Source organism: Canis lupus, chromosome 38 (genome assembly GCF_003254725.2).
Source record: "Canis lupus dingo isolate Sandy chromosome 38, ASM325472v2, whole genome shotgun sequence".
Taxonomy (NCBI): Eukaryota; Metazoa; Chordata; class Mammalia; order Carnivora; family Canidae; genus Canis; species Canis lupus.
In genome coordinates, this window is record NC_064280.1 from 20,482,761 (window position 1) to 20,543,708 (window position 60,948).

The 60,948-nt window shown below is 43.6% G+C and overlaps 1 protein-coding gene and 1 pseudogene across 2 annotated transcripts; both read left to right on the forward strand.

Moving 5' to 3' along the window:
- Positions 1-35,649: 35,649 nt before the first annotated feature.
- LOC112642879 (60S ribosomal protein L15-like) lies at positions 35,650-36,292 on the forward strand (annotated as a pseudogene).
- Positions 36,293-49,710: 13,418 nt separating this feature from the next.
- CCDC190 (coiled-coil domain containing 190) lies at positions 49,711-58,453 on the forward strand. 2 transcript variants are annotated; one of them, XM_025420893.3, is made up of 5 exons: positions 49,783-49,989; positions 51,054-51,252; positions 56,145-56,271; positions 56,541-57,108; positions 57,972-58,453. In XM_025420893.3, exons 2-5 carry the CDS (start codon positions 51,057-51,059, stop codon positions 58,035-58,037), a joined length of 957 nt encoding a protein of 318 aa, XP_025276678.1. In that variant the 5' UTR covers positions 49,783-49,989; positions 51,054-51,056; the 3' UTR covers positions 58,038-58,453. The 2 variants fall into 2 exon arrangements, 1 of the variants encoding a protein (XP_025276678.1); XR_007409180.1 differs by lacking the exons at positions 51,054-51,252; positions 56,145-56,271; positions 57,972-58,453 and having other exon boundaries at positions 49,711-49,989; positions 56,541-57,962.
- The last annotated feature ends 2,495 nt before the right edge of the window (positions 58,454-60,948 follow it).

The window sequence follows — 60,948 nt, forward strand, 5'->3', positions numbered from 1 at the left end:
CTTCTTTTCTTCAGCCTCCCATTGCTGAGAAAGTCTGGCTTACCCACTGTGACCTATATGTCCACTGACCACGCTTTTTGCAGTAAAGGGGCTATATCCATCCACGGCCCCAGAACTTGTGAAATGACCTAAGCTAACGGCCACCTCCTACCTTCCATTAGGCCTTCAACAACCACCACAAGTAAACAACCCGAAAATAATTCTACCAGCTTTAGCAGGCATTTTGTCACTGTCTTTTGTTTTACCTGGAACAGGGATCCTTGTGCCAGGTCCCTCTGGGTTCTGTTCCCACTCATGGCAGACATAAAAAGAAGTCTGCTATAGAGAGCCAACCTGGAGAATTCTGTTTCCAAATTCACTAGACTTTGTCCTGGGTTTATCCTGTCAGTATATAGCCTAGAGTAAATAGCCTTTTCTTTAAACATAATTTGAGTCATTGATGTGCAACAAAGAGCCATGAAGGGGATTTGACCCAAGGAGACCGGACGTTAACTGCCTCTTACTAAAAGACACATTTTTTATTCTTTGTTAGCAGCTTCCTTCCTTTTTGTGAGTGAATCACAGCTATTGCAAAGAGAATTTGGCAACTGGCCCAGTAACAATTTTGGACTGGCACCCAGTACTAGGTTGCTCTCATTTTCTGTCTAACCCACCTTGGGCAGGCATATCTTGTTAAAAAGTGGTGTGGTCTATAGAAAGAACAGGGACATGACAACCAGATGGATTTAAGTCCTCCTTCCTCCAATGACCAGTTTTGTGCCTTCGGGCAAGTTACTTAATCTCTTGGCCTCAAGTACTCATCTGTGAAATGGGGATAAAAGAAAAACACAGTCCTGTGAAAGGTGTTGCTTGCAGACATGAGGGATGTTCTGTGTGTCCTGGAACTTGGCAGGAAGTTAAAAACATCGAATAGGAGAAGAGGTCACTAAAGGATCTTTGGGAAGATTCTAAATAATCTAATTAAGATACTGACCACAGTGGATAAGAATTTTGACCTGTGAACTGAAGAGTGTTTGAATACAATTTTATTTTTCTGTAAATCAATTTAAAATCTACAGAGGCATCCTTAATCTACTAAGAGGCAGAAACTTTGCCTCAATCAATTTGGTGAACCAACATCCTCCACCAATATCCTCAGGGCTTGATTTCCAGGGAGAGATTATATGGGGCTGAACAAGGGTTTAGGGCGCAGATCAGTCAGGTCAAGGGGAGAGAAGAGGAGCATCTAGTCTGGGCTGTTACCCATCTGGACAGGTGCCTGTCCGCTGGTTTTGTTCCTAACCAGTCTTTGGCTCCATGAGGACCACTGTTGAATCATCCTTCATTCTTAACCCAAGATCCTCTGTGATTGGTATCCTCTCAGAGAACCCTCTGTCCCACTCTGGGATTGTTGTACTGCTGTTCCCACATCACATGAGCTGTGAAAATCCAGTGGGGCTGCACATAGTCCTGCACCAAATTCATGCTTCTCGCTGACTTCTTGGCTCCTCCATTATAGTGATGGAAGTTTTTAAACCCTCCCAGGTCTATCAGGCTAGACATTCCATATAGCTCCTTCTATTCTGGAGTATCACTGCCTCACTGCCCTCCATCCAAGAGGAAAGGAACCATGGGTTCTCTCTGCAGTTGAATCTCTAAATTCATCTTAGAAACCAGAATACCTGTTTATTTCTAGCTTCTTCTGTGACATGCACCTCCTTCATTCCAGCCCACTGCCTCATCTACTCCAGTAAACCTTAATCATTTTGGGGCATGAGAAATAGGTCTGACTCATTTTGCATCTTCTATACTCTACATCTTCTCAGAGTCCAGGCTTCTGAAATTCAAACCTTCTCTCCACAGTATAGTATGTGTTAATGTGCATGATCTAGGTGCCTAAACAAGGGAGGAGTGTTAAGGTGATTGGAAATACTAAGAAAAAAAACCACAGTATTTCAGAATACTATTCCATTGCATCACTTAATAATTATAGTAAGTAGTGTTATTTTAATAACAATATTAATATTAATAATAAATTATTGAATGCTCACTGGAATTCCTAAGAAGGAACAATGTTTGGATGACTTCAAGTTCTGACATGAAGGGAGTAAGAAAAACAAGGAGGGAAAAATGTACAGAATGTTAAATGGGAAAGATCTTAGAAGTCATTAGTTGATATTTTGGTTCCAAATCTTTTATCACCAAAAATTCCTCAGACGTCTTTTCTCTCTGAAATTAGACACGTTGCCCTGAAAACCCCCATCTATACAGTAATATCTGCTATCAATTGCTTAACTTCCTTATTCTTGATTAATCAAAAAATCCATATGACTTATTGGTCTTTTGATTCAGCATGAGGCAGCCTTTTAGGGCTAGACTCAGACCCCATATTAAAGGGATACTAGTCAGAGCTGGTGATCCAGGAGAGATAGAAGCTGCTCTCATACCCACTCATGCCTTCCATGGCCCCATCTCCATATCGACCACTCTGTGTATCTTTGCAGATCCCTACCTGCCCAGCCCCCCCAGCATTAACATTGAATCTTTCTCCTTTTTGGTGTATAGCTTGTGACCTTCCTCTGGCATATGCTGCAGGTCTTTCCTGGAACCGTCTTCATTGCTGGAGCCCTTTGTCTTCTCTTCCCTGTCTCACTGTCTTGGGCTGATTCACACTCCTCTCTGGCCTGGGCCCCTGAGGTCCAAGGCCCAGCTCTGTGTCTGTCTTCAATATGAATATAACAAATTGAGAAAGTTGATACTTTGATAGAACATGGTAGGCAATCCTCAGATTCAGAATCATTGGTCCACTTAATATCTCTCCAGTAATGCTGTACAGATTCCCAATTCCAAGCTTTGTTTCCTGCAATCCATTTCCCCAGAATTCTCTTACTTCTATCAACTCCTCGGTGAACTGTACTTCAACTTGGTGTCTTCTACTCAGGAGAGATTTTGCCTTCCAATGAATTGTTACTCCCCTTAAGCCACTCACCTGGCACTTGCCATTAACCTCCTTGGGCTGGCTTGCTCTGTAGTAGGAAGGGCATGACTACAGAGTCGGGCGAGCCGACATTCACATCCCAAAGTCACCACTTCCTAGGCTTGTGATCACCAGCAAGCTACTTGACTTCTCTGAACATGTATCTCTTTAGCTGCAAAACGTTGACAATAATACTTATTGCACAAAGTTGTTGTGAGGAGAATTTGAGAATCTCATCTGCTCTGGCTTCCCTGGTGCGTGTTGTCTATTTTTTTTTTCTTTTTTTGCTCTCCCTCTCCTCTTATGAGCTAGCTGTCCACAGGGAATGTGCTCTGCTCCGCCCCTGTGCGGGTGAACTCCTCCCATGAGGATAGCCTCCCTCATTCAGTGTAGCTGAGTTGATGTACTTAAACACTGACATTCGGTATTAAGAAAATTTGTCCACAGATATAAGCCATACCCAGTAAATGGAATACTAGTTAGAGGTGGTATTACTTAAATATAAGTAATATTTGGGCTCAAACTTACTCCTTTATCTTATTTTATATTTTAATTGATGCAAAACTTTGGCATAAAAGGATATAGTTCATTGGTGCTCTTGCATCCCAACACTTTCATCTCAATGGGCCTCAAATTATTCATCTGTAAATTGAGCTAGATGCTCTTTAGGGTCATTTCTAGTTCTGAAAATCTGCAATCAGGGGGGAAATGACAGTATCTCACCCAATGCATGGCATATAGTAAGTATTCAACAAGTGATAATGTTCTCAGCTTGTGCATAGCAATACAGAGATGAGCTCAAGACTAAGAGTCTTCTTTGCTTTACAAGAGGATGAATGGATGCATTTTGCATAGCCCCTTAAACACCCCAGTCTAGGCAGAACTTCGAAAACCAGCTAAAGCAGTGTTTCTAGCCTCCTCATTAATAAAATGATGAGCTATTCCCAAAGTCCTAAAAGACAGGGCTTCGAGAAAAATTAACCTGGTTACAGGATATTCCCCGTAAAGACCATTAGGACTTTAATGAGATAGCTAACTATCCCATACATTCATCCATATATTTTCTGGAAGCTTTCAAAATAGCATGTTTGGGATGTGTATGTGGTAGGGGGAAGGGTAGCTTGTCCTAGAGAAGATGATTGCTAGAAAGGAAATCCCACAGGCATCTTTTGATGGCCAGCCATGCTGGGTTTTGATGGCTGAATGGCACTATAGCCTGCTGGTCCCCCACACTGTCAGGCTTGCAGCTGATGGCAGATGAACACAAGATTATGACAAAATACAAAATAAAGTATTGATTTGGTTAATAACCTGGGAAGGACTTCATATTCCAATGCAAACTTTTATGGTCTAAGCGAGGTTAGAACATACAGCTATACAGCATTCATTTTTTAAAAAAAATGAAGTGCTTTCTTTCCTCCTCCCCTCTGTCTATTTTATTTCTTAATCCCAGAGAGTGATGCTCCTACACAGTAGAAGTCAAGGCCAATCTGTAATGCAACCCACAGCGTTAGAAGAAAAGGCAAGATATACTGAGTATGTTTGTCCCCAAAGCAATGTTTGGAGGCACTACTATTGTTCTCATAATATAATTCTCATAATATAATTTTTGTTCTACATAAATATAAACCAAAGCACAAAAATTATAAGTAAATTGTCCAAGACAGCATAGCTTGGAAATGGTAGAATGAGAATTAGAACATGGGAACTCTGGCTACAGAGTCCTTGAATTTGACAATTTCTCAGTAGAGAATGTTATACAATACTCCAAATAATACAATATGAATTTGCATCCATTATTAAGGTCTTATGCAGAAATTAGAATTCAAAATTGAAAAATAAATTAAATTTCCTTCCCTGGTTTTAAAAAAATATTGATAGGGATGCCTGGCTGGCCCAGTCATTAGAGCATGGGACTCTGATCTTGTGAGTTCAAGCCCCATGTTGGATGTAGAGATGACTTTTTAAAAAATACTATCAGTATTTTAAAAAATACTCTAAAATGTTACCCTCATTCATTTCTTACTCTGTTTGGTCTTAGCCACAGCTCTATGAATTTCTCCTTTCTAGACATCCCTCAAGGGGTGTTTAGAAAGTGTTTTGGTTTTGTTTTGTATTTTGCTTTGACCTTCTTCCTTGTGACACCTGCTTTGATGCTCTTCACTTCACTCTTCCACCTCTGCTGTTTCTGATGTGGACAATCCCATGTGCACTGCCCAAGTCTTCAACTGGGTACATTTCAAAAATAGAAAAATATAAATTGTAGGATAATAGTAGCACAAAGGAACAGGAAGGGAATGGAGCTATGTATAGTGTATACTGTTGTAATTACATTGGTAAACTAGATTATGATAAATTAAAATGTTCATTGTAATCCCAGGATAATCACTAAGAAAATAACTTATAAGAAAATAAAATAAATGACAAGGAAATTAAAATGGTACCCCCCAAAGCATCTATTTAACAGAAAAGAAGACCATAATGAAGGGATAGAGGAGTAAAAAAAAGACACATAGAAAACAAATATATGGGAACCCTGGGTGGCGCAGCAGTTTGGCGCCTACCTTTGGCCCAGGGCACGATCCTGGAGACCCGGGATCGAATCCTACGTCGGGTTCCCGGTGCATGGAGCCTGCTTCTCCCTCTGCCTGTGTCTCTGCCTCTCTCTCTCTCTGTGACTATCATAAATAAATAAAAAATTAAAAAAAAAGAAAACAAATATATAATGACAGAATCAGACTTACTTACCAGTAATAACACGAAGCATACACTCCAGTGAAGACATAGGTTGGCATAATGAACTTTATTTAAGTGTTTCAACTATAGATGGTCTACAAAACACACTTCAGATTCAACGACACTAATAGGCTGAAAGGTAAAGGCTGGAAAAAGCTATACCATGCTAGCAATAAGCAAGAGAGACAGGAGTGTAGCACTAATTCCAGACAAAATAGAATTTTTTAAATTTTTATTTATATATTCATGAGAGACACAGAGAGAGAGAGGGAGAGACACAGGCAGAGGCAGAAGCAGACTCCATGCAGGGAGCCTGACACGGGCCTTGATACCGGGTCCCCAGGATCACGCTCTGGGCTGAAGGCAGTGCTAAACCACTGAGCCACCCGGGCTGCCCGACAAAATAGAATTTAAGATAGAAATTGTGGCCACGATAGCCAAACTGTGGAAGGAGCCCCGGTGTCCAACGAAAGATGAATGGATAAAGAAGATGTGGTTTATGTATACAATGGAATATTACTCAGCTATTAGAAATGACAAATACCCACCATTTGCTTCAACGTGGATGGAACTGGAGAGTATTATGCTGAGTGAAGTAAGTCAGTCGGAGAAGGACAAACATTATATGTTCTCATTCATTTGGGGAATATAAATAATAGTGAAAGGGAATATAAGGGAAGGGAGAAGAAATGTGTGGGAAATATCAGAAAGGGAGACAGAACGTAAAGACTGCTAACTCTGGGAAACGAACTAGGGGTGGTAGAAGGGGAGGAGGGCGGGGGGTGGGAGTGAATGGGTGACGGGCACTGGGGGTTATTCTGTATGTTAGTAAATTGAACACCAATAAAAAATTTAAAAAAAAAAAAGAAAGAAATTGTGACCAGAAACAAAGAAGTACATCTGAAGAAGTACATCTGATACCAAAGATAACAATTATAAACATAATTGTCAACCAAAGATAACCAATTATAACCAAAGATAACAATTATAAACATTTATGCAACATCAGAGCCCTAAAATACGTGAAGCAAAAACTGCCAGAACTGAAGGAACTGACAGACAATAGAAATTTGAAGACTCACTGTCAGTAACGGATAGAACAAGTAGTCTTGAGATCAACAAGGAAATAAAAGACTTAAAAAGCAATATAAACCAACTAAACCTAAAGGTATCTATAGAGACTTCGCCCAACAGTGGCAGAGTGTGTATTCTCCCAAAGTCTGCATGGTGTATTATTCAGGATGGACCAAGGGCCATATATTAGGCCATAAAATGAGTCTCAATAAACTTAAAAGTATTGAAACCATACAAAGTGTGTTCTCTGGCCACACAGAATGAAGTTATAAATTAGGTGAGTCTTGGGGGTGCATTTACTCTAAAAGACCATCTAAAAATTGCAGATTATATTATCATGGGGAATAAGAGGGATAGGTATTGGGGGATGTGTCTCCATCTCTGCCAAATAGGGTTGATGTGGGGACCACAGAGAATAATATATGAGCAAGACTTTTGTCATTCATAAACCATTATTCAAAGTGAGTCATCATTATTGCTCACGGGTCAGGTTGGCAGGGATGCCAGCCATCTCCAGGGCTGACTCAACCTGTAACTGAACAAACGTTTTTATAAAAAAAAAAAAATAGTTGTTTTATTGAATTCAGCATTTATTGGCCAAGATTGCGGACTCTCCAGGCAAGTACAGAAGAGTTTTTCTCCACAATATTGAATATAGAATAGCTCCTTGATGCCAATAAGTTCCCCCTAAAGCCCAGGTCCTGTGGCCACTGGCTTCCTGGGAGTAGGGACTCCATCTACAGCAGGTATCGCTATGGGAATTGTCAAGCACCAGATAATCCGAATAGTCCGTAGATGCTTTTTTCTCTCTGATAACTTTGTTTCTATTGAACATTGCCATGATCTGTGATTCTTCTAAAAGCTTTAATGTAATTTCAGTTTGTGTGAAAGGGAAGTAGGGACTACAGATATGGAACTGAATGAACATAATCCCTAGCCTCTTGATCTGTAGGTACAGGCAGAGATTGGAGCACCTGCAAACTCTTATCTTGGACCTACTCCATCAGATTTGAGGAAACCAGTGATAAAACACTTCTTTCCCCTCACACTGGTATCCCCCATCTCTGTTCACAGAAGGGTTCAAACAATCTCGTGGTCATCTCAGCATCTAAAACAGTTTCTATATGTTGAGGAAGGAATACAAAATAAATAGCAGGCTCCTTCCCAGACTTGCCCATTAAGGTATTCCATATTAAAATAAATCATAATATATAATCTCTCTGACATGTAGCCAAAATGCTCACTAGAACTTGGCAATTTCTTTAGAGTCTTATATGTTATTATAAAACTTCATATGATTTTGCATTTTGCCTTCGAGATACCTCTGTGTTTGTTTTGTGTTAAAATATCTTAAAGCATGTATCTTCAAATATTAAGGATATTCCAAGGAGGATAACCATGTGGAACATACAGCTGCAGCATCACCATGCAACATTGAACCCCTTTTAGAAATCTGGGGATGGGTAATGCCAGAGCTTGATTAGTATCTCCCACAGGTCCCCACCCCTTGATCAGAAGCATCCTGTTTTTGCTGTGTCTTCTAATCCTGTTTCTCTTCTGATACAAGATTCATGCTGAAATGCTGGAAAGTTTTGCCCTAAGACAGAGTGGTGGGTCAGTCCTACCAGGGCCTTGTGCTGATTATTCAGGAGACACCCCGTGTCATTAGTCTGTTTGTTCATTAATGTGTCCTAAGTGCCTGGAACAGTAGAGCACATGGTAGATGCCGCATTAATATTTGTTGGGTAACTAATATCTTCTAGGGGTCTCATTTGTCAGATCTTTTATTCCAGCAAATAAGCAATGTGTCTGATATCACAAAATAAAATATTTAATGAGAGCTATCATTTATTGAGTGCCTATGTTGTACCAGGCATATAAATATACTTCAGCTCTGCAAGAGATTTTGGGTGGGAGAGGGTCCGTCTTTTAGAGAGAAGGAAAATAGATTTAAAAGATGAAGTAACTTGCTCCAGGTTAAGTAATTAGTAGGGAGCCTGTCTAAAAAACATGCTTTCTACGAGGCTTCACCAACTTTCACTTTCAGAAGGCCTCACTTTAAAGGCTGGTGACACAGAGATCCTTTGTCCGGGTGATACAAATTGAGAGTTATTTACATGGCTTGGTTTTGGGATCCAAGTAGTTGATACCTGTCTGGCGTCCCTGGGGCTCACTCACTGGTTTCATTAATATTTCTCTGCACCATCTAGTGCAGTAGCCACTAACCACATGTGTGGCTACAGAGCACTTATAATGTGGCCAATCCCAACTGAGATATGCTACGAAAGCAAAACACACACCAGATTTCCAAGACTTAGTATGAGAAGTGGAATATAAACTATCTTAATAATTTTTAGGGGCACCTGGGTGACACAGTCGGTTAAGCATCTGCCTTCAGCTCAGGTCATGATCCTGGCATCCTGGGATGAAGCCCTGCATTGGGCTCCCTGCTCAGTGGGGAGTCTGCTTCTCCCTCTCCCTCCCCCACCCTGGCTCATGCTCTCTCTTTCTCTCTCTCTCCCCCAAATAAATAAATAAATAAATAAAAATCTTTTAAAAAGAAGAAAAAATGAGCGGGAAATATCAGAAAGGGAGACAGAACATGAGAGACTCCTAACTCTGGGAAACGAACAAGGGGTGGTAGAAAGGGAGGTGGGCAGGGGGTGGGGGTGACTGGGTGATGGGCACTGAGGGGGGCACTTGATGGGATGAGCACTGGATGTTATGTTAGGTGTTGGCAAATTGAACTCCAATAAAAAAAAATAATAAAAATAATTTTATATTGATTACATGTTGAAATGACAATATATTATTGAAATTAATTTTTTTCATGCTTCCTCTTACTTTTTGTAAGGTAGCTACTAGAACATTTTAAAAAAGCTAGATGCGTGGCTTGCACTGTGTTTCTCTTGGATACTGCCAGGACAGCTTCCCGGGTACACTCTGAACCACTTCGGGAAAGACCAAAGAAAGAGGTAGGCCACTCCACACTGGAGGTGGCAGGTCTCATAAGCAAGGCTTCTCTTGGGCGGATGCAAAGCACTAGATCTCTGTGCCCATCCACCAAATGTTAAAAACTCCTGTGGAAGTCATAGCTGGGTCTCGGAATGTGTCAACACCACATCACTATCACAAGGCTGTATCCTTGGGGAGGTCTCAGGAAGCAGGGAAGGCAAGCGGAATGCACATTCCAAGGACAAGGGAGGGGGTGAGGAGCCTCTGCATCCCGGGTCTTGCTCACAGTTTCCACTGGCGGTCACATCCCCTCGATGACTTCTCCCAACATACAGCTTCTCAATTCAGTTCCCACCATGCTAGGCCCTGAGCCACCTGTGGCAGGATGCACGGAAAACAGAGAAGCACGATCTCTGCTCCTCAGGAACTGACCACTATGTGGGAGAAATGGACACACACACCCACAGTGGTAATCAGAGGGCATGCACAAGCCGCCTCTCAGTATAGACGTGTGTTGTCCTGAGCACCCTGTCGACCCCTCCGGTCAGTACTCTCCCTTCATAGTCATCTTCAATCAAGCAATTGAGGTCACCTGGATGGTGCAGCCAGTTAACATCTGCCTTGGGCTCAGGTCATGATCCCAGCATCCTGGGATCGAGTCCTGCATCAGGGTCCCTGCTCAGCTGGGAGTCTCCTTCTCCCTCTCCCTCTGCCCTTGCTCTTGCTCGTGCTCATGCTCGTGCTCTCTCTCTCTCTCTCTCTCTCTCTCAAATAAATACGATCTTTAAAAAAAAAATCAACCCATCAACACATGGAACAGCATCATCAGGACTTGAGCATGTTATTTAGAATCACAAAATCAGGATCCAAATTGTGGCCCTACTTAGACGAGTCTGGTAGCTTCAGCTTAGCAGTTCTCTGGTGTGATTGTAAAATACAAGTAGAAACACCTGCTCTGCCTGCAGACTCCCCACTGAGCAGGGAGCCCAATGTGGGGCTCCGTCCCAGGACCCCAGGATCATGACCTGATTGTTGAATCATTGATCCTTGAATCATTGATCCCTAAATCATTGTCCTTAAGGCAGATGCTTCACCAACTGTTCTAAAGATGGGATGGGGGTCACGGTAGCAATCTCACAGGACTGTTAAAGGTTAAATGAGTTAACACGGGGAAAGCCCTTAGCATGGGGCCTGGCACACAGGGGATGCTGTGTGTACCCAAGTATTCCAGTGTTTATTTCCTAGGTGGAGTTTAGCACAATCCCTAATGACTTCCCTGATTCACTTGCTACTTGTTTATTGTTTACCACCTCCCCGCCTACAGAAGGCAGGTTCCGTGAAGATAAGGAACACCACGAAATTTTCCACACCTCGTCAAGAGTACACACGATAGGCTTTCAATAAATATTTGTTGAGTGAATCATTGTCCTTAAAAGCTGTAAACACAGGATGGAGACCGTAACAAGGACAGAAAATGACAAATTGAATACCAGAATGAGTTTGAGATTTCAACAAAAACTTAACTTTCGCTGTAGTGGACTAGGCCCCACCTGCCCCTAGGAAGAGAATTGTAGGGGGGACAAATGTTTTGGTAAGTTGGACCTGAATCTGCCTTACTCTCTTTCTCTGCAGGAAGAGGTTCTCAACCAAATAGGTTAGAAGCTATTGAGGAATTAAAAAAAAAAAAAAAAAAACGTGGGATGAGACAAGTGTCATCCAGAAATCAATCTGAAGCCAAAAGTAATATCGATGCAGAATGTTTGGAACACCTCGTTGTGTGGTACCTGTGTAGATATTCTTTAAAACATCCTGTGTACCCGCTAAACCCATGGTGAGAGACTTAGTCCTTGGTAAGGCATGTGGCTTGGGCTGTTTTGAGGGATGTGATGCGATGCTGGGTTTGGCCTCAAATGGAAATGCAGTGCGCCAGGATCCCACTGGACAACGGGACAGTGGCTACAGTCCTCTCATGAGTGAGAGGACCAGGGAATGGTGTTCCTCAAGTAAGAGAAAAGAGAAAGAAACAGAGGTCCTGAGGCCTACGAGGTAAGACAGAAGAGTCTTCCCGGGATGGAAGCAATATCCTAAGATGGAAGCAGAGCAATGACCAGGGATCCATCCCAGTAGCCGTGGCCCTGATGGGTTGCCTAGAACCATATGAGTTGACGGTAAGGCAGCTGTGCCAACCCAACACGGAGAACAAGCCTGGATCCTTACCTAGGTCTTCCTAACCTAGGAAGTTGGATGAGCCCAAGCCAGCTGTTTCAGCAATGCCCTCTGTGGGGGCTCAGGCAGGGGTCCCGGGGAGCCTCCTGCAAATACAGGTTAAGATTTGGCCAGAAGAGAGAATCTTGAAAATCTCCCTGAAGTGACTCCTTTCTTCTGGGCTAAGGCTCAGCATGGGTTATAACCTGAGACCACAGCTGGATCACTGGGGTTCAGGGCCTGAGTGCTGAGGTGATGTGCTCATGCCGGAAGAAAGAGTGGCTACGGCCTCATTACCATTGTCCACGAGGAAGCATTTGGTGTTTCCCAAACACACCAGACTATGGCTGCTTTGCTCCCTCATGGTTTTGGACTCACCTGAAATGATCTTCTTGGGCTTGACCAACTGCCCCAGCCTCCAGGGAGGCCTAATTTCTCCATCCTTTTGCTCCTGATGGTCTCTTCTCCTCCCTCCATTTAGCCTCTGATATACCCTGTGGCTCTTCTTTTCGAGTCTGCCTCTGCCAAAACAGTGAGCCACCTGAGGACAATGTGTCTCAATGTATTAATAGCTCCTGGCCTACAGCCTGATTCATATTTGTTTTTTTGTTTTTAATTTTATGTATTTATTCATGAGAGACACACAGAGAGAGGCAGAGACACAGGCAAAGGGAGAAGCAGGCTCCCTGTGGGGACCCCAAACGCGGGACTCGATTCCAGGGCCCGGGGATCATGCCCTGAGCCAAAGGCAGATGCTCAACCACTGAACCACCCAGTCTTCCTTGATTCATATTTGTTAAACCTAATGAAATCATATTGGGGTTGATGCAGCCTTTCCGGGAATATCCTGTGATTCCAGTTCCTCCCCCCTTCCTCCCTTCCCCAAAACTCAGTTCCTGTAGCTTCCCTTCCACAGATATCTGGTACTTTGAGGAACCCCCAAAGCACAAGAACTTCTTTGAACTGAAAAGCTCAAAGAGGTCAGGTGATTAAGGGGCTGTTGAGAGAGCCCCAATGGAGGATGACGGAAACCTGGCTCCGGGTCCCTGTGTGGCCCTCGTGGGCTGTGACACTGAGCAAGTCACTTCACTCTCTTCTGAAAAATGAAGTGAGATCACCAGAATTCCTGAATTTAGGACAGGATAAAAAGCCACTTTCGATCAGGGAGCCAAAAATAACCTCTACCACGAGTGTGAAGACAGTCTCAAGCAAAATACTCTTCATGAATTAAATATATGTAAGCATGGAAAAATTCAATGAAACGTCAACCACCACATCAGAGTGATTATTTCCAGAGGAGGGCCGAGGGAAGGGGGACTACATCTAACAGGAAATAAACAAAGCAAGTGATGGCCCTTGCACAGACCAGTGATGACCATTGGCCATACATGAACGTGCATCTGCCCCTCCACGTGCGAGGTCCCAAGGGTGGCAGGAAGGTGGTTATCAGGTATAAGAATTGCTTGGGCCATGTTGATTGAAAAAGGAACAAGCAGGGAGCAGGGATGATGACATGTGGGCAGCGCTGGGGTCAGGATGGCTTAGGAAGAAAAAGAGGGCACACATGCACCCCAGGAAAGTTATGAAATGAGGAACATAAAGCTGGAAGAAGGGGAAAGCCCTGCCCATGTCTATGGTCTCCAGACGATCAGTCCACCTAATCTTGTCACCAGGCCCTGCTAAAAAGCAGAAGGTCCCTTCTCAAAAGCTTTCCCTGACTTTACATAATGAGACATTATGTAAAGGGTGAACTTAATTTAGACGCTGGTGTTGACCAGAACAAACAGCAATAAAGCAGAAATGATTAAAAACACGTCAATCACCTTTATCCCTCGGAGCGTACAATGTGTACACAGCCTCCCAATCAGCTGGGTTACTCTAGCCACCAGACCCACCGATCCGGACTCTTGGTGTTGAGAAAAAAGCCAAAGGCCTAAGCAGCCCCTGCATCTCGGGAAACACTTCTGTCACCACAATACCTACCATCTGCCAAAAGACCTGCTCATTTCTCAGGGAATGAAAGGATGACAATGAGAGATCGCCCTGACATGCTTCTGAGGACGCGCCCTGAATTGTGTCCCCCACAAAGTTCATAGATTGAATCTCAGCCCCCAGGACATCAGAATGTGGCCAGATTTGGAAATATAGTTTTTGCAGATGTAATTAATTAGTTAAAAGGAAGTCATACTGGAGTTGGGTGGGTCGCTAAGCTGATATATATGACGACTTATCAAGGGGAAATTTGGACACGGACACACATATACACGTGCATGGAAAGAACATCACATGAAGATAAAGGCAGAGATTGGGGTGAGGTTTCTATAAACCAAGAAACACCAAAGATCATCAGCAAATCGCCAGAAGCTGGGAGACACATGGAAGGTGGGACGGGTCTGCTGCCATCATTTCTCAGAAGGAATCAATGCTGACAACACCCCGATCTCAGACTCCTAGCACCCAGACTGTGACACAGTACATTTCTGTTGGGTAAGCTGTTTGCTTTGTGGAACTTTGTTACAGAAGCTCTAGTGCACGAGCCCACAATTTAATGAATAAAGAATAATATGTTACATTGGCTGGAAAATATAATGACCAGAGCTCAGGCCTGTGCTTAAGAAACAAGCTGCGTAAGGACAGAGCCTGCAACCATCACCCAGAAGCTATGAAGCCACCAGAACACTACTTGACCTTCAGTATCTCAGTCTCCTTAACTGTAAGATGGATATAATAATAGTCCTACTTCACAGGATGAAATGAGCTAATCCTGTTCTTGGCACAGTATCTGGCACATAACATGCACTCAATAAATACTCACTTCTATTATTAGCGTGCTATAAATAACAAACACTTCCATGCATTTCAGTTCACCTTCCCTCAAATTTCATGAGAGTAGTGCTATTATTCACATTTTACAACTGGAGATTCCGAAGCTCAGATGTTTTAATTACACAGTATGGGGTAGGTCTTGGGTATAGGAAGATCTGGGTTAGGATCCTAACTCCAACAACCCCTTGCTATGTATGTAACTTTGAGCACATCTCTTAACCCCCACCAAATCTCTGTTTTTTCAGATTTCAGATGAAGAATTGTGTGCGAGAGATGTGCATGGCTGACATCTGGTTGATAGTTGGCCTTGGATAAAGTATTTTTACGATTATTAAGTAACTTGTCCACAATCATATCAAGTATTGGTAGAGTCAGGACTTGAACAAGCTTCAGAGCTTTCTGTTCTACATCATCATCTCCCTGAGAGCAGAGAGTAAACATCAAAATGGGAAAATGTTACAAGATATAGGGGAACAGGTCATCTCTCGGAGAGAAGGATGAGAGGAGGACCGGACAGTAAGGTGTAACATTGCAATAGAGGTAGGGGAAGAATGGCAGGCGTCCCCTGCAAACGACTCACCATTAAGAGGTTGACTGGTTGTCTGAAGACATGGTGCCCATCAGGGACTCAGCTTTGATCTCAATTTTCTCTGCTCTTCTGTTTCCCTTATAATTAAGTCCTGGACCTTATTCTCTGTTCTTTCTGCAACAAAGAAGACCTTCTGTCTTTCATAATTTATTTTAAATTGGTGGTGAGTTACCCTCAGCCTTTCGATCTTTCTCCAGTGCATTAAAGACACTGAAGGCAGTCATCCATTTCCATAGTCTTTAGGATTACTATTCCCCACCACCACCACCACCACCAACCCGAACCGCTCAAATACGTGAAATCAGGCTCTTCTCAAGGTGTTTCCTATCAAAAGGTCTGATCAGGACCAGGAACTCTGCTGTTAACAGTTGCCCCTTAGGGAATTTATGGGCTTACCCCTCTACAATTCCTTATTCTCCCAGACTTTACCTTTAATTATTCAATATCTTCTAAGTTTTCCCGTTACCTTTAGATAGGTTTTCTACCTAAAGCAAGATAGGTACCTAGCCTCAGACCCACTATCAAAATAAAAATACCAAAAATAAAAATACATTTGTCCACATTTTCCTAATGCATAAGTCGCCTCTTTTTTTCCTTAATGATTTAGATGGTCTCCTTGTAAATTAAGAATGTTATTTAGCTGTTGTGTGTGCTACAGATATTTTCTTCTTGGTTTATGGTTTGACTTCTAACATTATTTGAAGGATTTCTTTTTCCCAAATAGATTTTTTTTTTAAAGTTCTTTATGTAGTCCAATTTATCTCTCACTTCCTATGTGACTTTTGGATTTTCTCTCTTGATTAAAGGCTTTGCTCATTCCAGGATTATTAATATATCAACCAATGGTTTCATTTGGAAAGTATGAGTTATTTTTATGCTTAAATCTTTAAACCATCTGTAATGCCAATTTTATTTTCCACAGGAAGAATAAGGGAGATTTTTGGAAAAGAGTCTTAAAATATTTTGTATTTCATTAAATCAGAAAGTATCCTTTCTACCTTTTTCTTTTTTTACACAATGTTTTCTAATTAGACAAACACATCTTTTATGGTAGAAAATGTGAAAAATACAGAAAAGTATAAGAAAGAAAATTAAAATATCAATAGTAAGCTCAGTAGTCAGAGATAATCCCTGTTAGTATTTTGGATTATTTATTTTAGGCATTTGAAGCATAGCTACAACCTGTATAAAACTGATCATACATCATAGATTTAGATCTATCAATATAGATTTGATTCCTGATTTTGTATTTAATATTGTACCATCAGATTTCAGCTCTATATCATTAGATAATCTTCAAAAGCACAATCTCAAAGAGCTATATAATATTATATTACATGGATGTGGTATAATGGTAACCATTCCAACAATTTGGGAATGGATTAATGAAAGTGAAATTAATTAAACATTTGTACATGTTAAAAATATTTCCCAAAGATTCTTCTAATAAGTAATATTGACTTCTACTTCTGCCTACTGTGTTTAAGAGCTCTCACCTCACAACTGAATATTTCATTTTAATATCTGCCAGTTTGGAAGGTAACAAATGGTTTATTCCTACAGGCCTTTTCTACACTGTGTGACTTTCTGGGAATGATGTCTGCCCAGAAAGAATTTCCTAAGACTAATTGAAGGAGAGCCCTGGGGTGCTTGAAGGGCTCAACCAGTTAAGCATTTGACTCTTGGTTTCAACTCAGATCATGATCTCAGAGATCTGGGATCAAGCTCTACAGGTATGGAGTCTGCTTGGGATTCTCTCTCTCCCTCTCTCCTTGTCCCTCCCCCACCCCCCTCCCTCTTTCTCAAATAAATAAATCTTTAAAAATCAAAAATCAAAAAAAATCTTTAAAAATAAACAAATAATAAAAATAAGATAAAGCAGAGCCCTGAAAGTCCTCAAGTCTCCAACTGTTCCAATCCTGAGGAATGTAAAATTTTCCTCCCAAATTCCCATGTGAACCCAGAACCCAAAGCAGGAAGTCACCACCTCCCTTCTCCGAAGGACCAAAGCCTCATATAGCACAGAAAGTCCATCACTGGTTGGGTTGTTGTGTCTCAGAGAAGTCACGTATTCCCTGGTCCTGTCTCCTGAGTAGAAAGCCTACATTTAGATTCATACAAAGGTGGGATCTCTACAGGGTTAACCTGGAAGTAAGGAAAGACAGAGGAGAGGAAGAAAAGGAGAAGAAAATGTGTGCTGGGCCTCATCCCTGGCTATCGTTTGCCTGGATGCATTTGGAGAAACCCGAAGGCTGATGCTTACATCAGGTTCTACGTGAAATCTCAAGGCTGGAGCCTCATTAAGGGGGTGGCTATTTATCAAGAAGACATTGTTTCCCCACAATAAAGAACAGCAGTGGAACAACCAGGAGGCTAAGCCGCCAGGATGGAGGTGGGTCATCACACGGATACTCTCCAGGCCTTCCTGGTGAGTGGATTCTCGCTCTGATCTGTTGGGGAAACCATTCAGTGGTCCCCTCATCTCAGAGGCGGACCAGTGGGAAGGAGAAAGGAGGGAAGTAACAAAAATAGCATTTAACAATGGCTTTGTATACGTGAATCACTTGCATACCACACGTTATCATATTTGATCTTCACAACAACGCTATTGGATGTTTTTATTCTCATCTTGCAGATGAAAGACGAAGTACAGAAAAGCTCAGAAATTCAACATGGTTATGCATCTAGGAAATCAACGGCTAAGCCGGGATTTAAATGCACATGCCTGATTCTGCAGCCCACGCTCGATCCACAGAATTCTGGTTCTGTCATGAGCGAAGCATTTAATTTCTGATAACTTGACTGTCCTATTTTTAATGTGGAAGAAGCAAAAGTCATCATGCAAAGTTATCAGAGGCAGACCCATCCTCTCGTGGCCTAAAACCTATGAAGTTATCTGTAAATTTGATCACAGTGATGCTTATGTGTTTGCAGTCACAACATGAGAGTCTGTGACTCAACATTTAATGTATTCCTATGATAACTTATTTATATCACAGGCAGTCAGCATGCTCTATAAATAGGGGGTAATAAGATCTTATTTTTAAGATTCATAAATTTAATTAACTACTTAAATATGCTCATGTCTCCATTAATGATCAACTCTTCAGTTAAAAACAGTGCAAGTCTGATCCAGCAACCAGAGTCAGATCTACCACAAACCTCTCATGGGGGCGAAGGAAGGAAGCCGATGGTACCCCGCTTTGCTCTCCCTGCCCTCCTGCCTGTGTGTCTGCCCACCAAGCTCTCTGTTTCTTTTCTTCTGCTCTTCAAAACCCATTCTTAAGACATCTAGCTCGCAGGTATCTACAATTTAAGGTGCATTTTAAACAGTGTGCTCCTGGGTATTTAAGTCATTCATCACTTAGCTTAGCTGCAGGAGGTACAAGAGTAGAGCAGAGGGGCAGGTGCACTCAGCCCTGTACACTGAGAGTTATATTGTCATTATATCACTCCCAATGCTGAGAAAGAGACAGAGGAGGGGGAACGACAAGCTTTTCTTTTCTCTCTACAGAACAATCACAGACATTGTTCAAGAATGTGGGTGGAGGGGCACCTGGGTGGCTCAGTCAGTGAAGCATCTACCTGCAGCTCAGGTCATGATCTTGGGGTCCTGGGATCAAGCCCTGCGTTAGGCTCCCTGCTCAGTGGGGACCCTGCTTCTCCCTCTCCCTCCGCCTGCTGCTCCACCTTCTTGTGTGCTCTCTCTTTCTCTCTCTCTGTTAAATAAATAAGTTAATTAATTAATAAATAAATAAATAAATACTTTAAAAAAAAGAAGAATGTGGGTGGAGACAATGTGAAAAGGAGAAAACACTGGCCTTAGGTCCCCAGACCTGGCATTTATCTTCCCTGCCACTCCCCAGCTTCCAACTTCAGGCAAATCACCCTTCCTGTTTGGACCTCTGTTTCTCCACCTGCAAATTTAGAAGCTTGAAGTAACCACTTCAAGGACCTTTCAACATTGGTTTTCTAGGATTCTGATACTTGAGCATCCTTGAAATCCCAGCAGGCGGATTAATGACAACCACGGTTATCGTTTTTAAATAAGCAGATTTGCACAAGAAGAGCTTCATCCCCAAACTCCAAAAGCATACTTCCCCTTTCCTGGCATATGGAATAAGCCCCTACATGATGAGATTGAATTATCATCGGTTTCACCCAAATTCCTGCCCATCAGCCCATGCCATTTCCACTCTAGCCTGGGACTCTTTGTGCTGCCCGTGTGCCTCCTTCCCCCATCCTCCACTCCAGTGGGCCCAGGTGCTAATACAAGGCATGCCGTGGAGGGGAGAAAAAGCCTCCTCTTTCAGGTGCTGGCCTGAGAAACCCAAAGCATCACCCTTTTCATGACAGTTAGTTGTGCACCATTCCTGCCAGCTCTCACACTGCCCAGACTCCCAAGAAGTCACTCCTCTGGGCTACCTCCTTCTCTTGGTAGCCCCACAAACCTCCCCTCTCCTACCCCTCATTCTCCTCCCTCCCCTGCCCAGCAGCTCTCACTGCAGCTGGGAAAGTACAGGCAGTTGGGGAAAGGGCACAACTTGGCTCCTTTCCCAAAGCAAACAATTAGGAAACATTAACTTCCCTTAATGGGCAAAGCAACATTAAGCAGATGGAAGCTCAGACCCGGGTCACTTTGCACAGAGCCCAAGCTGTGATGGGGGTGCCAGCGTGCATATGTGACCTCTAAATTGAAACTTAATTGGCCATTAATGGAATTCATCTAATTAAAAACACTTGTAATTAAGCATGAAGAAGAAAAACAGCCTGAATTTGACTTGGAGAAAGCATAACTACATTTGATATGGTCAATAAACCCATACTTAAGAGCATATTCAATTATTTCCCGTCTTCTATCATGCAGGGTTTGCATCACATAAGAAAGCTCACTGTAGAGCCCTCCACTCCCTGGCTTCGTGCCCCACAATCCAGGAACTTCAGGACCATTGGCAGCGGGAGCTGTGGGAGCTCTACAGTGTCCCCCAGAACGTAAGACAGGTACAATGAGGAAAGCCTCTAGAAATAGTAAGAAATTGCTGCTATAGTTTGGAACAGGTCGATGTGCCCCATTTGGAACCCCAAAGTTTAAGGGGTCCTCCCAGATAAGGATAGAGTTTCATAAACTTATTTTTTGTCCATTTCAAAAATGCAGATAGAAATAGTATGTTGATCTGCAAGGAAGACGCAAAATGAAGAAAATAGACTCTCAGAGAGGTTGAAGTAATTTGCCCAATGTCACAGAGCCCAACATGGCCGAGCCAAAGCTTTGTAGTAATCTTGCCTTACCCATCTCGTAGGTCATCGGAAGGATTTAACAAGATGACATTTGTGAAAAGTAGAACCTGTAACTATAAAGTATATAATCAGTAGATCCGATTGTACCTTTTTTAAAGATTTTATTTATTCATTAGAGACACAGAGAAAGAGGCAGAGACACAGGAGAAGCAGGCTCCCTGGGGGGAGCCCAATGTGGGACCTAATCCTGGGACCCCGGGGTCACGCCCTGAGCTGAAGGCAGATGCTCAACCACTGAGCCACTCAGGCGTCCCCTGATTGTACCTTCTCGGGAGGATTGTCACTTTGGGCGACCCAAACCCCTCCATCACAATACAATCCCTAATGTGTACACGGCACCTAGGCCAGTGCCTCACAGAGGGAGGTACAGGACGGTGGTGAAGAGTGCAGGTTAGGACCAGAATGCCTGGGCCGGATGCCGACTCTACCACTCACCTACCAGCCATGTGACCTTTGGGGAATTTCTCTCTCCCTAGGTCAGTTTGCCCATCTGTCGGATGGGGAGAACAATAGCCCCATCCTGTTGAATTAAATGAATGCATAAAACATTCTTCAAACAGGGTCTGGCACATAACGAGCCCTCGTGAGTGTTAGCTATCATTATTAACGTGCCAAGATCAACAAGAAGTCCAGTCTTTCTCTCGAGCTCCCCTGTCCTGATAATTCCCAAATTTCCCCGCGTGCCTAGTGGCAGATATTAACGAGATCGCTCCTGGCTCCTCTCTCAGCTCATGAATTGAGTCAAGATGCTCATATAGTCCTCGGGGGCTGCAGAAGGCTACAAAGCTGTCCTAGATGCCAGAGCCAGCCAGCTCTGCCCTGCTCTTGTTGCAAGAGCAACTGCCCAAAGCAGAGGCCCTGTGCTACCCCTTACTGGCGGCCTATTGGAACCCCCACTCCATGCCTTCTGATATCAAAGGAGAGAACAGGGCTCCAACTGCACCACACCGTCCCAAGCACAGCCCAGGCTCACCTAACTGCAATGCCCTCCCTGACTCACAGGGGACCAAGCCCAAGACCCCCACTGAATGCCTGAAACTGCAGCTAGAGCCAAACCCTATATATATATATGTGTGTATATATATATATATATATACACATAGCATGTTCTGGCCTATACATACATACCTGTGATCAAGCTTAAGTTCTGAATTAGGCACAGTAGGAGACGATTAATACCACCAATAATAAAATAGAACAATTATACAATATACTATGACAGTTATGTGAACATGGTGTCTCTCTCTGGAAATATATTACCGTAGCCACCCTTCCTCCTGTGAGGATGTGAGATGATAAAATGCCCACGTGCTGAGATGACTGAGTGGAATGACACAGGCACCGTGACACAGCATTAGGCCACAACTGAAGTCTTGATGCTGCCTCAGAAGGATGAGCCTCTGCTTCAGGCCAGCGGTTGACGAGGTGTAGCAGAAGCCCTGGAAAGTGAAGCCCCAGACAAGGGGGGACACCTATGGCATAAACTAAGATCTGCCCAAGGGTCCCCAATGAACGTTAGCCCATCCCCTCTCTCCGTGTCAGCCTGCCACATCATGGGGGCCGTTACCAGCTCCCTGATACCCTAGAACCAGGTCTTGTCTTCTTCTGGCCCAGAAAAGAGGACACCCAGCCTCCCTATTTCTGTCCCAAGACTAAGTAACCCCTGCCAGGGCTGCTTTCACGGCATGTGATGGGGGCAGAAGGGCTCTGCACTTGGGGTTTAATGCTCTGTGGTGACCATCTGGGAATTCTTAATCATTTTATCTTTGAATGTATGTTTTGTAAGTGAGGTCCAACAGGACAGTGGGGCACGTGCTGTCACCTCCCCAGCTCCACGGACACATTCTCAGCCTCCCTGTCCTCACCCCTGCCCCATGACTCCTGTCATCCTCTGCTCAGGGTGACCACACCACCTGGATGGGGGGTGGGGGATATCGGAGGTATGACAGGAGACTAGTGGCTGGTGTCTGGGTCAGACCAGGGCAGCAGCCATCCTCCACACCTGGTTGGCAGCACCAAAAAGCAGTTGGCAGGCAAGCAGAGGTGACAGGCAGAGGGTTGATGGGGGTGGGGGGGGTCTTGCCAAGGTTGCAATCCCTTGACGACTGCCTGTCCACCAGGGTCTGGGGCAGTGGGCCATGGAAAGGGAAGACTGATTTCCCCATCCCCTGCCCAGGGCCCCCATTTTCATCCTGCATCAGGTGGGCAAATTATGTAGTGAGCCCCCAACACTTTGTAGGATGATTGGCCATAATAACACCAATCACCTTTCAGGAAAACCCCACTTCTTCTACAGAAATATGTCAGACTCCATGACCCCAACAAGCCAGGGTCCTCAGATGCGATCTGTGGTTACTTACCACAAATACCATGCCAATATGAAATCATGTTATACCACAGGGTTTCATGTAGTATTAAATTCCAAAAAGTGGCCCTACAGGTCTCCATCCTTACAGGGCTCCTTTATGATAATAAGAATGGTAAGTAGACCTGAGACCCAGTCTCAGTTTGCCATGCAACTGGAAACAATGAGAAGGAATATTGTTCAGGAATGTTCTGATGAAAGCAAGGACTGAGAATACAAGGGTAAGACTTGTTAATTCAATGAATCACACAGAGCTTAGAAAAACAAGAGAATAGTTTTCTTTTCTTTTTTGTTTGTTTTTTTGTTTTGTTTGTTTGTTTGTTTGTTTGTTTTTTGGGGGGAATAGTTTTCCAAACAGAAATTTAACTTCATCAAAACCAACTATGGGGGTAATTTCTTCGGCCAGAACGTGTAGCCAGCAGCATGTAGAGCCTTGGAAGCACCACTTCCCATTCAGGAAAATAGACATGACTCGAGACCATGTCTCATTTCACCTGACTCCCCAGCACTTTCTTGTAGATGTTAAGGTTCCTGTTGCTACATAGGACACCTCCATCTAAAAATGCAGCCATCCCCAACTCATCAATGGAGAGGCTTCTAAGGAATCTTGGGCTTTTCCAAAAGAGTAGTAACTCAAGGGGCACCTGGGTGGCTCAGTTGGTTAAGCATCCAACTCTTGATTTTGGCTCAGGTCATGATCTCAGGGTCCTGGGATCAAGTCCCATATCAGGCCCCATGCTCAGTAGGGAGTCTGCTTGAGACTCTCTCTCTCTCCCCCTTCTCGGTCCCTCCCCCTGTTCACTCACTCTCTCTCCCTTTCTCTCCCAAATAAGTAAATCTTAAAAAAAAAAAAAAAGAGTTGCAATTCAAGCCAAACCATCTCATCTCACTTGTTCCCACTCACCCAAGAGGTAAATATTATTACTGGCCATACAGAGACAATTTCCCGGGATGCTGGGAATGGTCTTACACAATCATGCTGAGGTTCCTGATGAGGTAAAGTGGCTGCCTGCATTTTCTACTTTTTCTGTAGCTTTTGGCTGCCCTTCTGTTTCCTACAGACCAGCCATGTGACTCGGGCAGAAAGATGTTGGCTGAAGGAATGAGAAGTGTCAGTATCTGGGTGGAACAGTGGGGACATTGGTTAATAGACCTACATAGTTGCTCTTCCTGCTAGACAGGAGCCACCTCTCCAAAAAGAAAGTCTCCAGATTCCACCCACAAAACAGTTAAAAAGTCCTAATAATCCTAAAGAGGTTGTGGTTCTAAGTTCCACTGGTGGGTGGAACCATGTGCTCCTCAACAGTAGGAAATGCGTCTTGTCCACCTCTTCATCTCCAGGACGTGGCCCCATGTCAAAACACATTTGGTGTGGACTACACGTGGGAGGAAAGGGTGAGGACACCAGCCATTACAACATGGGGAGGAATGTGGGGGTTTTGCCTCTACCAGCTTTACAGAATTCTCTGGAAATTTATTTTGAGCACAGAGATAAACATGGGAATAATTGAAAGCTGTGAGCCTCTTGAGGTCCAGCATGTTTATAATTTCACTGCTGAGCGTGGGGCCAGACATGTAGTGTGTGTGGAAGGGGTGTCAAGAATTATTTGTGAATTGAAAATGTTGCTACTTTCTGAGACTTCCCTGTGGCAGGCCAGGTCACCGTCGCCCCTCTTTAGCACTTCACTGCTTGTCTGTGATTCTGGATGCAGGAGTAAGGCCTAATCTCAGAGCCTTCATGAATGTCAGAGAGAAAGCTACCCTAGGGAACCCCAGAGGGCTCCTCGTGCTGGTAAACCTTGCAGACCCCTCCCTCCTTCCTAGCAAGGAGAGCCCGCAAACCCGTCAGGACTACCCTGCATGGAGCAGGGGCCAGACAACTCAGCAATCTGCCCCCTCAACCACCTACTTCTCACTCTCTGCTTTCCCTGGGGCCTGAATTACAAGGTCAGAGGAAGTCAAACAGCATAATGATGTGCTCTGCACGGCCTGGCAACCCCTCATCTCTGCAAATCCCTAATCAGGAGAGGCCTATTGATCAGAATGATTAGCTTGGCCCAGCTGCTGCTCGCTTTCAGCAACTCTCTCTGTGTGAACTCACAAAGGGCAGCTGCCCAGGAGAATCCAGTTCTGGCCCGCTGGAGAAGAACACGGACCTGCCCCATACATTTGGGGCTGGCCTATGCCTATCTCCAGCAGGCCCCGACTGGAGATGGATACCAGCCATCTGATCTGTTCACATGAATTACCAAAATAGAAACAGGTAAGCAGCAAGGTCCAGTGGAACTGGACTCCCTCCCCTCACGTGCTTCGGGCGCTGGGACGGGATTGTTGTAGATAAACTTCTGTTAGACGCTGATGGATGTCTCTCTCCCTCCACGCACAGCCAGAGAGACAGGAAGCCAGCTCCCACTGAGGGAAAATCCAGACATCGATTTTCTGAAAAGAGAGCACTACCAAGATTCCTTGAAAACATAATAAGACGCCTCATTTTAGAAAATAACGAGCATTTTCCTCAACACAAACGCATCAGTGTTGTCTAAGGGGCAATAAACCGGATGTTGGAAACACCATCACACAACAGATCTCTGGCCTCTAGGGGAAAATGTACCCTAGGGAAGCTTGATTCCAAGGTTGTGAATGTAATGTTTTTCCTTTAAGGGGCAGGTATACTGGTTACCACCTCACAGGTAAGAGGTAGGACTAATTTCTTTTTTATTTTTGTTTTGTTTTTGCAAAACTATTCACCAGGCAACAGGTGCGTGGATAATCGTCAATTCAAGACAGGGCTCATTCATCAGTTTCTGACAACAGCAATGTTATAAACAATAAGGGCCATTGCTTTTAATGTACAGAGTAGCCCAACGTTCCTCAAACTGTGGCTCCCAGATCAGCATCAGTACCACCTCAGAACTTGTTAGAAAATGCACATTTCTGGACCTTGCCCCAAACCCACTGAGTTAGAAATGCCAAGGATGAGACCCAGGTATCTGCATTTTAATAGGCCCTCTAGAGATGCCCGCCCCTCGCTTCTAGGGAGATTCAATTTCATGGGTAGAGAGTGTGATCGGGATTTTTATAAGCTCCCCAGGTGATCCCAATGTGCAGGGAAGTTTGAGAACCACTGGGCTAGGAGTCAAGAACTGGTCTCCACACAGTCTGGGAATTCCTTTTGTGCCTGGCATTTGCAGCCACTTCAATTTTGAAGAGTAAATTTTCAAAGAGTTACTTGCCTTTCAAAGTGTTGATGGAAAAACTTGGGCAGGGAGGCTGCTACCAGGTGAGAGCACTGTGCTGTGGCCCTGTGCTCCTGGACGTACTCTCACTTATGGAGTCTTGTGGAGACCCTGTGCTCAAACTCTACAGGTAGGTTACCGTGAACGTGCTACTCTTTTTCTAAAAATAAAAGCATATTGGGGTGCCTGGGTAGCTCAGTTGGTTAAGCAGCTAACTCTTGGTTTCAGCTCAGGTCATGATCTCAGGGTCATGAGATTGAGTCCCACATCAGGCTCTATGCTGGGTATGGAGTCTGCTTAAGAGTCTCTCTCTCCCCCTCTTCCTCTGCCCCTCCCCACACCTCCTCAAGCTCATGCTCACTCTCTTTCTCTCTCTCAAAAATTAAATTAAAAACAAAAATATATTTATCAAGCCATGTAAAATCAACAAATATTAAATAACCATTTTTAAAAGTGGTACTTTGGGACAAAGTTTAAAAGTCTTGGTATGAAATGGTAACCTTCTCATTAATAATAGGTAATAATAGTTCAGTCTTCTTTTGTCAAGTCATCCCATATCATTTTAAAATCAAAAAGTTTCCCAGTAATTTAACTCTAACCTCCATGTAGCTCAGCCCTAGAGTGACCCTTGGTTGCTTGTTCCTAAGAATACTTGTAGACTTCGCTTCAGTCAGAGGCAATCCAGCCCATGACTTAGAAGCCTTGAGTTCAAGGGAGGGATGTCCTACTTGGCCTCGGGAGCAGCAAAATGGAAACGCCAAGGAGACACTGGACCTGGGAGTTAGATGGCTCCAGAGGACTAGAGGATCACGGGATGGGTGTGGAGGCAGAAAGGCAACACCAGAGCAAGTAAGCCGGGATCAGAGTACGGGAAACAAGGCAGCACCAATCGGTGATACGAACAAGGGATCTAAATTAGATGTTAAAGTATAGAAAATTTCAACAGTGTACAGGAGGGTAGGCACCAGCAGACAGAGTAAGAGGAGTCAAGAACTGAGAAACAGGCCAAATGCAAACACTGAATGACAACAAGACACAGAGAGTTTGCAGTACAAATGTCCCTGGTCCTGTTTCTGTTTGAAACCAAAGGTGGCCTACAGCAGGACAAGGAGACCACAGAGAACCAAGTTCCAGTGGCCACATCATCGGGGGACTGCATGCCGTAGACATTCCATTGGCGTTACAGAACAAAGAGTCTCAAACTCATCCCTGGTTGTAACTGCATAACTGTCTCTACCAGTGACCACACTGTGTCTAGCACAGCCTGCCCTCACCCTGTTAGAAACGCATCTATCACAGAGCTGGAGGGGAGAATGGAAGTTGAGGTGGGCTTTGGGTAGAAATCACCAAGCTCTGGGTTCATAAATCTGGATTCCCTCCCAATGTCCAAAATAGATTCCCTCCCAATGTCCAAAATAGATTAGGACAAATGTCCTGAGAAGTCCTGAGTGCCCCCAGCCTTGCTCTCCCAGCTGGATCCCAGCTCCACTTCTAACTCATTGTGTAGCTTTAGGCAAGTCCTTTTAAAGCTCTGCGTCCCAGATCCTCTCCTGGATCATGAGGCAAGCAGGATGGGAATACAACCCACTCGCTAAAGCAGGTCTTGACTCTAAAAACCACTGGCTCTGCAGAGCAGTGACATTTCCCCAAATCCATATCACAGATATGGTTTGTCCTGTCAGATTACACAGGCTCCCTGTGCCTATTACTGGCTCCCTGTGGCTGGTGATCTTCCAGACATTTCTAAGGTCTCCACAGTCAATGGGAAGTAAATGTGATCTTTCAGGTTGTTCATGGGGCCAAAGGGCAATCCTGTGGATAGACTGATGCCAGCCTTACAGGGCGTTGGTTGGCCAAGTTTAACTGGGGGCTTTGCAAGTCTTCCCTAAGGAAAGCCCCGTATCTTGCCATCACATGCAAGGAAGCAGAAATCAGAGGCATGGAACCAGATGTCTAGTTTTAGCTTTGGTCTTCATGCACTGGGGTCAGAGGTGGAGGTGAGGGGCAGTAGGACAGCCGAGAAAATTCAGGGAAAAATCCAGACATAGGAGAGCATTCTTCCCTCCTTTGCATCCTCCAGGGGCCAGCCCCGCACCCAGCCCGCTACGTGCTTCACGGCATTCTCAGCCAGATGTGGGTTGGCCCAAGGGGCAGCCATCTGGACTTGAGAGCCCATTATAGCCATAACAGACAGCTGAATCTAGTTACCAACGCAGCCTCTCCCAGCCTGCATGTCTCAAGCTGGAAATCGCACACTTAGGAAGCATCTGTTGGGGACACGAGACACCTCTCCCATGGGGATGGAGGGAGGAAAAGAATGTGGGTACATGGACAAAGTCACACAGGCTGCCAGCAGAAGCAGGAGGTGTGCAGGCTCCTTCCTGCCATCCCACCCCTGCCCGATTACCGTCTCTCGCCTACCCATCAGGAGCACGTACACACCCCTCCCTGGAATCACCCTCTCAGGGCCACTGCTGCAAGCAGGCCTTGGTTTAAAGCAGAACCAGATGACAGATACCAGAATGTCTGGGACTGTCAACCCAAGCAAAAAGTCGCTTGCCCTGGGAAAGTTACATCCACAGACAGCCCAGGCCTTAGACGGGGGGAGGCTGCTCTGGGGGCTGATGGGGCTGCAGAGGAAACACTGTGCTTACCTCCGCAGCTCTTTTTCCATGAACTCACAGAGGGCCGCATGGGGTGTCAAAGGGCTGATGGCCATATAGGGGATGGGACACACAGGAGCAAATGCCACCCTGCTCTGCTCCAGGTGGCATGATGCCCAAATGTGCCTCCCTTCCTCAGGATGGGTCAAGGTTCCCTCCCAATGTCCAAAATAGAAGATTAGGACAAATGTCCTGAGAAGTCCTGAGAAGTCCTGAGTGCCCCCAGCCTTGCTCTCCTGTGACCGGCTCTGTCCTGCCACAGCTAACCAGGCTTTTTTCACCACCCCACATGTTTTCTTGCTTCCATGTGGGCTCTCGCTCAGCCCGTCCCATCTTCCTGGAGGCCCTCCTGCTCCTCCCCATTTCTTCAACGTGCTGAAAGCAGGAGAGGAGTCAAGACCATCACCTCTGTGCACCAGATCTCCTGGGTTCCAATCCCAGCTCGGCCACCCCTAGCCGATGCTTCCTAGCCTGTCTGCCCCTTACTTTGCTTTCCTGGAATGTGAGGACGACGTCTATCCAGTAGTTAACTTCACACAGTTGTGTTAAGAATTAAATAAGCCAATACCTGTGGAAGATTAAAAACAGCACCTGCTCCATCTGAAACATGGAACGGCTGCTGGTCATTATTCTATGAACACCTTCCTGATTCTTCCCATCCTCGCTCACCACTTTCCCCAGCAATTCCTAATTCGAAGGGTCATGTTGTTTTGCCATGACGAATTTAGATGCCTGTCGGCTGCCCTAGTCTTCCAGATTCTCAAGGAAAGAGATCGTGACTTCTTTATTTTCACACCTCCGATACAAAGTGTTGGGCATCAAGCAGATATTTCAAGTGTGTTGGATTACATGGGATGGGCAACTACTAACAACGCCTTTCATTCAGTGGGTGCCACCTATGTGTTGGACAGGTTGCTAAGAAGTTCATTTGTATTCATAAGTAGCTTCTTCAAATTTCACCTCACGTGTTCTCATAGCTCACAAGTATGGCTTTCGGAAGCATGAGGGAGAATTGCTACTACAGATTTGAGGGCTTAAGACAAAAGAACTGGAGAAGTAGAAATAGACAAATATCGGTCCTCGATGGCGAGGGACATGTAGGAGAAGAACTGCCAGCTTGGAGTCTTTCAACACAAAAAAGGTGATTCTATGTGGCCAACTGAGCTCTCAGGAAAGCAGACTTATATCCAGAAAACAGAGATATATCATCAGACATATGACCAAAAGAGAGTGGAGGCTCCTCAAAATAATAGAAAAATAAGGAATAAAGGGGGTCAACACAAAACAAACCAAAGTAGATGAATGGGCTGTTCTCTACATTATACATAGAATATACATACACGGTCTCCCTCTGTATATAATACATATATGTCTATATGTTAGATAATATATATTATAGTGTTAGTATACTATTCTTTTATTTTTTAATATTATATATTCTTAATTCTGTTAATATTTCATGTACTATTAATGGAATAATATTAATGGAATAATATGTTAATATATATTATATGTGAAATAAGGAGCCACAAAATGGAAGCAGCTCAGTCTGCAGCCACTGTGGTCTGGGACTGTGAGGACAGGTGTCAGAATAGGCAAACTCCTGGAGCAAGCCAAGGCAGGAGGAAAATACTAAGAGAGCAGAGAAGGCTCTCTTCTGAGGGGGAGCAGGTGCTGGTATGATGTTCAGAAAAACAGAAAAGAGGGAAACCGGGACCAGCAGGTTAAGAAGGGCTCCGTCTGGGTAGATGGCAAGGAAGCTGAGCAGCTCTGTTGTAGTTTCCTCCCTCCACCCAGTGAGGACCAGCATTGGCCAGGACCTGGAGACGAATTTCATCAAGAGGCTGCTCATGACCAAAATATGTGAAATGATGGTAACAAAGTCCTTAGCATGTAAAAGAACTTAAACCTCTTGCCCGGGCAAATTTTTTTTATAATAAATTTATTTTTTATTGGTGTATGGCCAACATACAGAATAACACCCAGTGATCATCCCGTCAAGTGCCCCCCTCAGTGCCCGTCATGACAATCACCATTTTATGGTTTTTAAAAAGTCTTTTCATTGTGTTATTTTATGAATATAGCTTCAGAGTGCCTTACGAGGTGCAGAATGAAGAGTTGACGGGGGCCTTTGGGCAGAGCCCTGCAGAAGTAATTCTTTGGCTGATGCAGAAAAGAGTCATGTTTTTCATTCTAACGTCAAAGAAGAGAGAATTAATCATGTGGCATAGTTTTATCCTTTAAAAAAGTATTTTTTAATGTAACCCCACTTCTATCATGAAAAAAATTGCTGCCTCATAAATCGCATTAAAAAATGAAAGCCCCGTTTAAACAAAACAGGACCAGCAAGTGTGCAACGTAGCTAAAAGGTGAAGGGAGGGGAGGCTCCCGCCCAGCCCTCCTGGGCTTTCCCCGCATTTCCAGCCTTGAGTGCAGCGCAGAGGCCTCAAGGCTCAGCGAGTGGTTTAGGAGCGCCACCCCGTGTCACACTCAGAAGCCACAACAGGTTTTCACAGGAGGAGCTTTAACTGGAGGCGTCCGACTGAAATTCCAACCAGAAACTCATTTCTTGCCTGTGGTTATATCTGGAGCTCATGCGACCTAATTCCAACACACCTATAAGAGTTCTATATAGGATGATTCCAAAATGTCTGAAAGCAAAATTGGGACTGGGTATCATCATCACCATCACCATCATCATCATCATCAGTGATGGTTAAGTACTCCCTTGACTACACACACATGTGGTCTAAAGATTCAAGTGTTACAAAGTGGAAACCCTCTCACTTACCGACTATGTTAATATCCTTGAGTCTTCAAACCCTCTCCACCTTCACACCCTCCGCCTGAATAACAGAATAACAAAGCCTCACCTCAAACCCTTCTTATGTCTTCAAAACTCTGCCACCTGGGCAGCTCAGTTGGTTGAGCCACCAACTCTTAATTTCCACTCAGGTCCTGAACCCAGGGTCATAAGATGGAGCCCTGCGTCAGGCTCTGTGCTCACTGGGGAGTGTGTCTGAGATTCTCTCTCTCCCTCTGCCTCTGCCTCTCCCTCCAATCATGTGCTTGCTCTCAAATAAGAAAAGAAAGAAAGAAAGAAAGAAAGAAAGAAAGAAAGAAAGAAAGAAAAGAAGAAAGAAAGAAAGAAAGAAAGAAAGAAAGAAAGAAAGAAGAAATAGAAAGAGGAGAAAGAGAAAAAAAAGAAAGAAAGAAAGAAAGAAAGAAAGAAAGAAAGAAAAGAGGAGAAAGAGAAGAAAGAAAAGAAAGAGAAAAAAGAAAGCGGAGAAGAAAGAAAGAAAGAAAGAAAGAAAGAAGAAAGAAGAAAGAAAGAAAGAAAGAAAGAAGAAAGAAAGAAGAAAGAAAAAAGAAAGAGGAGAAAGAAAAAGAGGAGAAAGAGAAAAAAGAAAGAAAGAGGAAAAAGAGAAGAAAGAAAAGAAATGAGAAAGAAAGAGAAAGAAAAGGAGAAGAAAGAGAAATAAAGAGGAGAAAGAAAAAAGAAAAAGAAAAGAAAGAAAGAAAAAAGAAAGAGAAAGAAAGAGAAAGAAGAAAGAAAGAAGAAAGAGAGAGAGAAAGAAAGAAAGAAAGAAAGAAAGAAAGAAAGAAAGAAAGAAAGAAAGAAAGAAAGAAAGAGGGGATCCCTGGGTGGTGCAGCGGTTTGGCGCCTGCCTTTGGCCCAGGGCGCGATCCTGGAGACCCGGGATCGAATCCCACGTCAGGCTCCCGGTGCATGGAGCCTGCTTCTCCCTCTGCCTGTGTCTCTGCCTCTCTCTCTCTCTCTGTGACTATCCTAAATAAATAAATAAAATATTAAAAAAAAAGAAAGAAAGAAAGAAAGAAAGAAAGAAAGAAAGAAAGAAAAGAAAGAAAGAAAGAAAGAAAGAAAGAAAGAAAGAAAGAAAGAAAGAAAGAAAGAAGAAAGAAAATGCAAATGCTGCCACTTTGGACCTTGGTGGGGGGGGGGGAAAGGAGGCAAAAGCTAGTTTAGGGCCTGTGGGTGGGCAGGCGGCGCACGTGGGCAGGGGGTGGGGGTGTGGGGGAGAGTAGCAGGTGCTTCACCTTCAAGGCACCTCTCCTGAGTATTTCCCTCCTAATTTACCTAAAATGCTAACATGTTTGGTGCCTCCGAAATTAATGTTCTTCTGATGACTGTATAGACCACTTACATATACCCTGTAAAAAAAAAAAAAAAGTCTTTAGCTCTACTTGCAAAATAGTAACCCTGACCTTACCGTGTTAAAAGTAAATCTAACTTCTTTTCTTGGTTTTTATTACAAATGGTCCCCGCACTAACTCAGATGCTTCTGCTGATTTCCAGAACAAAGGGCAGAACAAAGGGCAAACCTTGAACCAAGGTTCAAGTCACTTCTCCCTGGTCATAATTTTCCCAAACATGTGACCTGTTTTGTTCCTGGAACATAAGATACCTTCAAGAGGTGAACAAACTCAATTTTGGAGTCTCTTCATCTTTCTACCTGTTACTTCCCTCAACTTGACTTTCATTTCCTCAAGGCAAGGATCATTTTTACCTTTCTCCACAGCTCTCCTGCTATTGAGCACAGCAGCAATGCTCGGTGCACATGTGCTGGATTAACCCAGAAAGAATAGCAGTTGATATGGAAGAAACTTCTTGACAGCGGCAGTAACAGAATTCCAGAGTGGGCGACCAGGGGCAGAAGCAGGATCCCTGACTCTGGGCTCCTTACGAAGTGAGGACATGTGGGGCCCCTGGGTGGCTAAGTCAGTTAAGGAAACTTCTCTGTTTCAGCTCAGGTCATGATCTCACCATTGTGGGATAGAGACCCTAGACCGGGCTCCAAGCTTAGTGCGGAACCCACTTCAGGTGCTTTCTCCCTCCTCCTCTGCCCTTCCCCACTTGTGCTCTCACTCTCATATTCTCTCTGTGTGTCTCTGTCTCTCTCTCTCTCAAATAATTTTTTTTAAAAAAAGGAAGTAAGCAGACATGAGGGCAAGAAGTGCAAAATCTTAAGAAAGATCTCTAGCTTCTCAAACAGAAATCTCTTTGATAAATAACCCAGGAGTTTACAGCCTGTGAACCGCTGCGCCAGCGCAGAGACAGAGAAAATGAGGATGAGATGGAAGCAGGAGGAGAGACGTGCAGGTAAGAACCTGAAATAGGTATGTCCACCTTGTGCCTGGAGGGGGATGTTGATGTGCACTCTGCCCTGGTTGCTTCCAATTCCCTCTGGGAGCTTCCAAGTCAGTTGTTTGCACCCCTGAAGCCATTCCCAGGCTTCTCTTCTTAATGGAGGGAAGGTTGAATGGAGCTTTGCAGTCAAGGAAATCTTTAATTTGTCCATTTCTGGGACTGGGTCAGATGGGATTGTAAAGCGAGGGACATCAGCTTCTCTGCACAGGGTGGTTGGGTTCAAAGTCGAACTCATCTCCCTGGAAGCAAGAAGGAAGGTCAGAATGTTTGGGGAGGCCTGTGGGTCTAGATGGAGAGCGACCATGACCCTTTTCTCTCATGCTTTTGCATCCCACTCTTGAAGATCTCCTGAAAGGTTCACAGGAGCTACTGGTTTGTAATGGCCTCACCTCCTCTCTCTCCAGCAGGTGGCACAATAAGATCCAAGATGATTTGGAAAATCTTCAAGACCTCAAGCCCTCTGAAGATTGGTTTGGGGAGAGGAAGCCTCAACTCATACCCTAGACAAAAGAAAAGAACTTGTGGGGAACATGGAGCATGGAATAGGCATGTATTGGCTAAGTTAAAATAATCTGAGACTGAAGAGAGAGGGGTCATAAGAGGAGTAGGGAGGTTTGTGGTGGCCTGGACAGAAAAGCATTTCATTACATTTTTCCTCCTTCAAGACTAGACCTCATTTCAAAATGTTAATCATTGATACAACCACGGGTGGTTCTTTCACTATTTTACCGATGCCTTTCCATATTTTCCAAATTTTCTGCATGAAGCAGATCTTAATTTCATACCGACCAAATATTAAACATCATTACAAAAAGCTTTCATATCAATATTTTTTCGATATCCCTCCAAGTTATGCTATCTTCTACCCTTGTAAATAACAAGTTTACTTTTCTTGGATGATTGGACATTTGGGGAATCATTAGGTCAATTGCTGTAAATATTATGTGTCCTGACACCATATTGGTAAGTCATTAGAAACATGAACACTTCTATCATCGACACCATAGAGTTATGTTTCCAGGTCAAGCTTCTGATTCTCCCAGGTGAAAACATTTCTTTAATTTATCAAACAAAGATATATTCTAGAAAGGTTTTAAACAATGAGGTCACATGATTACTAATCAGGTGATGTGAGGAGAGACCCAGGTCAGGAAATCAGACAGGAATTCCTTATCATGGTTTAGGCATAAGGAGTCAAAAGCATGATGGTAGTGAGTGTTCAGGAAGAGATGGAAGAAAGGGATATTCTAACGGACAGATTCAGAGGGTTTGGTAAAGGATAAGCAGGTCAAGAGGAAAAGAGGAATCAGTGATGGTGACAAGGCTAAGCAGCTGGAAAAATTAGAGTATTAGCAACAGAAATAAGTAAATCAAATGGCGAAGATGGTACATTAAGACACGTGTCATGTTACCGGAAGTTTAAAAAATAAGATGTATGTTGGATCATTAAAATAGTGTAACTCCCAGTAATGAAAATAGTAAACATCAAAATTGCAGCAATTTTTTTTTTAATTTTAAAAAATACGCAGCCAGGCTTTCCATCCGGTGGCAACCATCAGCTCAAAGGTAGACCAAGATGGGTGCTTACAGGTACACCCAGGAGCTATGGAGGAAGAAGCGGTCTGATGTAATGTGCTTTATTCTCAGGGTGCACCGTCCACAGGGCCCCCCACCCAACCCGGGCTGATAAAGTGCATAGACTGGGGTCCAAGGCCAAGCAAGGTTACGTCGTATGTCGGGTTCATGTCCATTGTGGTGGCCACAAACACCCGGTTCCTAAGGGTGCTGTGTACAGCAAGCCTGCCCATCATGGTGTTAACCAGCTAAAGTTTGCCCAAAGCCTTCAGTCTGTTGCAGAGGAGTGAGCTGGCTGCCACGTGGGGCTCTGAGAGTCGCGAATTCTTCTTACTGAGTTGGTGAAGATTCTACGTACAAATTCTTTGAGGTTATCCTCATTGAGCCATTGTGTAAAGCTATCAGAGGGAATCCTTACACCCAGGGGACCACCAAGGCGGTCTACAAGCACAGGGAGACACCTGCAGGCCTGTGAGGGCTGACACCTGCAGGCCACGAGAGCCATGGCCTTGGAAAGGGTCACAAGTTCCACCACCCTATTGGCGGGTCTCTCACTGCAACATGGAGAAGACGCAATACTCTCCAGCTCTACCGTTACCACTAACATAAGTAACGTTTGCAAAATTCTTACCTAAAAAAAAACAATTTAGGACAGCCATGTCTGCTTAGAAGTGTTCTTTAATTTGTCTGTGAAAACTAGCTGTCTGCAGATCGTTCCATAAATGCATTGTCAAATTATGAAAGTTAAAGCGCAATAATGTTTGAAAACTGTAAGTGATGGTGTATCATGTTTGTAATAAGATAAACACTTTTGTCTTTGCTTTATCTTGTTAGGGAGCTTATATGTCAGTGTTTAAAATGCTGTTTCGTATAATAGGTGTAAAATAAGTTCTGTAAAAGCGTAATGCAGAAGCTAGCCATGTAGATTGGTTGGTGCATGTAATGAATCCTACAGCTTCATTGGAATGATGTGATGCTTTGGTTTACTCTCAAATGGCTGTTTTTAGGAGTTTGGTAGGAACAAGGCTTTTATTTTATATATATATATATATATATATATATATATATATATATATAAATTTATTTTTATTGGTGTTCAATTTGCCAACATATAGAATAACACCGAGTGCTCATCCCATCAAGTGCCCCCCTCAGTGCCCATGGAACAAGGCTTTTAAAACTGGATTTTGCTTGAAAATGTGAAGAATATCCTAATCTTTAATCTTGATCATATGCAGAACAGTGTTAACTAGGAACCACACATTTAGGTTGAATGCAATATTCCATTTATGTAACTGCTGCTTTGGAAACATTAGTTTTTTTAAAGATCAACATTTTTTTAAGAGAATTGCATAAACCTGTTGCAAGAGGATTCTCTTAAAAATGAAAATAAATCCTGCTTAACCACAGCAAACCTGCCTTGGTCTCCACAGTACCATTGGAAGGTCACATAAAAAGTGGAGGCTTTTGGTTCTATCCCATGATTCCATGGGATCTGTAGAATACTGAATTTCATACAAAGCAGTCAGTTAATGGTATTTACTCTGGTCTATATGAAAACTGATGGAGGGGCACCTGGGTGGCTCAGTAGTTGAGCATCTGCCTTTGGCTCAGGTCATGATCCTGGGGTCCTAGGATCAAGTCCCGCATCAGGCTCCCCGCAGGGAGCCTGCTTCTCCGTCTGCCTATGTCTCTGCCTCTCTCTCTCTCTCTCTCTCTCCCCCTCTGTCTCTCACGAATAAATAAATTAATTAATTTTTAAAAATGGATGGAAATTGAACATTCGGTAAATGAGAAGAAAGACTTTACCTTAAGATTCGTAAGCTATTAGGAAACTGCTGGCCATCAGACAACCTTTGAAATGTGAGGAAAAATTAAAGTTGGCTTTGGTCATAACTTTAAACACTTTATCCATGGTCTTTGTGGCAATTATGAATCCACTGGCCACCTTAGGGGAAAAAATAGGATTGGCTTTAAAAGTACATCATTGCTCATTCTAAGTCCTAAGTCATCTTGGGTCAACCCACTTATCCATTCCCATAGGCTATTGAGAAAAGTCATGTAGTTGGTGTCAGTACATGTCTATAGTTTCCAATCTAATCCTTATATGTGTTCTTCAGAGTCATTTTTCTCATTCTTACTCAAATCCCTCAAAATCCTTGCCATTCCATAAACTTGGCAGCCCACCAATTGAGCCCACCTTGATGTTAAGCATGCCACCACATTCTGTTTCCATTCTGTCTTCCAATAGATGAGGTTTCTGTTTCCCAGGGTGAATCTGAGTAGGCAGTAAATACAGCAGAGGAATCACCCCAATTCTAAGTTTGCCGACTTAATTCATAGTTTGATTGCAAAATCTAATTGCTGGTTTCCTTGAGCCACTTTTTATATTTTTTCCAGGGGTCTTAGGCTCAGTTAAATGACTTCCAGAAAACAGGCTCAAAACCTCTGAGACCTAAATTCCTTTCTACTCAAAAAAAGATCCTAAACCATACATATATTTTTGTGTGTAGACATTGTTCAACTAAAGGCATAAGTGTTTATTAACTAAAACATATACATATATACAAAACACCTGTTTGTAAAAATTGGAAATAAAAAAACTGAGTAACATTGACCCAAAAGAAAGGGCTCCATAGGGCTTCTTTAAAATTCTCACCATGGGTTGAATCATGGCCCCCAAAATGATGTAAGTCCTAATGCCTAGTCCATGTGAATGTGACCTCACTTCAAAATAGGGTCTTTAGAGATGTAATCAATTTAAGATGAGTTCATAGTGAATTGGGTGGGCCCTAATCCAATGTGACCAGAGTCCTTATAAGACAAGAAGAGACACAAAAGCAAACACGGAAGGAAGAGAGCCATGACAGCATGGACACAGGGATCACCAGGACTCCACCACAAGCCAAGGAGTGTCTGGAGCTACCAGAACCTGGGAGATTCCTTCTCCAGAGGCTGAGGAGGGAACATGGCCCTGTCAACCCCTCCATTTCAGGCTTCTAGCCTCCAGAGCCTTGAAAGAATAAATTTCTGTTGTTCTAAACTACCCACTTGGTGATGGCAGCCCCAGAAAACTAGTAGAGTCCTCTTGAGCACGCAGAGCAGGAGAGGAGTGGTAGATGTCTAGTTTTGTAGGTGGGGTGGATACTACAGGACCATATCACTACGGAGATCCACACACTGCCTCACGTTACCCATTAAGCAGATGCGGAGATTAGGAGTGTATTAGTTCAATAACTCTGTGTACTTTTTCCTTGATTCAGGGTGACCACAACTGTTCTGTTATCACTCTGTGATGAAGGCTTAAGTCTCATTACCAGAAATAAGGAGGTGTTATCCAGTCCACTTCCCTCACCATCCCATCCCCACCAAAGAAACATGTTCTGGGCACCTCACCGCACCCCTTCCTCCCTGGTAAAGGCTGCTGGGTTTCAGAAACCCAACAAGCTCACACATTATCTGTTCTAATATAAAACAGAAAGATGAAAGATAAAACTTCAGCAATAAATCAAGAATGAGCCAGGTGAGGGGACATGATAGGGGAAAATTAGTCAACTTACCACTAATATGGGATAACCGTTATAAGCATGGATATACCCTACAGGTCACGGTTTTCCCAGCTCAAAATATTAATAAGACAGTTGGCATTACCTTAAAAACACTCTCACCTTCTCAGTTTGATAAGAGAAGAACTAAAGTCCTCTTGGCTGTTGATTAGTAGGAAAATTAAAAGTTTGAGTTGTGTAAGTTTTCAGGGGAGATTATTTAAGTTGCTGGCTACTTTTTCCGAATTAAGTTTTAATTCAGCAAACATGTATTGAACACTTATCGTGAGTCAGGCAACCGGGGTGCCTACTGAAGACACCGAGAAGTTTTTCAAGGCCCTTCTCTCAAGGAATAGGCACACCAGGAGGAGAAATCAACAAATCATTAAAAGGATACTGATATTTAAAAAAAAAAAAACTGTAATAAAGTGTAATAAAGGCTCCTGCTGGAGGGCGTAACAATAGTAGTAGTAGTAATAATAATGTCAAATAAACTGTATGTTTTACGTGCATTAAGGGAGGAGAGAGAAAAGTGTGCTTGGTTCCCTCTGGAAAGATAAAGGGCACCGGCCTGTCCTGTTGGCACACCCCTATTCCTCCAAGGAGGACAGAGAGCCAAGGGACGGAGAATGGGTCAGCAAGGGAAGAAACAGTCTGTGCCAAAACCTGGAGCCTTAAGAATTCATGTCGTCTTTGGAAAAATGCAAACAGCACCGGGAGCTGCGGGAGAGTAGGAGATGAGGCCAGGGCTGTGCCTTGAAAATGTGCGCGTGAGCCTCATTCTCTGAGGCAGGTGTTTTCAAACTGGTGTCCGTTAACACAATGGGGGGATTTTGAACTTGTCTGTAAGAAAGCATGCGTGCGTGCGTGCGCTCTGCTTCGAATATGATCTAAAACAGTTCTATTAACATATTCTGACCATCTGGATAAACCACCTTACAAGAGAGGCACTGCCAGTGATTTTAGACTTTGCATTTGCATTTATAATAACGTTTGTACCAATTAGTGCCTATCTGATCAGAGCCTGTCACATAGTGAGAGTGGTGAGCGCTCGGTGACTCTAGGCTGTCTCTGTGTAGTAGTATCCGTGGTCTCCTAGCATACATCTCTCCTTCTTCCCAAGTAACGAAACCCCGAACCCAGCTGTCCAGAAAAATAAAAACAAAAAAGAAAAAACAAAAATATTGCCCAGTCTTGCTTGAAGCTAGCTCAAGTTCAAGTCAATGAATTGTAAGCAGAAATATCTTATGGCAGCTTCCGGGAACCTTTCTTAAAAGCGAGGTGATTTTTCTCTATAATGTCTGTAAGGTTAAATTTGCGACTGTGTTCTCCAAATGTCCCATGTCCTCATCGATTCCTAACCGATTCCATTAATTACTGATATAGGTGAATTAACGTTTTCCACTGGGATTTCAGATGTCTGTATTTTTTTTCTTCTACTCGCTTTAAATTTCACCTTATACATTTCAAGTTCCCATGTTGGGGAGCAATATTAAAATATTTGAATCATCTCAGTGACCATCATTTACTAGAGAAATTTCACATGACTTCCTCATGTCCATTTGTATTTAGATTTATAATCATTTTGGTGCCAAGTTGCACTCTTAAAAAAAAAAATCCAGCCTGACAACTCTTGGCTTTTAATTACAGCATTTAGTCACTTATGTACACAATTCCTGATCTATTTGGACTTAAATTTCCATCTTGGTTTGTACTCTCTGCTTTCCCCATCTTTCTCCCATTTTAGGTTCATTGGTTTTTTTTTTTTCCATTTCCATTCTTATCCTGTACTGGTTTGTAAATCATACTCTCTTACATAATCCTTTTAATAGTCATCCCAGACATGATGACATGAATCTTAATTTATGGGTATGTCATGTTAATTAGGGTCTTTACCCTTCTCTGGTAAAGGCTGCTGGATTTCAGAAACCCAACAAGCTCACACATTATCCATCCTACCCCTTTGAAAGCTCAATGCTTTATTATGGTGCATTAAATATTTTATTTTCCAAATCTCGGTTTTCTATAGCCTTTATTCATTTAGATGTGCCCACATATCTACTACTTTCTCTGCCCTACATTCCTTCCTGGTCCTACATCTAGGAATGTTTCTTTCTGCCATAAGTACATCCTTTAGAATTTTATTTAGGGCAGTACAGACTCTGCTTTTTGTTTATCTGTCTGAGAATGTCTTTATTTTACCACATACAGAATTTTAGGTTGGCACTTACTGTCTTTCAGGATATTGAAGATACTCCACTGTTTTCTGCTTTCCATCATTACTGTTGAAAACTCAGCTAAAAATGTACTGATCACTCCTTTGAATATAATAAGTCTTCCCTCAATCTGGCTGCCTCAAAAAAAATTTTTTAACTACTTGTTATGGAAAATTTTAAAACATGTTCCTAATTAGAAAGACTCATCCAATAAACTCTTTGCGCCCACATCCCAGCTTCAACAATTATCAACACTTTGCCACTTTTGTGTCGCCTCTTCCCACACATGCAGGCTCTTATGCACTTGTTTTAGTATTTTATTTCATTTTTACTGGAGTCTTTTGGAACAGATACAAAATATCAGCTCATGTCTTTTCATCTGTAAATACTTCAATGTGTACCTCTAACTGATAAGGACTTCATTAACGTAAGCACCCCCCCATTATCACAACTAGTAAAATTAGCAAAACGCCTTAAATCTTCGAATACCCATTTTCGTTGAAATTTCCCACTTGTCCCACAGGTGCTTTTCACAGTTGGTTTGTGGAAATCAGGATCCAAAGAAGCCCACACATCACCTTGGGTGCTATTTCTTTTAAGACTATTTTATTACAAGTGGCCCTCCCTTGGGTTTTTCTGTCCTTGCTATAGATTTGTCAGGAAAACCAGATAATTCTTTAGAGAGACCCCCATTCTGGATTGGGCTTTCTCAAGTTGTTGAATCATTTCTTCACATTTCTATGAATGGTCAGTCAGACCTAGAGGTTTGACTAGATTTGGGTTAAATATATCTTAGTAAATATATTTCTTCGGTGTATTCATGGTGAATAATATGCTTGCTTTTCCCTTTCTTAGGTCTCTAAGTGTGAACCATGAGCTTAAGGAGTGTTGGCTGATGCCTCCATTCTGAAGTATCCCTCGACCTTCCACCGAGGGTGTTAGTACCACTGAGGACTTGGCGTAGGTCCATGACTTCAATGGAGGTTTTTAAACGATGGTTTTCTGGGGTGCCTGGTGGCTCAGGTCATCATCTAAGGGTCCTGGGATCGAGTTCTGCTTTGGGCTCTCTGCTCTGTGGGGAGTCTGCTTGGGATTCTCTCTCCCTCTCAAATGAATAAGTAAAATATTTTTTAAAAAAATTTTATTTATTTATTCATGAGAGACAGACAGAGAGAGAGAGAGAGAGAGAGAGAGGGAGGGAGAGGAAGAAGCAGGCCCCATGCAGGGAGCCCAAGGTGGGACTCGATCCTGGGTCTCCAGGATCACACCCTGGGCCAAAGGTGGCGCTAAACCGCTGAGCCACCCAGGCTGCCCCAGTAAAATCTTTTTTAAAAATAAAATAAAATGGTTTTCCTACTGCTATCATTCCTTCTGATCTAGTAGCTCCAAGACTTCTAAAAAAAACCTTTCCTTCATCTACTCTTTCATCGCCCTGAAAATATAGTTTATATAGGAAAGACAGTGTAGATGCGTGATCCTTTCCCTTTGTTAATTTTCAGGGTAGTGAGTCCCTACCTAAGCCACCTCCAAATATAATTGATCTGTAGAAACTTTTCATAATGATTCTTATGTCTTTTTTTTTAAATCAGCTTTATTAAGGCTTAATGTTTGTCCAATAAAATTCACCCATATTGAGTACACAGTTTGAACAATTCTGACAGATGCAAACATCTATGTAAACACATCACGATCAAGATTAGAACATCTCCAGGACCCCCAGGAACTTTTCTCTTGTCCTTTCAAGTCCATCTGTGCTCCTTAGCTTGGCTCCAAGCTGCCTCTCTGTCTGCTTTCTATCACTTTGTTTACCTTTTCTAGAATTTTCTATAAGTGAAGTCACCCAAATTTAGTCTTTTGTATGGTCATCTTTCTCTTCACACAATGCTTTTTTAGAGTAATACATGTTGTTTCATGTATCAGTAGGGTTTGTTTGTTTTTGTTTTGTTTTTTATAAATAGTTTTTTATTATATGAACATATTCCATTTTATTTCTTAATCCACAGTTTTATTGGACATTTCATCCTTGCATGAAGTAGGTCAGCCAAAAACTCAAAAGGACTCCTCTGCAGATCTCTGGGCCCTCTGCCCCCACCAAGTATTTACCTCCTGTCTGGTTCTGTTTTATACATCCAGCCACCCAAGCCTGCCCAAACCCCATTCTCTGGATCCTCAACTCAAAGAGACAGTGGAATTCTGTTTGGGTGCCCCCTTCCTGCACCACAGCCTGGAAACTGCATCCAGGTACTAACGTGGGGCAGTCACAGAGTTCACCTTGTTTGTATCTTATCTCCAGGGGATCACAAACCTTCATTGCCTATCTTCCAACATCTGAAAGCAGTAGTTTCATATATTTTGTTTAGTTTTCCAAGTTTTAAGGGAGAAGGGCAATTCTCATAAAAGTCCATCCTTCATGGTGAAAGCAGAAGTCTCTTGCATCTTTTTGACAAGATTAAATTAGGTTTTTTTTTCAATCAGCTTTACTGAGGTATAATTTATATACTTTAAAATTCACAGTTGACATCTACACGTTGTTGGTTTTGACAAATGTATGCAACATATAATCACCACCTCTGTCTCCCCCAGAAACTTCCTCATTCCTTTTTTGCAATCAGTCTTCATCCACACCTCTCAACCTGGGCAACCAGTTATCTAATCTCTCACTACAGAGTAATTGCATCTGTCCTAATATTTCAAATGTGTAGAATCAGTTTCTCTTTTGTATCTGGATTCCTTCACCAGTATCATGTCTGTAAGATTTATTGGTGCCATTATATGTGTCAATGTTTGGGGGTTTTTTTTATTGCTGAGTACATGTTTTCATTTCTTTTGGTTAAATAACTAGGAATGGAATTTCTGGGTCATGTGTAAGTATATGTTAAATTTTATGGGAAATTGCCAAACTCTTCTCCAAAATAGTAATACAATTTTACATTTCCAGCATCGATTCATGAAAGTTTTAATTGCTCTGTATTATCACTAACACCAAGAGTGGTTTTGATGCCATTTTAAATTTAAATTTAATCTAAATGTAGAATAGAAGGTAGACATCCTTGCCTTGTCTGTGATCTTATAAGAAAGAATTCAGTCTTTCACTATTAAGCATGATTGCTAGTCATCAGTTTTTCATCGATATCTTTTATGAGACTAAGTTCCCTCTTGGTCTTTGTTAAGAGATTTTACCAAGAAGGAATTTTGGGTTTTGTCATGTCTTTTTTCTTTATCTATGGAGCTAATTATATATTTTTCTCTTTTAGTCTGTTAAGATGATGAACCACATTGATTTATTTTTTAACGTTCAATCACCCTTGCATTCTGGGGATAACCACATTTGGTCATAATTATCCTTTTTACATATTTTACATATTTGATATGATAGACCATATCTACAATCCTTCATATTTATGATCATGAAAAATATTGTTCTACAGTATTCATTTCTCATAACATTTTTTTCTGGAAATATCTCCTTTTCAATTTTCTGGGAGAGTTTCTGTAAAGTTCATCTTTATTTCTTCCTTAAATGTTTGGTAGAATCACCCAGTTTACTTTGTGGGAAGACTTTAACTACAAATTCAGTTTCTTTCATCTGTAATAAGGGTATTTTGTTGATCTATTTCTTTTTAAAGGACTGGCATTTAGATTTCAGGTTGTACTACAAAGCTGTGGTCATCAAAACAGTGTGGTACTGGCACAAAAACAGACACATAGATCAATGGAACAGAATAGAGAATCCAGAAGTGGACCCTCAACTTTATGGTCAACTAATATTCGACAAAGGAGGAAAGACTATCCACTGGAAGAAAGACAGTCTCTTCAATAAATGGTGCTGGGAAAATTGGACATCCACATGCAGAAGAATGAAATTAGACCACTCTCTTGCACCATACACAAAGATAAACTCAAAATGGATGAAAGATCTAAATGTGAGACAAGATTCCATCAAAATCCTAGAGGAGAACACAGGCAACACCCTTTTTGAACTCGGCCACAGTAACTTCTTGCAAGATACATTCACAAAGGCAAAAGAAACAAAAGCAAAAATGAACTATTGGGACTTCATCAAGATAAGAAGCTTTTGCACAGCAAAGGATACAGTCAACAAAACTCAAAGACAACCTACAGAATGTGAGAAGATATTTGCAAATGACGTATCAGATAAAGGGCTAGTTTCCAAGATCTATAAAGAACTTATTCAACTCAACAGCAAAGAAACAAACAATCCAATAATGAAATGGGCAAAAGACATGAACAGAAATCTCACAGAGGAAGACATAGACATGGCCAACACACACATGAGAAAATGCTCTGCATCACTTGCCATCAGGGAAATAAATATCAAAACCACAATGAGATACCACCTCACACCAGTGAGAATGGGGAAAATTAACAAGGCAGGAAACCACAAATGTTGGAGAGGATGCGGAGAAAAGGGATAGAATGTGAATTCTATCCCTTACACTGTTGGTGGGAATGTGCACTGGTGCAGCCACTCTGGAAAACTGTGTGGAGGTTCCTCAAAGAGTTAAAAATAGACCTGCCCTACGATCCAGCAATTGCACTGCTGGGGATTTACCCCAAAGATACAGATGCAATGAAAAACTGGGACACCTGCACCCCGATGTTTATAGCAGCAATGTCCACAATAAGCCAAACTGTGGAAGGAGCCTCGGTGTCCATCGAAAGATGAATGGATAAAGAAGTTGTGGTTTATGTATACAATGGAATATTCCTCAGCCATTAGAAATGACAAATACCCACCATTTGCTTCAACATGGATGGAACTGGAGGGGATTATGCTGAGTGAAATAAGTCAATCGGAGAAGGACAAGCATTATATGGTCTCATTCATTTGGGGAATATAAATAATAGTGAAAGGGAATAGAAGGGAAGGGAGAAGAAAAGGGTAGGAAATATCAGAAAGGGAGACAGAACATGAAGACTCCTAACTCTGGGAAACGAACTAGGGGTGGTGGAAGGGGAGGAGGGCGGGGGGTGGGGGTCAATGGGTGATGGGCACTGAGGGGGGCACTTGATGGGATGAGCACTGGGTGTTATTCTGTATGATGGCAAATTGAACACCAATTAAAAATGTATTATTAAAAAATAAAAAAATAAATATTTGCTTTTTAGAAAAAAATAAAATAAAGGACTGGCATTTTATGTCTTTCAAGGAATTTGTCTTTTTCATTGAATTTGCCAAATTGTTGGTGTAAACTTATTTACAATATTCTCTTATTAGCTTTTTACTGTCTGTAGAATCTGTAGTGATGTACCTCTCTTATTTATGATATTGACAATTGCTGTCTTTATTTCTTTGTGGTTTTTTTTGTTTTGTTTTGTTTTGTTTTGTTTTAAGATTTTCTTTATTTATTCATGAGAGAGACATGGAGAGAGAGAGAGGCACAGACACAGGCAGAGGGAGAAGCAGGCTCCACACAGGGAGCCCAATGTGGGACTCGATCCTGAGTTTCCAGGATCACACCCTGAGCCGAAGGCAGGCGCCAAACCGCTGAGCCACCCGGGCTGCCCTCTTTATTTCTTTGTTACTTTTTTTTTTTAGCAGTTAGACCTTATATCCCTCAGAGTCATTTTATGTATGTTTGTTTTGCTTAGGACTCATTGAGCTTCTTGAATCTGGTACTCTGCCTGGCTGATGCTAGGCTAGCTGCTTTGTTTTTCTGGACTTCTACCTCTGTCTCCTCAACTCAGGAATCCATGCCTTGCTGCTTTTCCCTGCCCTGTGGCCTGAAACCTCTTCCCAGGCAGTAAGCTGGGGCAATAAAAGGGATCGCCTGGTTTGTTTCTGCTCTTTCAGAGACTGCCATCCTCTCTACCTGATGTCCAATGGAACAACAACAAAAAATCATTTCATAAATTTTGTGTCTGATTTTTAAATTGTTTCACATAAAAGAGTAAATCTAGTTCCTATTCCTTTGCTAGAAACCAGAAACTTTTATTGTGCACCTACTATGCACAAACACTTTTCATTTATCCTTTCATTCAATTCTGTTAGAAGTCCTATGCTGAAGATACTCTGAACCCTTTTTACAGATGAGGAACCAGGGGCTTTGACAAATTAATGAATAAAGCCATATACTCTATTAAATGACAGAATTATTTGATCTCAGTTGTCTTTGACTACAGAAGGATGCTCCCTCCAGATAAAAAAGAGAGACAGGAAAGTGCAGAGTGCAAACTAATAAAATCCATTCTGTAAAATTTATTTTAATCATAACCACTTTAACGAGCAGTTGAAACCCCCCCTTTCTCTCAGAATGCAATGTAAGAATGACAATTTTAGGGATCCCTGGGTGGCACAGCGGTTTGGCACCTGCCTTTGGCCCAGGGAGCGATCCTGGAGACCCGGGATCGAATCCCACATCAGGCTCCCGGTGCATGGAGCCTGCTTCTCCCTCTGCCCATGTCTCTGCCTCTCTCTCTCTCTCTTTCTCTCTCTCTCTCTGTGTGTGTGTGTGTGTGTGTGTGACTATCATAAATAAATTAAAATAAATTAAAAAAAAAAGAATGACAATTTTACATTTCCAATCATTATCTTTGCTGGTTTTCCTTTCTTGTCTTTTAGTGACATTGTGGGCATATTCCCCACATTCCTGGCCATTCTGGTTATAAAAAGGCCAGTCCCCTTAGAAGTTCCAATCTCACATACAATTTAAACCCTTCCCCCACCAGACTCCAAAGGACTTGGAGAGGGAGTGGGATGAACTAACTGCTTTATCATTCTTCCTTCTCCAACACCTTGGGGTGGAATGGGGAATGTGGTCTTGTTTTGTATACTTCTCCTGTTTTCTTAATATCTAATCCCCCTCCCTGTCTCCTCAATATCTAATCCCTTCCCCGGTCTTCTCCGTATCTAATCCTTCTGAGGTTGTGGGATCAAAGGGAAACAGAAGAGGCACAGCTCTTCCTATATAACTGTTGCTTGTGTGACCATTAGTAATCTTGTCCTGACCAGTGATGTTCTATGTTTTCTGCTGTCCTCTGCTCTTACAAGGTGTTTTCATGAGGAAGTTCTCCTTCAGTCAGATCTCTCTGTCCCTACTTCCTCTGGCCCCACCTGAGGTTCAATGCTCACTCTGGTGAAGTTATTACCTTATTTGACCTCAAGTCTTCCATGGTTTCTGCTTCCTTATATAACCCCTCTGCTCCTTCACATGGGGCCAGGAAACTACTCAGGTCCTCTTTGGCACTCTCAAAGGGCCAAGAGGGAACTAGGGTGGGTTGGTCACTATTCCCTTGCACTCACCACACTAAGGCTCATTCCTATCCTCCAGCCTTGGATTATTTCTGCAAGCCTCCCTTCTCAGCTCTCAAGATGACATGGAGTAACCAGCTTTTCTAAGAAATCCCTCACCATCATGAGTCCTGGTGGCAGCAAAGGGCTGGAATGGGAACTCTTCTATGGTTCTGTTGGTCATCAAGTCTAGCTGCGGAGTGAGCTGCCAGTCTCTGCCTGTGTAGGCACTCCATTCTCTACGATGGTGTTCTTGGAACCCCACCCTATTCATTTAAATACTGGAGGTGAGAGAATTACCTGTGGGAAGGCTGGAAAAGGAATTACCTCCTACTGAGAGAATAAATAATGGCCTTCCCTTTTCCTCTCCCCGGTAATCTCCTTATAATAGCTTGTTAGCTAGGTGATGACTGTGGGTAATAGGGACTGTTTAGCTCTTCTCAGTAATCTCTGGGGGGATTAATAGGCCATACAGCTGTCAGGTCTCGTTTAGACTGTAGCACAAGAGTGCCTCCTGTTTTCTGATGAAGCCCCAGGCAACAGTAAAGATCCCACTTAATATTCTGCTCTATAACCAATAGTTCAACTGGTGTACAGCAGTTGCCCAAACTCTGATCACAAAAGTTGACTTAAGGTTCATTGTACCTAATTCTCATGTCACAACAGAAAATCTTAATAAGCTCTGAAGTACACAATATGGATAGAAGCCTGAGAAAAGTGAGTATGGTGTGCAAGAATGCACAATTTAAAAAAAAGATTACTCTCCTGCACAAAATGTGCACAATCTCACTCTCCTCACCCCACCTCCAGGAAAAAAACAAAACAAAACCAGAAAACAAAGAACGGTCCATTCTTTTGGGGCCTGGCCTGATTTCTAAGAAGTCAGAATGAGCATGGTAGGTAGGGGGAGGGGTGGGATGACAAATGAGGTGGAAAGAGAGAAGGGGGTGGGGAAGGAGAGAGAATGAGAACACAGTAAAACAATCCTTGCTTTCATTCTTGGCTCCCATAGACACAGCCCAGAAGGAGCACTATGGGTCCCATTAGGGGACTGCTGGACGCTGGCAGGCTTCCTTAACTCACAGAGCTATTTAGAGATCTGGGATTGGTGCCCGTGTCCAGGGAGTTAGCATTCCTGCCCAGGGGAGGTGGCATGGGAGAGAGCTTTCAAGAGTATTCAACATTCTCCCCAACAGCCTCTTCCTCCCCACTCCCTAACACCAAACTCCTAAATTTCCTGAAGAAAAACAAGCTCATTAATCCAGACTCAGCCTGACATAGCAAAAGATACAAGCAGCATTCTCATGGTGAGAACTCTGGGTTTGTAGGTAAGTGCTACTCACCTGTCCTTTAAACTATAAAGCAAGCTGTCTTAAAAGGTCTTTCTGGGTCCTGAACTAATCCTCCCTTTTAACACTGAGTTTTTTCCTGTATTATTATCACCAAAGCTCCATCAATAGCAATCCATTTATATCCTGGGGGCATGTTCTGAAATAGTATTGCGAAGGACTCAAAGAAGAGGAAGGTGCGTCCTGCCTATGCATGTGAGAGTTCCCAGGAGGAGGAAGCCAGTGTGGGCTTGGTCATCAAGGTACAAGAAGGGTAGAGAGGACCAGAGGTCTGAGAAGATAGGTGAGCATGTCCAACCCAACTGGGCTCACTAGTGCTGCCCAGACTGCTGGTTTGGGACACCTGCCTTGTTTTGTGACCAGTAGGGTCCTACCCTTCCCATGTTTGAAATGTTGACTGTTCAGATTTAGTGTGTATTATTAGACTCTATAGTCACAAATCTGAAAGCCCCTTGGGAGTGGGAATGGTGACTTGGTCACCAAGACTCTCAGCACTTAGTGTAGTACCTAGGACCTGGTAGGCTACAGGCTGCATGGACCCATTCATTGTGAATGAATGAACCAAAAAGGGTCCCAGAAAATGGCTCTGTCCTAAGTCCCAGATCCTCTCCAGACCCTTGTGCAGGCTTTTGGGAAACCTCTAAGGAATTGTGGAAGAGACTCTCTTATTAAGTAAATAATGCCTTGTATAAGTGAAGTGTTTCTATTGTTTCTCTCCAAAGAGTTGTTCATATGCTTGATCTTTATGGCAATCTTATTGGGACTACATAGGGAACCTACCATCTATCGCTATTTTATTGGAAGGACACTAAGCCTCAGGAGAACAATTTTACCCTCAATTCTCTATGTCACCCTAGGAATTCATTAGTAACAGGGCAAAGTTTCCCAATGGTGTGACTTCATCTGAGTGGCCAGCTGTGGTTTCAGAAAAACACAGGATTCAAATATTGAAACCTGATTAAAAGCCAATGTTCAGAGTCCTCCCATCTTTCTCTATCAGGTTAGTCATGGTGTGTGAGAGACTCTCGTATTATTGTCTGTAGACCATGAAGAGGATGGAGAGACACATGGTCATGGGCCCTCTGTATATGCACTTTGATTTGGAGAGGAAGAACACTAGGTGGGCAGAAGCCAGACTCAGCCAAAGACTGCAGAGATTAGAGCACATCTGCCTGTACCATATGAAGCTGCTGACCCAGGAGCAGAGACAGCTCCAGAAAGAACTGCAGAGGTTGCAGCAAGGTGAGGTCTCCGGGATTAGGGAGAGGCAGGCCAGGGCAGCAAGCCATCACCTGGCTGAGGCCAGAGTGGCATCCCTGCCTCAGGACAAGGGCTCTTTCAGAGACCTGGATATCAAGGAAGCAAGAACTTAACCCGACCTGGATTTGAGGCTGCCTGCCCTCCCACCACCCTCCTCCCTGGGTTACACAGCTTCCCCCAGCAGCTCAGCAGCGAGGCTTTTTGAGCTAATACTTCTCAGGCTTCCAGTTACTTCTGTGTTTCAAATGAGCTTTTTCTTGCTTTAGACCTTTGTTTTCTTTTTACATTATTTTCCATTCTGCTTTCCTTTCACTACATCTGGGTTGATTTGGTTTCATCTCTATGCTTGGTCAGCATTGATTGAGCAACTGTTAATGTGCATGTCACATTAAGAAAGGGAAGTTAAAAAAAAAAGATCCCCAGGATTAGCAACCACAAATCAATATCCTCATACTGACAGCTGTCCTCTGATGGGGCTGAGCAAGAGCATCTGGCCATTTTCAACACTCGCCAATGAGATTGAGGCCCTTCCTACCTTCTGTGCAAAACGAACTTCTCAATCACCTTCCTATGTGTGTTCACACTAGAGCCTACAGATTTTGCTTAGGTCAGAAAATTTCAAACAAGTAATTGTGTGGTATATCAGTACTGTGTTTTCTTGGACTCTGAAGGCAAAGACCCAATATTTCTGCTGTTTTCCCAAAGAGACCTCTTTACCTGTAAGCCATGTGCTCATATTCTTTATAATAATGTTCTTCCATAAAACCTCCTGTCTCCAAATAACCCTTTCCAAGTGTATACATCACTCAGAAGACCATCCAATTTATGGAGATAAGTAAGTAGTTAAGTAGTGATAATGAGAATAATGTAAGCTAAAAAACTGGTTCTGGTTAGTAGCTACTGATCATCATGGAACAAAGGACTACAGGGTGGTGTCCAGAATCTTGGACCTTCCAGAGCTGCTTACACCAGTCAAAAAAAAATGGGGAAAGAAAACTCCTCTATTTGATGATCCCATTAAACATGGTGGCTAAGAACACAGAATCTGGACCCAGACTGTCAGTGTTGAAATCCTGATTCTCATTTACTAGGGTGAGGCCTTGGGGGGCTCACTGGACCAGTCTGTGCCTCACTTGCCTCCAAGTTAAATAGAAATGATGTTCCCCACTTCATGAAGTTAGTTGAGGATTTAGGCACTTGGAACAGTACCTAAACACACAATAAGTGTTAGGTAAGTGTTTACTCTGATCACTTAATCAATCAATCAGTCAATCAATCAATAAAAGATGGTTACAGGATTAAAACTTCTACTGCTAAAAAAAAACTAAACTAAACTAAAATAAAATAAAATAAAACTCCTGCTTTGTTGACAACTGCAAACTAGCACTGGGTGTTATACTATATGTTGGCAAATTGAATTTAAATTTTAAAAATAGTTTTTTTAAAAAAAGAAAGAAAACCACAAACTAGTTGTACGATTTGTAGAAACTACATCCATCATTAAAATAATTAGATTTTGCTTTACAACAAAATTCAGCACAGAAAGGACCCCCCCCCCCGCCCCCCCAGCTCTGGGAAACTATAGGCCCTTCTCACTAAAGGCAGGTATCAGGACTCAGAAGCTCTGAAAATGCTAGAGCATGTTCCAGAGGAAAGCCAGGTGTCGTATTCAATGTAAATCTGTTTAGGCCTACACAGCTAATATATGGGTGCAAGAATAAAGAGTAATGTCCAAACAGCTGGCCTGGGAATTATTTCCCACAGCTTTGGGTCTGAAGGAGGATTCTGAGCAAGTAGCTGAACTTCTCTGCCTTCTATTTCCCTGTCTGCAAAAATGGTTAAAACAAACTCCAGGGATCCCTGGGTGGCGCAGCGGTTTGGCGCCTGCCTTTGGCCCAGGGCGCGATCCTGGAGACCCGGGATCGAATCCCACGTCAGGCTCCCGGTGCATGGAGCCTGCTTCTCCCTCTGCCTGTGTCTCTGCCTCTCTCTCTCTCTCTCTGTGACTATCATAAATAAATAAAAAAAAAAAAAAAAAAAAAAAAAAAAAAACAAACTCCAATGAGCGCTCATAGACTGGAAAAGAACCTTAAAAGCCATCTAATTAAATTCCACTTCCATTCTCAAAAGGACACTGAAGACCATATACCTACTTCCAAGGAGAGGGGTGGGGGAGGTATGCAGAAGGCCAGGCCCGAGGTAGCTGGTGTCCTGGCTGAGTAGCAAGTTTGCCTCAGTGGCAGGTAGTGTGGGAAAGTCTGGACCAGGAGGCAGGAAACTGATTCAGCGGCCTCCGTCCCTCTGTCCTTTAGAAAGTCATATTCTTTCTGAGCCTCAGGCTTCTTGACAGTACAATAAAGGGAAAGGGGGGGGGGGGATAAGGAAAAGGGGATGAAATAATATGTATTACATTTCAGTATTTATCAGGCATTGCACTAGGCAGTATTTTTCCATGATTCATTTACCAAAATTGTTACTGAGATTCAACTATATGCCGGTTGGTGGATTATCTAAAATGCATATTCCCAGTCCTCATCTGTAAAGATTTGGATATTCAGGTTGGGAATTAGGCTCAAAAACCCACATGTTTAACTGAGGCGATACTAAGGCAGATTATTATGGGACAGGTATTTTGTGGACCAGACTTTACAAAACAGTATTACAGCCACTCCAATAGATGCGGGATTCTAAATATTAAAAAAAAAAAAAAAAAAAAAAAAAAACATGATCCGCTTCCTGTAGATGCTCACGTTTAAATTGGAAGGTAGCTGTGCTTGTGAAAAATTATGATAGATGCTAATTGCTGGGACGGTCAGTGGTTGAGCGTCTGCCTTTAGCTCAGGGCATGATCCCGGGGTCCCAAGATCGAGTCCCACATCGGGCTTCCTACAGGGAGCCTGCTTCTCCCTCTGCCTCTGTTTCTGTGTCTCTCATGAATAAATAAATAAAATCTTAAAAAAAAAAAAAAAAGAAAATACTAATTGCTAAATTAGAGTTATTTCCAAAGTAGGGCAGGAGCATAAGAAGATTCCTATGTCAAAGGGCCTCAGGTGAGATCTCCCAAAAAAAGCAGTGTGCAAGCAGAATCCTGGAGGAGAATGGGGCAGGGGGCAGCACGGTTTGCATGGAGGACACGTGGGACACACCCAGGCCAGAGGGAACAGTATGTACAAAGGCGCCGCATGAGCATAACTTGCTCCAAATAGTCCAGTACTGAGGAGGGTGAGGGGCGAGGAGAAGGTGAGGCACGGTGTTGAGGCAAGGCCGTATGGGCAGTGTCTCCGCTCATGGAGAGTTCCATAGGTCTTACAAAGGAGTTTAGTTTTCGCCCTCCAGGGTCTGGCGGTGGGGAGATGAGATGACATGTTCACCCTGGCTGCAAGGTTTAAGAGAATCCCCAAATTCAGACCTAAACCAGAGGATTAGCCGAGTGAAGAGAATGAGTATTTTGAGATATTTGGCAAGTAGAATCGTCAGAGCTTTGCGAGTAATTATATGTCCAGGGCCCAGAGTCTATTGCCTGGCACAAAGTTGGTTTTCAATTAATCTTATTGAGTGGGACAGCTGGACACATCCAGGTGCCGTGTGTCCACAAGGGAACACGGAGGACAGATGTAGTGTCAGGAAAGTTATGTTCATTTCTGAGCCTGTTGACTCAACAGGGCCAAACTGCAGAAGAATGGCCTGGCTGGGAGAAGTAGCTTAAAATCTCTCAGCTTATAGGAAACAGATGAGGTTATTACATGGAAAAGACACACACACACTCAAGGAAACAACAGGGGAAGAAGGGCTCACGAAAGACAGTCTCCTGTCTTGACTACCTCGCAAAGAAGTGATCAGATGAAGCAGTGTTAGGAGTTTAATGTGAGTTCCAGTCCCCTTATCTGGTCATATTCCCTCTGCCTGGTGCCTGCTGACCCCATGCACATTCAGAGAACTCACTCCCAAACCAGCGCAAGACTTTCAACCCCAAGTCACCAACTCCTGAGGTGTCCTGAAGGCTAACAGGGTCCTCCAGAGCAGCCATGACTCCAAGATGCTGAAACATTTACTCAAAGAGTGAAAAACCCACTTAATCGTACCCGGCAGTTGCAACTCCTGGGTCAGGCGAGTAGGAGGTCACATAATTGAGGTGAATGAAACAATAGGGCACCATCTCTGGGTATCGCCCACGCCCAGTTATTTTGTCTTGAAAACACAATGCTTGCCAAGTAAGACATTCAAACAAAACCTCCACGGGCCTCCAGCCAGTTTCAACCTCTAATCTCAGTATTTCTAAATCCTTGTTAACATGTTCTAGGTCAACACTGGGGAGCTGCTGTAAGTTTTTCTGTCTTCCCCCGTCCTGCCAAATCCGTCTTATGTGTATGCGGTCTGAGAGCGTTTGTATGTTGGTTCTCTGCCCAGAGAACAAGTTTCCAGTCCAGAATCCTTTCTGTTCTTCTCTTACTAGGTTAGTTTTTAGGGTTTCCGTCAGAGAGAACCACTAACTGGCTGTCTTATTTATTGCCTTGTGGTTCTGGAGGCTCCAAGTCCAAGATCGAGGTGTCTGGGGGACTGATTCGCTCTGAGGCTCTAAGGGAAGGACTACTCTCAGGCCTCTCTCCTTGGAGTACCAGTGGCTGTCTTTCCCCTACATCCCTTCACCACTGTCCTCCCTCTATCTGTGTCTCTGTGTCCAAATTTCCCCTTGTTATAAGGACACCAGCCATGGATTAGGGCTCCCCCTAATGACCTCCTCTTAACTGGCCTATCTCCTTAAAGGCCCTATCTCCTATTTCTACAAGTTCTGAGGTGCTATGGGGTTAGGACATCTACCTATGACATTTGGGGAAAACAGAATTCAACCGGTAACACTTTTTATTGACTCAAAGCAGATATTATCAAGAAAAAACTCTCCTCTTATTTGGGGAATGAAATTCAGAAGAGACCAGAAGATGTCCTTGTGCCCTCACCACCAGGAAGGCAGAAGCACAGAGTTCCACAGGCTAATAAAGTTAGGTGAGAAAATGCTTACTACCCTCATGGGGATGCTACTGAATCCTCCTTCCCACTTCACCTCCCTGAATCATCCTCTCCCTAAGAAAATGCTGCCTTTCCTCCTTAAGCAATGAAACACTTCCCCATAGCTTGACCACCTCCTTCTCAGCCACTTCATCACCTCAGCCAATTAATTCCACACCAAACGTGACCTAACAACTGGGAAATTCCAAATATGGGCCTTGTTGCTGGCTTTCACAGATCTTTCTTCTTTTTACCTCTTTCCCCAGAGCACTGGCCACCAACACGACCCAAGAGATATATAAATCCAAGACACAGGTGCCTCCTTTCCATCAGGCTGGTCTAAGGGACTCCGTGAAAAGCAAAGAACAGTCACTACCTCCAAACTACAAGGCTTCCCACTTCACAGCCGAGAAGACACAAGCCCAAGAGAAAGACTGCCTAAGGCCCCCGAAGGGCAAAGAGTCCAACAAGGGCATCTCTACTCTGTGTCAGGATGGAGATGTCTCCACCCACACTGTAGATCAAGGCCCCGGTTCCAGCCCAGCTGGCGAGAGTGGAAGAGCACACGTTGATGAGGCCAGGTCGGAGGATGCCAGCCTAAAGCCAGACCCCCAGGCCGGGAGACAAAGCCCCCTGAACCCCAGGGAATGTGCAGGAAATTGGAAAGGCGAGTCCACAACACCTACCTTCTCAGAGCTGTTTGCGAAGGTCAGAAACGCCCACTACCTCCGGCACAGGGTCCCCCCCGAGTCTGAGAGATTGCTTACTATCGGGGAGATATTCGGGCACGAGGAATCCTTGCAGCCCAGGGCAGCCCAGGAACGTGAGGACACGGTGAGCACCCTCCGGCCCTAACCACCCAGGTAACCTCACAATAACGTAGATCGTACTTGCTAAAGGGATGCGTTCCTCAAGAAGCTGCAGAAAGTAGTATATAATGTGTGTCGATTTTATTTTAAACCCTCGGGCCTTTTTTTCCTTTTATGGGGATAGAATCTTTCACTGAACGAGCAAGACGGGCATATGACAAATGAGGGGAGAGACGAATCTTCTGAAAACGCTGTAAGCAGTGCCCACGTGTTGCTGATGCCACCAATTCTGTGCATCTCCACTGATGACTAGACTTTTCCCCGAAAAGAAAAATATTCGGGGTCTTGCTTACTTTGGTCACCCCTTTTCTTATAGGAGGCTCTTACGGTGCCACCTGCTGGCAAAGGACAAAGGTCTTCTGTCCTCACTGGAACGGTGGGCATAGGAGCATTCTCGGAAATACGCATCCTCGTAGGTGCTAGAAATAAAACCTGCTCCCTGAAAAAAAAAGAAAAAAAAACCTGCTACCTGAAGGGCAAGAAAAAAATAGGATTTTTTAAGACTACCAGGCTTGCTCTCGTTAGGGTGAGAACAACGCTCTTGCTGATTTCTACATCCTAAGCAGGAACAGAAGTCCAATGTTTCTTTGCGATTTGTAAGAACACTGTCATTTCTGATGGGTTTTTTTTTTGCAACCTATTATATTTTAGAGATGTAATATATTCTTGGATCTCACTGAATTCATTAATAAGTACTTGTGAAAAGCACTGACCTGTTAATTATTTCTGGAGTAAATTGTTCATCTTGGTAAAAAAAAAAAAAAAAAAAAAAAAAAAAAAAACCAACAAACAAACACCGAAGTCTTTCCTTCCTTCCTTTCTTCCCAGGTGGCTCCACTTTGGTTTTCTCATTCCTGCTTTCTACCCACTCAGAGCACACTTTCTGGATCCTAATAAAGGAAGAGTAAACAATTTGTATCACCTCCTCCAACATTTCCTCCCCAAGAAGCAAAGCAACCGAGGAAGGCAGGCCGGAGCCACAGGAGGGATTCACGGACACTTACTTTATTCCCACGGGCCCAGGCCCCAGCTAGCAGACCCCACAGTGTAGAGAGCCCCCTGCAAAGTGCCCCAGCCCCTTATTGTATGTCCTTCCTCCTTGTTTCCTGCCTAAACCCTGTCTGTCTGCATTTCAAGCATGCTCCAAGGGGGAGTTTCCCAAAGGATCTGTCTCGCTCCTCCAGGGCCTTTCGTCCAGGCCAAGCCACTGGGGATGTGGCCTCAGCCTGGGCCCTGCTCCCTGCGTGCCATCAAGCCCCCACCCTGAGCACACCTGTGTTGCCAACTCAAGAAATAAACATTCTGCACGGTCCTCGCTGTGACCGTGCTTGTGTCTTCACAGGTCAGAGGGGCCCAGGCCTGCCTGGCCTTCCCACTCCGGGACCTGATACACCCTCTTTAAAATGACGTGTCCTGCGCTGCCCCAAAATTGTGCATTACGAACCTTCCATCCACACAGATTTCATGTTCTTATCATTTAGTCCAATATGTGTTCCTCCTTCGATACAACAGATGAGCACTTTTATTGGCACCACTCAACACAACCAGGCGGGAAGCTGCTGCGGGGGCCGTGGCTGCCCTAACTCATTATGCCCTAAAGGACGGGGCAAAGCCCTAGTCTTCCCGAGGCACACTGAGCTCCAGGACGGCTTGCAGCGAGTCAGCTTCAAGTCATTCATTCGTCCCATGGTCCCCCCCGGGGGATCAGTGTGCTCCCCAAAGGACACTGGGCACTGTTCAGAGACAATCTGGCGAGGTGGTTAAAACACCACTGTATTAAGCCTTTGCAAAAGCCTCTGAAGGGTTAGAAATCGGTGAGACAACTGCTTCCATTTTACAGAAAAGAAAAAAATTGAGGCTCACGATAAGCAAAATCTCTAAATGGTAATGTGAATGAGGACCAAGGGCCAGGATACTACTTTCCTGTCCTATCTTCTCTCTCAGAAAGCCGGGGGTGGGGGGCACTGACACAATGTACAATGGCTTATGCCCTCATTTTCACTTTGAAATACTTTCTTACCCTATAACTGAAAATCGTATGCAATAAAATTAAAAATAATGAGAAGGAAAAACTCATACTTCAATTTTGAGGGAACCTGACATTTTTTTACTACATGCATCATTAATTCAGAGGTGTATTGAGGAAGCAGTCTTCCCCATTTATACCCCTTCCCCCTGCCGTAAGGGAAAGGGGGCTTTCACCTCATCACCTGAACCCATCCAGCGGGCAGGGAATCCACGCTCCACCCGGAGGCAGAGGCATCTAGAAAACTCTGAGATGGTGGCTCAGCCTGTCACCCAGGGTCCCACGGTGGTGCAGGCTGCTGAGAGGGACCTCAAAGTTTCCCACAGCCCTCCATGATTGGGTAAAAGTTGTGACAGCCCCTCTGAGGGTGAAGGCCAGGCAGAGGGAGGGGAACTTGAGAGGTCCGCCCCCACTCCAAGAACCCCAGGGCCAGAGGAGCCTCTGTGCCAACCAAACAGAAGTCATCAGCCCCACATCAATGACAGCCGGCATAGCAAGACCTGCCAGAGACATAGAACTGCAGCTGGACCCCAGCCATGCACAGGCATTTGGATACAGAGGACAGAAGGAGGGAGATGGGGAGGCCAGGCCTCAGGCCTCATGCTCCTGCGGAGCCCAAGCCACACTGGGGTGGGGAAGGAGGGATTTTAACTGGTCAGGACCCTAAGGAATCATAGCTCACGTGGTTGAAGAGAAACAAAACTGGAAAAACAGAACAACTGGAAGTTGCTGGATCGGACTGCGATGGTATCAAGCAAAGCTGGCAGCAGTTCCCGGGAGAAAAGCGCCCACCCCATGCGTGCACCTGACCACGCCGGGAGTTCTCAGCGGGATCCAGGTGGAGCAGCGTGGTGCTGAGATGTCTCAGATGTGGCTGGGGATGCGGCCCACCTGAGATGTGTAGGAGAAAAGGTCTGTTCCTAATTAGATGTTATATGAACCAAATGCAGGTTCTCCCATTGTCTCTCTGGGGCAGAGAAAGCACTACTGTCCTGGGTCCCAGTAGCCGGCACTACCTAGAAACTGCGGATGAAATCGAATGCAATTGGTTTGATTACTTTCAATCGCTCCAGTTTAATTCCATTCAGGTTGGGCTGTGACGCTGGGCAAGGGAGAAACCTTCCTGGTCAAAGGGAAACACATAATAAAGACTCCAAACACACTTTACACGTGTTGCTTGGAATCACACCCAATACTGGCGTGGGGCTTCTCGACTCCACATTATTTCTATTAAAATACTATTCCAAAAGCATGTGGTAGAGAGAAAATGTATGCAAGTTATCCGTGAAGATATGTAATTACGCAATCCGCTGCTGGGAAATTTGTGCACACTCTTGCTGAGGTCTAACCTGGAGTGAGCTGCAGGAAGTGGGAAGCAGGTGCCTGCAGAGCCAGAGCTGTCGCCAGGGCTCAGCCTCTTTCTCTCTCAGTTTAAGCTCTAGCCACTAGGATAGCATGAGCAGAATGAGTGATTCCAACAGTTATTTCAATATGATTGCACAAGAGATTAGATATAATTTTGTAGAATAGGTATAAGAATTCACATTTGAGGGGCACCCGGGTTGCTCAATTAAGCATCTGCCTTCAGCTCAGGTCATGACCCCAGGGTCCTGGGATTGAGCCCCCACATTGGGCTTCCTGCTCCGCAGGGAGTCTGCTTCTCCCTCTCCCTCTGCCTCCTCTCCCCTACTCATGCTGTGTCTCTATCTCTCAAATAAATAAAATCTTTAAAAAAAAAAAGAATTCATATTTGAATGGTATTTTTCCTAAAGAATTTCC

Coding starts and splice junctions, on each gene's coding strand:
- CCDC190 (XM_025420893.3), top strand. CDS start 51,057: ATGAAGAGGATGGAGAGACACATGGTCATGGGCCCTCTGTATATGCAC. Junction 56,272..56,540: donor CCACAGGCTAATAAAGTTAG/GTGAGAAAATGC, acceptor CTCTTTCCCCAG/AGCACTGGCCACCAACACGA. Junction 57,109..57,971: donor CCCAGGAACGTGAGGACACG/GTGAGCACCCTC, acceptor CTTTCTTCCCAG/GTGGCTCCACTTTGGTTTTC.